Source organism: Ananas comosus, linkage group 16 (genome assembly GCF_001540865.1).
Source record: "Ananas comosus cultivar F153 linkage group 16, ASM154086v1, whole genome shotgun sequence".
NCBI classification, from domain to species: Eukaryota; Viridiplantae; Streptophyta; class Magnoliopsida; order Poales; family Bromeliaceae; genus Ananas; species Ananas comosus.
In genome coordinates this window covers 4,256,830-4,328,918 of record NC_033636.1, presented here as the reverse complement: position 1 = coordinate 4,328,918, position 72,089 = coordinate 4,256,830, and the positions used below count along the sequence as shown (strand labels likewise).

The window sequence follows — 72,089 nt, the reverse complement described above, 5'->3', positions numbered from 1 at the left end:
GTGCCGCGCAGAAGCCCTGAAGGAGGTGGCACTCGTTCTCAAAGCACTTTATGATGCGGATGTTCTGGAGGAAGAAAGCATAGCACAGTGGTATGAGGAAGGGACAGCTGGCGGCAAGAGCTCTCAGGTGCTGAAGAATGTGAAGCCCTTTGTTGAGTGGCTACAGACGGCAGAGTCTGAGGAGGAAGAGTGATATGATTGCATATATTTGTCAACTTCTACTACTACTATTCCTATTAATACTACTGCTATGTCTTGCTCTTGGGAGTGTATTAAGTCTTTTACTACTGTTACTATGTCTCTATGTCTTGCTCTGGGCAGTGTATTAGGTTATAGTGTCCTGCTATGTTAGCAGTCTACAAGCTTTAGTTGTGTTCTGTTTCGATCTTGCGCTGTTGAGTCGGTTGTTTTCTTTTTGGTGTTGGTGTTTGTTGAATGCTGCTATAAGGACTCCAGTTTGAATAAACTCTATACTTTATGGCGTCTTATTTTGTGATGGCTGCTGCAAATTGAACTGGGGGTGCTCCTCTGTACTGGGTAGTGTAATTTTGGCCCTGTAGCTTCTATAGTTCTACCTTTTGGGACCAGCTTTTATGTTGTGTCTTTTGTATTCTGTTTGCAAATGTCTCTTTTCATCGAATTTCTATGTTGAAGCAGGTGACCATTGAATGGTGGATTCTGCTGTTTGATTCCTCCTGTAGTATAAATTGTTACAATCTATTTATTATAGTGCGCGGACACAGCACTCCATTGTAAGCAAAATTAATCCACTCACTGCACGTAGTTCACTTATTAAATAACGGTTCTACGGCAAAACATTGACATTTGAGACTAAAATTTTGTTACCTTTGTATAATAGTCTGATATTGATTTGCCTTTGTCCTTTTTGGTAGCGACTAGGGTAGCTATTTTGATTTTATCGTCAACTGTAGTGAACTCAGCTAGAAAAGCTTCTTCCATGTAGTCTTTAATTTTGATGGATTCGTCTTCAAGCGAGTAATACCACTAGAATGCCACTTCCAGAACAATCTTGTTCAGTGTTTCTAGCTGGTCCAATTGATTGTTCAAGGGCCGACCATTTCAAAAGTGGGGACAACATTATTTTCAGCTTCACGTTGCTTCTTCTTGTCGTTAGACGTGCTGAAGCCCCAACTAGGTGAGTAACAGATCCAATTCATGGACAAAATTTTTTTCGTACATGTAAAGTGTCAGAATTAGAAGCAGCATGTAATAGTTATAATTTATATAATATTACATGACAAACGAAATACAATATCTTGACAACATTCCTATAGTATTCTGCTTCCTTTTTTGAGTAAAATAAAGCTTACATAACAATACAACATTTTATTATTATACTATTTATATAAGGTTTACTTAATACACACATCAAAAATAATATTCTACAAGTTCAACATTCTATTCATCATTTTTAATTTTTTTTTTTCACCTCAAACACGTTATTAACAAAATTTAGGGATATTTAACTTCTACGTTAGTGTTGATTTGCCCCATTATTTGCTCTTCATCATCGAATACATCACCTGTATGAAAAGATAACATAAAAGCGGATGAGAATTATGACTTGTTGTCGACACTGCTTTTTTTTCTACTGAAGCAACCTGTATATATCTACTGAATCAACCTATGTAACTTCTATTTTTTTCTTCTCCAACAATTGTTGTCGACACTGCTTTTTTAAAAAATTATTATTTACAATTGTTACAGGTCCGTGCGAGACTAATTGATGTCCAATATTCGATGGAAACTTGACTGAAATAAAAACAAGATTAAACATTTGGAACAACAAATCTGCTGTCTTCCCCGCTCTGCTGCTTACATGCTTGTCTTTCTTAATGGTGTAAGGTCTAGACTTTTGCGTTTCGCTTTTGCTTTGCTACAACGGTGATTCCCAACATCTTCAACCAACTTGCACATGCCGTGCAAATAAATAGTAAGTCCCAAATAGCATGTTGCAAGTCTACAATCCAATTCCTACTCTAGGGAAGGGAAAAAGGAAAAGGAAAAAAAAAATTTTATAAATAATCCTATTGATTTTTATAATTATAAAAATAAATTTTTTTTAAAAATTAATTATAAAAATAGATCTCTAAATGCGGTGAATGATTCACCGCATTCATAACTCCTCATTGGGAGTAGAAAAAGAATAAAAGTGGTGAACCATTCACCGCTTTTACTATCATAGAAATATAATGAGAAGTGAGAAAAAAAAAGAATGTGGTGAATAGTTCACCGCTTTTAACCATATTTATAAATAAAAATTAAACAGATCTATTTTTAAAATAAAATTTTAGGAGAAGACTATTGCACTAGAAAACCCAAAGAAAAAGGTCACAAACATATACAATGTCACCCTTTTCAAAAAAAAAATGATAAAAACCTACATATAAAGACTAGTTTTGCGAAGATACAACTTCAACAATCGGCCAATGGAAAGTCCAAATGAATATTCCGAGTACCATCCTCAGTAACAATTGTTTGCTGGTTCTCTCAGATATCACACTAATAATTACAGTCAATGTGTCCACCTCCAAAATGCATATACCACCACAATCGTAATGATCATACCGGCATAAGCAATCCATTTGTCTACACGATGACGCCTCTCAATAAGCTTTAAGACAGAATTAGACAGACCCACCGTATTAAGGATGTCCAACGCTTTCCTTTGTGCTCTCTGCAGACACAGAAATCAGTTATCAGTAAAGAAAAGAACATCTAGTAGTCCAAGGAGAACTCGACGTTCAAACTTATTTCGACACTTGGGTCTATTTGGATGCCACAACATGTCATCCAATTGAGATCTGGTGTAGTATGGTGATTTTTTGTTTTTCTTTTGTGATCACCACTTTCGAGTTACATTCTTAACTATCATGAAATATTTGATTCTTCCATCTTTTCCACATAGCAAGTACCACCTGTTATGTGATTTATCATATTAATCATTTAAAGGTAAGTTATATTATACTGCGGTAGACATTAGTACAACACCGCATCAACCAATTACGACATGCCAGCTAAAGGAAATGAAAGAAGCACATTAAACAAGATATCAATGCATTCAAACAGGCCCTATTTTTTCCACATGGGACCTAACTTGCAAATTGATTATATTTGGTCTCAGATAAGCTCAAGTCGATTAAATTCATGCTGATCTCTGATTTTGAGAATGTCTCATACAAGTAGGTGATCAGTAATTACCTTCAAGCGGTCCCTCTGGTCGGCATACTTCGATAGAATAGCCACTCCAGTGGCATAAGCTTCCTCAAGCATTATGGAGGAGTTTCGAGCTGATTGCATTGCTTGTGCTTCCTCATCAAATATCCTCAGAACGTGAGAGGAGTCCCCATTCTGCAACAACCATGTTGAATCCATTCATTGCAATCAATCATACATATAACCTCTAATATTCCATTAAAACAGCAAGCCAAATTATCCTTATTTCATAGAGGACCAACAACTATGCAGGTGGAAAAAAATAACTGATATTAAAACTTCTTTTTTATATTCCAAATCAAGGAATTCTTACTGCTCTTTCCAGTAACTCTGCCCTTTCTTTAGCTTCGACCATTCGCTTTTGTTGGCGCATTAAATGCTTGTCAAGACTCTCCTTCAGCGAGTCAACCTCTTCTGCTAGCTGTTCCAGTTTTCTGTAATGACATATAATATGTCAAGGATTAGTCATAATATGTAAAGAATTATCAAATCTTTGCTGTTTCTGGTCAGAGCTTCTAAAAAGCCTCTAGCCCTGCATTACGTATTTAGGGATAAGGAAGCTTAGATGGTAAAGACTACGGCAATAAGTACATACTAGTTTAGTACCAGCACGATGCAGCGGATAGATATTAATGTTGAAGCAATTTTTTTTTTTATCATCATGTATTATTGACGATAGTCTAGAGAAGAAAGCTTGCAATAACAATTCATCAAATATATAAAAAGCAATCCTGTAACTATCAAATGAGGAACATGAATTTCAGGAAAAAAAAGAAAATACAAACAATAGAGTATACGGTCAAATACTGATTTGCATCATTGATGAAGAAAATAAATATTTTTTAAATCAAAATTTAACAACAGAAGATCAATAATAAATAAAATAATATCAAAAAGGCATAGAAAAAAGTATCCATCCATATGAAACTTAAAGAGCAAATCAAAGAAAAATCAAGAATGCACACATTGGCATCACCAACATCGTGTGAGAACCTTATTATTCAATCTTTCAAAATAACTGAAAAAAACTCTTAGGTAGTAAGAAAATGAAGTAATAGACAGTGAGGTTTAGTTAAATATATGAAGCGATAGTTATAAGAAGGGAGCTTAAGGCGCGACGAAAAAAATTTCTTTTAGAAATAGGCAAATTATGATCGTTTAATACCCAGCCACAAAAAAGTATCAATCAAATTATGGAGAAAGGCAAGAAATTCTCAAACAGTGAAGTAATAGTCAAATAACCAACAACTAAAAGAATACTCCAGCACAAAGAAATAGATAGGGTAGAAAATAATGCCAGGACCTCCACACATTGAAAAAGTTTCAAAGTACACAAAAAAAGGGGAGAGAAAACTAAAAAAATTCAAAAGCAACATATACTGGAAAATCGCATTGGAGCATAAAATTCTTTTCTTTTTTCTTGTGATCAAAGCTTATACTAAAACAGTAGAATGGAAAACCACAAAGTAATTACTCTAAAATAACACTTTTTGTTAGCAAAATCTTCTTTGATTTGTATATACTACGGCGGTGTGAAAAAAGAAAGTGAAGCTGTTTTTAACAAAGTACTAATGTAGTGTAAGTACTTACTGAATCGTCTACACTCTATTAACACCAGCAAACAAATAGCAATTCTAATTCCCTAATGTCCTGATCAAATTCGAATCAGCCTATAATATCATCGCTCACTATTTCCACACATTCAATTCAACCATAGATAAAAATTGGTAGTTCATTAATAATTTCAAGCATCTAATTAGTTCCGATGGCTTCAACAAATCTGAGCATTTGAATATGAGAACGGCTCAGGTGATACGGTCCTCAGTTTACTGCATAGTGCTGCATTTGACATGAATGATGCCATCCAACCAATCTTAATGCGAACCACCATCATAGTAAGTTTTTCTTATTTCAGCGTATAGTCGAATTAGCTCCAGTATACAAATATACGGACTCATCAAGGTTTCAAATTGGGCCAACCAATCAGAACCAATTACATGTTTAGAAATGATGATAGATGATTTTCAAATTCCTTGCTATCTCCAAGTCCACCATTTTGTTTTAATAATCAACATATCGCTCAACCTAAGTAGCACTCATTTTATTATGGCGACTGCAAAGAAAATAATCGCATGCTACCCACCCTATAAAATATCAACTTAATCCAATGCCACCCACCCTACAAAAGATCAATTTATCCTCTCTTACCAATGCTTAAATAAATTCCATTCAAGAATGAATGTCCACAGCACCTGCATCCAAACTACCTTAAATAATAGTGTTGGTTGCATCCAACCTTTTCTTGCTATTCAATTCCTGATATGGAACTTTAAATAACTCAAAGAAAATAACAGGAGGTGCCCAATTAAAAGGAAATTCAACTATTTACCGCATAATCCGTATTTTAATTTTCAGATAATCTGATTATATAATTTATCACCACCTCTTCATGCTATAAAATAAAAAAATCAAAATGTAAGGATGCGGAAAAATATAGGCATTTTCTTTATATTGAATTAAGTTTCAAATCGGCATTTCATCAAACACATACAAACCAGTAGCTGAACAATAAAATAACAAAGATCCGTTCTTCAATAACGCTTAAACATATTTTTCCAAATCCCAAAACTCTGTACATTCAACACAACAAAAATTTTGGACACCCATCAAAAATTCATATTTGTTTTCTCTACTAAACATTCAATCAGTAAATACTTGATACCGAATTAGTTTATCGAAACCATGTGCAGTCAACACAACAGATAACCACATAAAAACACATAATAAATAAATAAATGATTAACTAAATAACTAAAGAAGTGTAGAGAAGTTTATATCTATATCTATGCAAGTTTATAGGAATGTATTCATACATGCATCCTTTGAAATTGCACTTATTTAGTTATTTAGTTAATCATTTATTTATTTATTATGTGTTTTTATGTGGTTATCTGTTGTGTTGACTGCACATGGTTTCGATAAACTAATTCGGNCTAAATAACTAAAGAAGTGTAGAGAAGTTTATATCTATATCTATGCAAGTTTATAGGAATGTATTCATACATGCATCCTTTGAAATTGCACTTATTTACAATTAAATTGCATCAAAAAGACATAATACCATCAATAATAGCACCAAAACTCTATCTTTTGATCCACGAATATGCTAGAAGAGCACATTAACAGCTCCTTGATGTCAGATTCTTCATAGGGTATTAAACTTGTGGACAAATTAATTTATAGTTTGCACAAAATAAAAAAAGAAAAACCGATCAGATCGATGCCAAAGGATTCAAGCTCCAAACCCAAAATTATAGCAACATAAACCTCAAAAGGATCATAAAGAGAGGAAAAAAAATGTTCTTCAAGTGAGATTCTTCAGCTAAATTTGCAAAACTTACCTAAAAGTTTGAGGGATAAAGCGATCCGATCCCCACAAGACGCCCCAAATCGCACTGTGAGCCCTCAAGTAGCTCAACCGAACCTTAATCAGATCACAAAGAGGGAGAGAGAGCCAAGAGGCGCCGTCACTGATCGCGAGGAAGGGTGGCACTAGGGTTTTAGACTACGCCTAAGGATGTCTCCCTTCCCTCTCCACCTTATATAGAGGAGCAGAGATCGCGGAAGCGAGACTGAATTACATACGCAAAGGCAGGTAGGAGAAATGGCATAGAACAACTCTTCGACTTCAACAGATGCAAGAAACCAAGGCGGCGAAGAGAGGAAATGGTCGGGAAAGGAGAAGGAACCTCCGCGCTCAGGGCCCATAGAATCCGAAGCGACGATAGCGGAAACAACAAACCGGTTAAATGATAAGAATAGAACCAATTTTAAGGAGAGCACTAAGAAGCATGGGTCCCACAGGCTAAAGAAGAGAAATAATCCATAAGCTCCAGCAAAGTACAGTTTAAGCAATATGAAAGTCCACCAAGAAGGAATGTTATTTTCACATTTAATTTTGAGTTCGTCAAAAGGTGGAACATGATAATGGGAGAACAAAGTAGGCGTAAGGAATGTAACACAAAATGCAAAATAGTTTATACCACGACTTAGTGACAGATAATGTAGATTCAGGCTGATTGCACTTTGTGATTTTCAGGAGAGGACAGAAGGCTATAGATGCTACCAATTAGAATATACAGTGTCAACATGCCCAAAATAATTTCCCATAATACAGAATACCTGTCACTGCTGTTAGTACGGCCTTAATAAAGATAATCCAACTATAGGCAAAAGGAGATAGACAAAGTTGAGCACATATTATTTGATAAGCTAGTACTTGGATCAGTACGTAGTGTTTTAGATTATAGGCATTGGTTTACAGCAAAATGCAAAAAGCCTCAAAATTTGTTAGATGCTTGCCAAAGAGCACGAACAGTATTGTGCATATCTAATTACAAAGCAAAGAAAACGAGTTAAATAGTGTGCGGCAACCTGTCTCTCTTTTTCTTTTCCTTGTTTTTTCCTGCTAATCACAACTAAAGCGTCCTTAACATTCTCTCCATTTGGTTGAAGAAAACCTACTTTGAGCAAAAATTAGTTGAACTGCACTCAAAACCCAGATAATGATAGAGCAGCTTAGTGCATTGATCATATAACGTATCAAAAGTGCATGCACTACATCTCAAATGCGCAAGAACCATCAGTCGTTATACATTAACAAGACTTATACATGGCTTATTTTACCACACATGAGTCGTACAGCACCGTAATACTGAATAATTATCTCACAACCCCTACCACTAATCAATACACGCAAGATCAAAACACTAAATTTTATGTCTTAAAATTTTCAAATGCTTTACTAAATCAAGGAACATTTCTAAAAATTTCTAAAAATCAACAAAATTTTTCTCAGAGCAAATGATCATCGGTTCTCATTTGTCATTCTTTTGATATTAGTCATTTCAATTATGATAAGATAAAAAAAAAAGGGTTCAAATTTTCTTTGTTCTCAACAAAGGTACAACGAGTTGATGTGGACGAGTGGAAAATTTTGATCAAATTACCATGACTAATCATGTAATTTCAGCCATTCTAAAAAGCCATGTTCTGGCTCCAGCCTCCAGGCTTACAGTTTTTTTCATGCATTCAAGAATCGAATTCCATCCGAATTTGTTCACTCTGCACAATGAATGCCTCACAAGTAAGAACCAAGGACTACACAAAATCATTATATTTAAAGGGATAATCCAGAAAAACAATCATAAATAAGAGAAATCAACTTCCACGGAACCTTAATTATGTTAGTGAACTTTTCTCAACGCATACATCTTTAATTAGAACAATCTATTCCTTATCATTATTTTTCTTAAACTTGCCAGTGGTAGCATATCCTTTCTTTGCTTGAACCGAACCGGATTTGTTGAGCGTGGGCACCAACCCGAACCGGCTCAAGTCCTTCACATGTTTCTATCTTTTTTTCTTGAACCGAACCAGATTGCTTAGTGTAGGTGCCAACCCGAACCGGCTTAAGTCCTGCTTAGCGTAGGTGCCAACCCGAACTGGCTTAAGTCCTGCTTAGTGTAGGTGCCAACCCGAACCGGCTTAAGTCCTCTATGTATTTCTATCTTTCTTTCTTATCATTATTTCCCTTAAATTTGCCACGTGGCAGCATGTCCTTTCTTCGCTTGAACCGGACCGGATTTGCTAAGTGTGGGCACCAACCCGAACCGGCTCAAGTCCTTCACATGTTTCTATCTTTTTTTCCTTAAACCGAACCGGATTGTTTAGTGTTGGTGCCAACCCGAACCGGCTCAAGTCCTCTATGTATTTCTATCTTTCTTTCATTGAACTAGGTTAATGTGCCCAAACCAACTCAAGTTTTTCTCTTTGTTTGTTTGAACCGAACCAGGTTCCCTCTTCTTTGCTTGAATCGAACCAGGTTCCCTCTTTCTTATTTTTGAACCAAACCGGGTGAACCTGCTCGAATCGGCTCAATTTTTTTTTTCTTTGCTTGAACCTAACCTGGTTCACTCTTTCCTTGCATGAACCAAACCGAGTCAGACCTTTCCTCTTCCTTAGGCTGTTACGTTCCGGCCGAACCATCCCTTTTCCTCTTCCTTGGGCACAATGGATCCTTTTCCTTGCCACCGCTTCTTCTATCACCGTTTCTTCTTCTATTCTAGCTGTTTGTGGTGCCGGAATCAAACGATGGATTTCTCCCCTCACCGCCGCTTCTTTCATCGTCTTTTCGTCTTCCTTCGTCGCCGTTTTCGATTTTGGATTAATCCACTATGGGTGAAGCGTTTCGCAGCAGAGCTTCCTATACCCTAACACATGTCCATTCGGCTATACAATAACACATATGACATCCATTTTTTCCTGTATCTGATAACCCAATCCTTTTTCTCCCGTAAGCTATAAAATTTTTATACTATTTTTATTTTTTAATTTTATCTACCCGTAATCCTAGCCGACATTAACTATTTTTTAATTAACATAACTTTTTTTCCCTCAGGAAAGTGACGGTGATTTGCATTGTCGTTCTACATTTGTTTGCTTCTGCATTGCTTCCCTGTTATTGTAAGTAATTTTCAGCAATTTGTGTTTTGTTTCAAAAATATATTTACAATTTAAATAACTATTGCATCTCTTCATGTGCTTTTTTTAATTATAAATTTATTGCCTGTAAGTATATCTCCAAATATGTATAAATTGATAGATAATGTATTTATTAACTAAATTGAAAGACAAGTCTATGCTAAAATATACGGTCACCGTGTAATTTTCGGCAACTTGCATTTTCTTGCAGAGATGGATTCTTCCATAAATGTCGACATCAGCTTTCGCCGGTTGCTTCGTAATATCTGTTTGCAAATTTCCTTACCTCCCCCGAGATACCGCATGACTATAGATGCTGATTGTTGATTCTGTTCTTATGTTGATGTGGAAGTACCCAGAAGTAGCCGATTTATGAAGATAATTACATGTTATGGTGCTTCAATTTCTGAGTCGAATCAAGCTAAAGAGATGCCGCATGTGCAGCTATTAGGAGGCTTCGTAAAGAATTGGGATTTAAAGTTAGAGATGTTAATTTTGAGAACAAGAAATATTATAAGAACTTACATGATCGTATTTATGATGAGCATTTGGAACTCCAAAATGAGTACGAAATGTTTAATTTGAACTCTGATCTTCTCAAAAAGTCTTATAATTTTTTAATTGAAGAAAAATAAATAAATTGTCACTGCCTTGAAGGAAATTAAGGAAAGTATTGATGCTGCGCTTTCATTGATCCCCCTAATGTTGATCCGATGGAAGAAGAACCCACTGGACATCCGGCAACATCAGGTACTGTAGAAACAACAGCAACAACTAGTGATGATCCGGAAACGCCTCCTAGTTATTACAAGATCTAGCCTTTCTCCCGTTTGACGAAGATTATTGGATACAATTTGTTCTCTCTTTTTTTTCCCGACCTACTAAGTATGTTATTAGGTTGGTTTTGCATCTCGAATTTCAGAAATAGTCTTTGTCTACGTTTAGGCTTGAATTCTGTCACATGTTTAGGTGTCTTTCTTTGTTGTTTTGCCCTTCTTTGTGTTGGTGATAGTCCTTTTAATAAAATTATGAAGAAAAGGAAATTGCAACTAAGTCTATTGTTGCTGGATTGTTGTTTACATTGTCTGCATTGTTCATACTATTGATATGTTCCATCTACTACACAATAAAATAATGTTGTTGTTCATGTTGTCGGTCACGTTCATGTTGTTGCTGCTTTCTTTTTTCTTTTTCATCTTTAAATTGGGTGTTCTTTTGCTATCTATTATATTCTCTACTTCTTCTTATCCATTCAGTTTTTACACTTGATTAGTAATGTAATATACTGAAAATTTTGAGTTGCGATGCTAACTTTGATCTGGAAGATCAAAGTGAAGTTTAAATTGGATGTGCATCATTCCCGAGTGATTTTGGAGGTGTGGGAATGATTTCTGGAGGTAATTGAGTGTTTGATGCAAATCGGGCGCGAAACGAAATTAGAAGAGAGTTTTGGTTGACAAGGTTAACTTGGATTCAATTGCTCAAAGAGAAGCAATAATGTAAATGTGGTATTCCCAAACTAAATTGATAGCTTGGGGATAGTGTTTGGCATGTTTTGGAGGTACTTAGATGGATTCGGAGTGAACTAGACGCGCAAAAAGGCCTCCAATTGCTGCTGCTGCCAGGCTGCTGCTAGTGCAGAATTTTACATTGAGTACCTCAGCCAGTACCGGTACCAGCATGCGAAATTTGCTGGACTGCAATGCACTTTTGGCTATTTAGGGGGTTAAGTTGTAAAATTCCAGTCTTATCTCTTTAACCCAGGTATTTTACAGGTGCCCACGTACCAGGGGCTCCTTCCTACAGCCTTCTTCTTATCTATTTCGCCCTCTCTTTCTCTCTCAACCCTAGAAGCAAGTTGGTGAAGAAGAAGTTGGAGAAGTGCAGATTTTGGTGTTTTGAGCTGAAGAGAAGGCTTTAGAGCAGGGAAGCTAGCTGTTGGAGCATCGAATTAAGGTAAACTTAATCAAGTTATGATTAGGGTTTAGTTCTTTACATTGGAAAGAGGTTAATTTGGGGTTTTATAGCTGTGAAAGCTCGTAGAAGCATAAAAAAACTGCTTTGTGAACATGATGTTCTGGGATATGGATTAGAAATGCAATCAGGGATAGATTGATCTTATTCCCTGTTTTGTGTTATGGTATTTAACATAGAGAGGTGTTTGGGCTATGAATTATTGGTAGCTAACATTTAGAATTGCTTTAGAGAGAGTTGTAAGCAATAGAATTGCTAATTCTCAGCTTGTAGTGGCTGTGAGGAAAAGCTTGGTAGAGAAGAATTTCGAAGCAGATTTCTTGCTGTTGGAGCTGAGAAGAAAGCTTTTGGAGCAGGAAACTAGCGGAGGAAGTTTAGGAATTGAGGTAAGAAGTTGTTTCTCAGCTGGGATTTAAGCTAGTTACACTCTAAAGAAGTTTAAATTATAAATCTTGATTGCTAAAGCATCTTGAATGCTATGGAAATCTAGAAATTATGCTAAGTTGATAGCATATAGAATTTAAGTTGCTAGTTCTATGGTAAGTTGGAGTAATTATTTATCGAAAAGGAGTTTGAATTGGAATTCCTGGATGCTGTGTAAACCAGGGAGTTAACAATATGTATATGAGTTAAAGTTGTTAGGGAACCTAATAATGAAACTATACGTATGTTATATGTAAGCTAGGCTGCTGGGAATTGTGATGAACCAGCATGCAGGTTTTTGTTGAGGGTTGTGGTAAATCCTCTAAACTGTTAGTTTTGAGGTTCTTGGACTAGTTAAAGTTGAGTTACTTTATATGTTGTTGTAGAGTGGTGTAGTAACAGTTATGTGAGGCCTAAAATTAGAAATGCAATTTTGCAAGATTGAGGCTCTAGGTTGGAATTGATCGCGTGAAAACCTAATAGAGGGTAAAACTGACGCGTTGGAAAGCTCAGATCGGCGTTTCGATGAGCCTACGGCAAGCTAGTGAGGAAAACCTCATTTTAGCTTCGTTTACCGCGAGCGAGGGTCGTGATGGTTCATAAAGTGCGGGAAGTGGATTTCTCGCACTCCGGCATTAATTAAAGGTGGGTGGTGCTTTCCGAAGTCATCGAATGACCTATTATGTTTACGCCACTTTTCTTGAGCATATATGGATTGTATATGTTTAGTTGAAATTCATGCATTATAGGATTGAGCTTGATATGTGATTAGATTGACATGTGGTCTATTTGTATACCTTGAAAGCAAAGTACAGTTGGACAATGGTTAGTAAACATAGAACCCTATAGATGTATGAACTTGTAAAATGTGTGGCATTAAAACTAGATGAACTGATTAGCATCTAGAGTTGGACATGTAAATCTAGCATAAAGAGCTAGTCAAAGTGTGGCATTGTCAGTGCATCCTCTAAGTGAGGATTGGATCATACTCACATTAGTCTAATGCTCAAGGTAAGGTCTCTCCTCCTTGGGCGATGAGCTCCGGAGTGTGTCATCAACTCGGTTGATCGTATAAGTCTTCCCAGTAGACGGTCCCATCGGGAGGCAGCTTAGGGCCCGACAAAAGTGATTGAGTTGGTAAGTTATAGTTAACCAAATGGTTAACCAGATTGATTGGGTAATGGTTATTAATAGCATGCATGCATAATTTTCATCTGTTATATATATTGTTCCTTTCAGCTTTGTACAGGTATTGTAGTAATTACATGTTATAGTTGGTTACTATCTGTTCTTTTCTTTGCCTATATATGCCTGAGTAAACTTAGTAGGTGAGTCGGCGAGGTCGGCAGCCGAACCCACTGGAAATTTTTAGTAGTTCTCACCCCACTAACCATGCAGGTTCTAGCTCGTGCGGGGTGATTGAGGATCGTGACAGAGACAACGCGCTATAGATAGCAACATCTATTGAGTATAGCTATACCTTGTATATTTCATCTGTTTATAGTTGATGAAAGGAAATGTAAGTTATTCATTGAGAGATGGCAATGTAAATGTGTGAATGCATAACCTGTAATGTAGCACACGGACCTGTGCAAATTGCGAGGTTCGAGTGGTTGGATGTGTTTCAAGCTTTTCTACACTTGGTGGAGGGTCGTAGAATGTTTCCGACCTAAAAAGTTCGAAAACCTGAGTTCTGGACTAGTCCTGAGAGTTTTTACTCTCAGGGACCGGTCCCTGGCTAGGAGAGACCGGTCCCCCCGGAACAGTAGTGCGGCAGCCTTGAGGCAACCGGTCCTTGGCGGATGAGACCGATCCCCGAGCGCGTCCATGCGGGGAGAGACCGGTCCCATGCAGGGAGAGACCGATTCCCGAACGTTGGATTTTCGGGGCAGGCCGAGAGGCCGGTCCCAGATCGGAGAGACCGGTCCCTCAGTCCGAAAACTGCCCAGTCCGAGCTGATGCAATATTGGGAAATTGAGGGGCCTCTTTGGATTTTGTTACATTTGATGGCCTACATGGCCATTTCACCCTCTCCCTTTTCTCATTTCTCTTTCTCTCATTCTCCCAACACCCTAGATAGAGACGGAGAAGAAGGAAGAGAAGAAGAAGAAGGAGAAGAAGAGGAGGAGGATCTAGCTTGAGAACTTGGAGCATTTTCCTCTCCTTCTCTTCCCACCTTGTTGATGCTTGGAGGCTTGGATTTGGAGCTTGCAAGAGAGGAGATCTTCACTCTTGGAGCTTGGATTGGAACTTCTAAAGAGGTTTGTTGCTTGTTCCTCCCCTCTAAACCTAGTTTTGGTGGATTTTGGGAGATGAAACCCTAGAATGGAAAATCTAGGGTTAAATTGGGGCTTTTTGATTTAGGGCTTTTTGTGCTAATCTATTTGGATTAGAACCTTGGTTTAGGTTGCTTTGGGAGAGATCTAGCTTCCATTTGAGCTTTGGGAAGGGATTTCTACACTATAGGTGAGAGTTTAGCCCTCTATGCCTAGATGGTTAATGATTGAGTTAATAGTTGTTCGTTTACTTCTTGTAGCTCACTTTTTGATGCTTCTAGGGTGTTAGGAGCTTAGTGGACATCTTCGTTGGAGCAAACGAAGGGTTGCGCGAAGTTCGGTGGGTTTGACCTAGCCTAGCATATGAGAAATTCTCATATCCGATGTTCTATACTTCGTAAAGTAGAAATTCATGCATTTCCATGATAAATGTATTTATTGTGAATTTTAGAATGCTTAAAATGCCTACATTGTATATAATACATTTTTGGACCTCTATGTAGCAGAGAGTGGCATGTGAGACTTATGCATGTGCTTAGCATTCTAGATAAGACTCAAGAGCATGTTTTATATAGTGAGAATGAGAAGGATAATGTGCATTTAGACATAACTCTCATGTTGGACATAGGACCATACATAATGCCGTGAAGAGACTTGAAACTTACACTATTAGCTTACTATTGAGCCAATGTCATAAAGGGGCATTGGGCGTGTGATGTAATTGGGACAAGTGAAACCTAGTGTCATAAAGCAGCACTAGTGTTGGGACTGAATTTGGACTTAGCATAATGTAATGAAATCAAAGAACATAGATGTACATGACGCGTGATTTAGTAAGCTAATGTCATAAAAGGGGCATTGGGCTTGGATTTGACGTAGTAAAGCTATGGTCATTGACATAGAAATGATTGAACGATTAAACCTCATATTGAGACATAGAACTAGACCTTCGGGTTACAAGTGACTTTTACCATGTTGGAGACATGATGATTGGATACTTGAGACGATGATATTGCTTGTTTGCCATTTGTGCTCATTCGCACATGCTTGTGAGGGTCGCTCCCTACAAGTCGGCACTCCGGAGTTGACCTACGCGACTTATGATCGCTCGTGCGGTATCGAGAAGCCTATGGGATCGGGAGGGATAGGCTCATTTCCAGAGTGAAAATGCTGGAGCTACCACCGACACTTAGGCGGCGCAAGCCGGACTACACTCGTGTAAGTTCCAAAACAAGATTGAACTTGAACATAACCTCTTAAATTTGAATCACTGCTAAATAGATCATAGCAGTTGGATTATTGGACATACTCATAGTGTGGCTTTGAGATATTGGGACATGTAGTATACTTGATAGGATTACTTATCGCATCTTAGTATACTTGGTAACTGATGAGCGTATTTACCCGACATTGGCATATTCAAACATGATAGCATTGATATACATCACGTTTACCTGTGGCATAGCATTTCACTCATGCTTTCAATTCTGCAGTTTATTATCATCTATTACTACTATTGTTGCTTATCGTACTTACCCTTTTCTTTTGAAGCCTAATGGTGCATTGAGCTGAGGTCAGTAATTGCCCACTAGGAACTATAAATTATAGTTCTCACGCTCTCTATTTTATGTTTTATTTCAGAGCCTTCCACGCCGGGAGAGGCTAGGGACCGTGGAAAGGGTATTGCCTCGAGTTAGCTGCTTCGAGGGACGCGTCTATAGGTGGTCTACCACTCGTTGTTTTCATTTTAGAAAGGTTGAGAGTTTCACCCATGTATAGAAACCACCCCTTATTGTACCCTTTTGGAGATGATTATTGTACTACTTTATGCTTACTTTTAGTGGATTACTTTACCTTCCTTCTCTTGTTGTTAGTATTTAGTTGTTACACTTGCTTTGATATCTCTAGTTGTTGATTATCTCTCGCTTCTCTTCCGCTGTTGTTGTAGACGCCTTATATGTGCAGACATATGGCGGGTCTGGGCGCGCTACCGGGAGGGCCTTGCCGTCTCCGGGGCGTGACATGTAAGCTTTGTATTTGATTTAAAGTACTCAAGTTACAATGTATGAATGGTTTAGTTAGTTTACTTTCATTTGCTTGTGTTGCTTACCTTCGTGTAAGCCATATATACTGGAAATTTTTCTGGGCATTTCATTATACATGTTTAGTTGTTGTTGCTGAGCCTTAGGCGAACAGAGGAGGTTCTGTTCGTTTGGCGTCTGTGTGCAGGACCAATCCGACCAAATTGGCGGTCTCGGGACGTGACAAGTAAGGTGGGCAAAAATGAAGAAAGAAAAGATATTTTTTAAAGAAAATCCTTTGTAGAAAAAAGAACCAATATATTAGTTATTTCCAATTTTGGAAGGGTTCCCTTTGATTTAAGTTGGTTGCTTCTTCTTCTATTGGTGTATCTTCATCACTTAGTCTTTTGTCTCTTCTCTAGATTGTAGAAGGTTCTTTTTCTAATTACATATTTTGTTGACTATATTTCATACTGACTAATTCCTCTATCAGCTCTACTACTTAGTTCTACTATTTCCCTTTTTCATATGTAAAATGTTGATGCTTTTTCTTCTTATATTCTCTTATTCCTTTTATTCTTTTTATTTTAGATGTTCTCCAAATTTTGCTACTCCTAAAGATTAGCGTACTTTCTTCATCTACTCCAATTACTGCAGATTTCCTAACTCTAAAATACGAGTTTAAAATTTATTTCAGTACATTATAGAACTTAAATTTAGGCTTTCCTTTGATTTGAGTTGACTGTTGCCTCTTTTATTGGTGCATTTTCATCACTTAAGTTTTTTTCTATCTTCTCTGGATATTTTTAAGCTGATTCTTTTTCTAATCCCATATTCTGTTGGCTAGATTTTTTATGCTAATTGATTCTTCTATCAGTTTTGCTACTTCCTATTTTGAAATATAAAATACAGATTCTTCTTCTTATATTCTCTCACTCTTTTTATTTAAGAATGACTTTGAGATATGAAGAAAATCTCTTATTCCTATTATTTTAGATGAGAGAGTCTAAAATTAGGCTCTTGTATAAGCAACATAACTAATAAAAATATCAGAGACAACAATCTCTTCAACTACTGATACCCACCAATTTAGTTTGATTGGGATAAAAATTTCAAATTGAATTAATGAAAGAAAACCAACTGAAATTAACAAGGACAAAAAGGGATAAAATATGTAGCAGCAATATCTCGGCGGGTTGCATCTTTTACCCACATTTGAGAAATTGATCCCAGCAAATTCGTCAGCTCGACGCAGGCTCATTCCTCACAATCAAGAGCCAACAACTACACAAAATCGATATACGACACGGAATAAGCATAGGCGAAGAAAGAAGGAACGAGGTGAGTTACCAGCAAACGCACATTTATTAGATAATAATCGTGAGAACGCTGATCTTGAGATCAAACCAAATCATGAGCAAACCATTCTTCAAATCATAATAACATTCCCCCGATCCCCTAATTTCCCATCAATTCAATTCTGCCTTATTTAAAAAATAAATTAAAAATAAAAATAAATAAATCTCCAGATCAACCCACTGAATAGCATAGCATAGCATAGCATAGCAGCAAAACCTAATCAAGTTTGAAATGGCTAGGGTTTCCAGATCAGTTACCTCTTCCAGAGATCCCGCTGGCCCTTGGCAGCGACGGATCGCCAGAGGTGATCCATCTCGGCGCAGCGTGACCGGATCTGGGCGATATCCCTCTTGATGGCGAAGGCGAGCTCGGGCGAATCGGCGCCGACCCCGAGCGAGGGCGACGATGAGGAGGAGGAGAAGGAGGAGGATTCGAGCCGTTCGAGCCTCTCGAGCCCATCCCTCGCGCGCAGGAGGAGGCGACGTGCGCTCTGGTAGATCTCCGAAAGGGTTCCGCCGCCGCTGCCCCCCTCGCCGTCCATGGGGATCGTAAGGACGAGGGCTTGGGTGATCGAGAACAAGGGAAAGGAGGAGATCGGGAGGGAGGAGCTGCAGGGGAGTACGGGTGTCTCGAAGGATCGATGGGAATCCGAACTGAAAAATCTAATAAATGTGGATAGGGCTATGAATTTTGTATTTTATTCGATCTGAACCCGACTCGAATCTTAATTTATTATTTTATTATTATTATTATTATCTATATTTATACTATCTATATCTAGAGGTGTAAACGATGCGCGAACACGAACCGAGAGCCGGGGTCCATCGTGGTTCGCTCGTTTATGTAAACGACCCGAACAGAGCTGGTCGTTAAAGTACCGGGAGAGCCGAAAATTCAGCCTCGTGTTCCGCTCGTTTTATTAATAGCCAAACACGAGTTGGCTCACGAGCTGGCCACACAACCATAAATTAAAATAATTAGATTAGAAAATATATATAAAAATAAATGTTATTAATTCTTATCTATTAGACTTTGATCTAATATTTGAAACTTTGACATATAAATAAGTTTTTTATAATTAGCTCGCATTTATATGTTTATTTACTAACAAATAAATAATAAAAAATATATATTAATAAAATTATTTATTTATATATAAAATATAAATTAAATAAAGTATATAAATATAAAATATATGCATTCGAGCTGTTATCGAGCCGAACACGAGCGAGCTGACCCCAGCTCGTGTTCTCGTTTATTAAACGAGCTGAAAAATCTAGCTTGTGTTCGGCTCATTTACTAAACGAGCGAGCCGATCTCGAGCTCATTTCGAGCCGAACACGAGCTGACTCACGAACAGCGAGCTGGATTGCCACCCCTATCTATATCTATACTATATATAAAAGCATGTATTTCGTAAAATAAATAATAGAATTAAACAAACTTTTATTTCCTCTTTATTTCTACAACAGAAAAAAATTTATGCTTATCCAAATTTTTACCAATCTGAAAATATCTACTATAAATTTTTATTTAATTCTTTTTATCTCTAACTGTAATATAATATCTATACTATCTAGCACGTATTTCAAATTTCGATATGTCAGCAGACCCATTTTTAGGGGAAAAAATTTGATTCCTCTTTCCTTACATAAAATAAATAACATAATAAAACAAACTTTTAATTCATCTTTACCTCTAAAATAAAAAAATATATATACTTATTCAAATTTTGCCAACCGAAAGATATCTATTGTGAATCTATATTTTAATTCAAAATTTGTTTAATTTTTTTTTATCTCTAGAATAGAAATAAATTCATACTTATCCAAATTTTTGCCAGAATATCAATATGCTCTATCCATCTATTTTACATTAAAATTTAAATTTGATCCGAAGAACCTTCATGTAGGGGATCTCGCGGTTTCGCAGCATCTTCACCTCACAAGCTAAGATCCTCACAGGCTGCTCCTCGAAACTCAAATCCTCCCTCAGCTCCAAAGGCATCGCATTAAGCACATGAGCCGAATCATGAATGTACTTCCGAAGGATTGATACATGAAAGACGTTGTGTACATCCGATAGGTTCGGTGGTAGAGCAAGTCGGTATGCCACCGGGCCTACACGTTTCAAAATCTCATATGATCCAATGAATCGGGGGCTCAACTTGCCCCGGATTCCAAATCTTCTAATCCCTCGAGTCGGCGAGACTTTCAAGAGCACATGATTTCCAATCTGAAACAAAGAGTAAAAGCTAATTATATTATTCTATTATGCCCCGAGAGTGTAAATTTGGAATGAATCGATGTCAACGTTCACAAGAACCAAAACCGGAACAACATTAGACTACTAACTTGCGCCCTAACAGTATAAATTTGCAACGAGTACTTTCTCTCATTCTATCGAACAAAGAGTAAAAGCTAATTATATTGTTCTATTATGCCCCAAGAGAATAAATTTAGAACGAATCGATGTCAACGTTCACAAGAACCAAAACCGGAACAACATTAGACTACTCAGTTCTGTCCTAACAGTATAACTTTGCAACGAGTACTTTTTCTCATTCAATCGAACAAAGAGTAAAACCTAATTATATTGTTCTATTAAGCCCCGAGAGTGTAATGTTGGAATGAATCGATGTCAACGTTCACAAGTAAAATACAAGTGTATAAAGAGAAAAATATCTAGCTATTACAACCATTCAACTTTTTTACATCATTTGGTTACATTACATTTTCATCTTCCAAAATGTAATTACATGTTCTTTTCCAAATACATCATGGCTCTCCNAAGACCCCTTTTTAGGGTACTACAGGCCTATTTATATATTTTCCCCTTGTGTTCAGTTATTGCACGATCGGCCATCTTCTCCGGATTGGAAGGCCACGTTCGGCCGATTGGAACTGCCATTGGGAACTGCCCATAACTGCTTACGGTTATCATTTTTCAAATAATCACAGCTCATATCCCCTGGCGCGTTTTCCGTGCTCCCGATCCAGCGATATATGGACTCGGTGTGCCAACTGTCTGCGCCGTATTGGTTCAACAACAACCATTCAACTTTTTTACATCATTTGGTTACATTACATTTTCATCTTCCAAAATGTAATTACATGTTCTTTTCCAAATACATCATGGCTCTCCAATGCCTATCCCAAATATATATGGTATCTAGTACACGAGGGTACTCTAATGCATAAAGGAAAGCTACTAGCTAACTCACTCAGGGCGTTATGCCCTTGCTGCGATCCTCGCTCGGCTCGCCCCTGTGTGTACCTGTACCCCAAAATCACATGGGGTGAAAATTATATAAATATAGTTTCCAGTGGGTTCGGCCGCCGACTCCGCCGATTTTTTCACTAGGTCTAAGCTGGCACAGATAGAAAGATAGATAGATACATAGAGAAATAAACTATAACTACTCTATCATGCCACCAATGATGATGATGCATGCAACAACTACTATCATGCTAGTATCATGTCATGAGTATGAAAAGGTACATAGCAATGCAATCTACAACATACATTATGTCTACTCAAGATAATAATGCAAATTTACAATGCATTTCATGTTTATTACCCAATCTACTTGGCTAACCCGTAGGTTAAGCCCTCGACTCACTCTTATACCTCGGTGGAGCGACCACCGACAAGCGAAAACAGACTAGTGAGTATGATCCAATCCTCTCAAGAAGATACCCTATCTACTAGGGTCAATGTGCCTCTGCTGCACAATATACAATGCATCCTAGATGCCGGGACCTCTTGTCACTCCCCGGGACCGGCAGAGGCCCTACCGAGAGCGCGCCCAGACCCGCCATATGTCTGCACATATAAGGCGTCTACAACAACAGCGAAAATAAAAGCAAGGAATAGAATAAATAAAACGAGTAGCAACTAACGATATCAGAGCAAGTAAGTTCTATCATCTAAACCAGAGTAAAAAGAAACATAGCTAAACCATAAAAGTAAATATAAGTAGTACAAAATCTATCTCAAAGGTACACAGAAGGGTGGTCTCTAGTACACTGGTACAGCTCTCAACCTCTCCAAAAAGAAATACATCGAGAGGTAGACCACCTAAACTCGTCTCTCACTGAAGGGCTAACTCGAAGCAACGCCCTTCCCACGGTCCCTAGCCTCTCCCGGCGTGGAAGGCTCTGAAAGAAAACATAAAACAGAGGGCGTGAGAACTATAATTTATAGTTCCCAGTGGGCAATTACTGACCTCAGCTCAATGCACCACTAGGCCCCAAAAGGAAAGGGTAAGTCGAAAGCAATAGTAATAACGAGTAATTGCATTTATGAAAGCATAATGAAAATGCTAAACTATTACTTGCAATTAAACATGGCATTTATGTAATGCACAATTATCTTGTCATGAAGGATATGTCTCTACTTAGCCATAAATAATGTCATGGTTTGCTTAATGAAATTATGAGGATTATCCTTTATCATAGCAACATTGTTTATATGAATGCAAGTAAGCAATGTCTCCTAGCATACAACATGTATGTATGTATACCCAAAGTCCAAATCTATACTAGAAGCAAGTCCGAGTAATCCAACTACTACTCTCTATTTAGTAGTGATTATAACAAACTCATCCCGTGTCGATTTCCATTTCCAATTAAGGACCTACCAAAGGTAGTCCAGCTTGTGCCGCCTAAGTGCCTGTGGTAGCCCAACATCCCTACTCTTGGAATGTGTCTGTCCCACTCGACCCCGTAGGCTTCTCAATACCGCACGAGCGAACATAAGTCGCGTAGGCTAACTCCGGAGTGCCGGCTTGTAGGGAGCGACCCTCACAAGCATGTGCGAATGAGCACAAATGGCAAGCAAGCATAGTCCAAGTCTCAAGTATCCAATCCTCATGTCTCTAACATGGTATCGTCACTAGCATCCCGAAGATCCAGTTTAAGTCACAAAGCGAAGTTCCAAACACTCACTACGCCTAGTGCCTCTTGATGACACTTAGGCAATTTGATGTTCAACATAAACCAAGTCCCGCAATGGCTCTAACCACTAGGTTCACACATGTCCCGAGCTCGATGCCGCTTGATGACATTAGCTCTCTAATTCGTATACATTCTACTTCAATACCTCTATATGGCAATCTTGTCATCTTTCATGTCACAATTAAATCTAAGTTTAAATGCATGAATCAAGGCTCATTTACGCTATAGAAGTATGAAACCAAGTCTCGTATAGAATGCCAAATGCAAACCAAAGCTCTCTCAAGCAACTCTCTACTATATAGAGGTCCAAATTTTACTATATGCAATATAGGCATTTTAGGCATTCTAAAATTCACAATAAATACATATAACAAGAATATACATACTTTTTCAATTAACAATACTTAATTCATCACAAATGAGAATTTCTCATTGTGTGACTAGGTCAAACCCACCGAACCGTCGCGTAGTGCCTGGTTTCGCCGAACGAAGTTGTCCACGAACCTCAAAATACCCTAAAAGTATTGAGCAAAGAGATACACGGGCATTACGATCAACTATAAGATCAAACTTTAACAAACACAAGAATAGGGTCAAAACTCACCTCTAGTGCAAAATCTCTTCCTAAGCTCCAAAAGAGAGCTAAATCCCTTCCAATCCAACCCAAAGGAAGGCTCTAATCCAAGTGATCAAGCTCCAAAAGCCCTAGGTCCAAAATATCCAAAATAAACCCTAAAATCCCAATCTAGGGTTCCATCTCCTAAAAACCAACAAATCAAGGTCTAGAGGAGGGAATGAGCAACAAACGTCCTTAGAAGCTTCAATCCAAGCCCCAAGGGTGAAGATCTCCTCCTTTGCAAGCTCCAAGTCCAAGCCCTCAAGCACCAACAAGGTGGAAAGAGAAGGAGAGGAGAGAAATGCTCCAAGTCCACCAAAAACCTTATCCTTCTTCTTCTTCTTCCTTCTTCTCCTTCCTCTTCTCTCTCTAACAATGGTGGGGGGAAATGAGGGTGAGGACAGAAATGAGAATGAGAGAAGGTGGTGTGGCCATATAAGCCATCTAGTGTAACAAAATCCAGAAAAACCCCTCAACTTTGCATTCTATGCAAAGCCCGGTCTGGGCAGATTTCGGGCTGAGGGACCGATCTCTCCCTGCAAGGGACCGGTCTCTCGCTGCGAACCCGAAAAACCAGCGTTCGGGAACCGGTCTCTCCCCGCGCAGGACCGGTCTCTTACTGCGAGGACGCGCTCGGGGACCGGTCTCGCCTGCTAGGGACCGGTAGCCTTGCCGACAGCGCAACATTGTTTACTGGGGGACCGGTCTCTCCATTCAGGGACCGGTCCCCGAGAGTAAAAACTCTCAGGTTTCGTCCAAAACTCAAGTTTCCGAACTTTTTGAATCGAAAAACATTCTACGACCCTCCACCAAGTGTGGAAAAGCTCGAAACACATCCAATTACTCGAACCTTGCAAATTTGCAAAGGTCCAGTGCGTCACACCTCTACTATCCCAAGAACCATGTCATGTTTACTATACTAGACTAGATGCCACTCGTTCAGTCGTTGTAGTAATATCTTCTAACTAGTTGACATGCCACTCATTCAAGTTTAGTATCTCTACTACACTTATGGAGGCTCTAGAAATGCCCTTCAACGAACTTTACGACGAAGTCTCGATCTTCTTGGATCAAAATGATGCTCAATCGGCCTTATTTTGTCGATAGCTCTTGACCCACTTGACGAATGCAAAATCCGACTTCGCCCCCGCGTTTAGGCACCTAGCAATTAGGTTTACAAGGCCTTAAATGAGATCAATCTCATACCTTACCAAAAAACCCCTTTTTTGGAGCCCTAGGGTTCACATCTTGCCATTTGCATTTTGGAACCTCAACTCTAGCTTTAATCCACCAACAATGGTACTTGGGGTCCATTTGACCCCAATTCCGAAGCTTAAAACCCAAAAAACTTAAGTTCCACAAGCTAGGGTTTGGTAGCTTACCTCTAGAGCTACTCCAATGGTGAGGAGAGGAAGATGAAGATGCTCCAAGGCTCCTTGAGCTTGATCTCCTCCTCCTTTTTCTTCTTCTCTTTCTCTTCTTCTCCTTCTCTTTTCCTTCTAGAGAGAGACAGGGAGCAAGAGAGTGTGAGAGAGTGAGGGAGAAATGAGGGTTGGAGAGAGAGAGGGGGCCTACATACCCCTCTAATGTAACAATATCCAAATAAATCCCTCAACTTTCATCTCTGTGCACAGCCCTCACTGGGCATTCTGCGCCCAGAGGGATCGGTCTCCCCGACCTGGGACCGGTCCCCGAGAGCTTCAGCTCGAGTCACGCATTCGGGAATCGGTTCCTTCCCGAGAAACCGGTCCCGGGAGACCGGTCCTTGACTGAGAGACCGGTTCCCGAGAGCAGGATTTTCGAAACTTAGCCAAATTTCTGGCTTTCTCGCTGGGTTCGCGTCGAGAGACCGGTTCCCGAGAGCAGGATTTTCGGAACTTAGCCAAATTTCTGGCTTTCTCGCTTGGTTCACGTTCAGGGACCGGTCTCTCCCTGCCAGGGACCAGTTGCCTCAAAGATCCCCGGAACCACCAGCCGATGGAACCGATCTCTCCCTACCAGGGACCGGTCCCCAAGCACAATTTTGCTCCAGTGCAGGTTTTGCACTATTTGCTCTCGTGGACTCGTTTCCAATGCACTTTTAGTGATTTTGTCATCTTTGGCTTTTCCAAAGCACACCAACACGACACTTGGTCGATTTTGAACGAAGTTTAACTCTCGAATTTCGAGAATTCACTTCCTTACACCACGTTGTTTTGGGGATTACAAGTTCACACGCAAGCGGTGCGGCGGCGCGAGGAAAGGGCATAGCTCCGTAAATAGCGCCCTACCCCGAGACCAGAGATAGTGGTACCCTGATGTGGTCTAACTTAGGGGTTTAAAAGACAAAGAACAAACTTATATTAAGTGTTGTAATAACTAGATTGTAATTTGAAAGTTGAATGTAAGCAAAATGTAATATGTTAAGATACATGTGAGTTGAATGCTTGTAATAGCTTAGTATTTATGTTTTTGATACTTCCTAATGCAATCTATGATTGAATGTTGTTCCTAGTTGGAACCTGTTGTATTGTATCGATTGTGACGCCTAGGACGTACAGGAAAAACTCTGTCCGTTCGGCGGTCTGTTGGCGTCCCCGAATCTGACCAAATAGGCGGGTGTCGGGGCGTGACATATATATATACACTAAGTCTAATACCCAATTGTAATATACCGAAAATTCGAAAAATAAATATCGAACTTTAGTCAAGTTGACCAAAGTGCGAGGATGGTACACTTCGGAAAGTCAGAAGGTGTTAAAACGATCAAAAGTGCGTTGTGGACGGTTTTCGAGAGCTAAAGAATCAAATTCTGGAAAACTGCAGATTTTCAGCTCTTGGGGACCGGTCCCTGGTGGGAGAGACCGGTTCCCGAACGCGTATGAAATGAGACCGCCGAAAAATCGGCTAAGTCCTGAGAAAGTAGCTCTCGGGAATCGGTCCCTGTCCGAGAGACCGGTCCCCGAGAGACCGGTCCCCCAAGGAGAGACTGGTTGCACTGCGCGCAACAGCTCTGGCTGTGCTGGGATGACCTTCGGGAACCGGTCCCTGAAGAAGAGACCGGTCCCTGCCTGCGCGATCAGCCCAGTTCGGGCAGTGCATTAAAGTGAAAGTTGAGGGGTTTATTAGCAATTATGCAACCCAATAGCTATGTATGAGGGCAAATGAGATATTTCTCTCATTTCCTCACCCTCTCACACTCTCTTCTCTCCCTCTCTCTCTCTCTAGAAGGCAAACGAGAAGAAGAAGAAAGAANACCAGAGTTGTGTCGGGTTACATTTTGTAGTAGAGTACCCTATGTTCATCTTTTGTATTTGATGACTAGTGATGTTGAGAAAAGAATGTAATGTGTATTTTGAGGTAAATGTGATGTAAGAAAGAAATGATGAAATGAAATGTAAGGAATTCGAAAATGAACAAGATGAATACAACGTATATGATCAAAAATGAATCATAGTCCAAGCGAATGTTTAGTTTTCCTTTCTTTCACTAATGGCTATTACTTACCCTCGTGTAAGCCGTTTGTATATGTTTCCGCTATTTCTTTTCTCTATTGATGAAAATGTACATGTGATGAGCCTTGGGCGGATAGGGAAAACTCTGTCCGTTCGGCGTCTGTTTGACGTGCTCGGGCCGGCCCAAATTGGTATCGGTCCCGGGGCGTGACACCAATCATGTTCTTTCTTTATTCTAATTGTCCACACCTAGGATTCACAATTTCATGACATCTAGTCCTTGGTAATCACACTTATCGAGTTCTCTAATTTTTGTAATTTTTGCTACAATTCATTGGCCTATGTTCATTATCCACATCTAGGCATACATATATATCCATCTTATATGTTCTCACATGCCTATGTCATTATCCAATGGTAGGTAACATCATCTAGCAACATATGATTTATGCATTCATATTTACAACTTATAACTTACCATTACATACATGCATCAACAATAATAGCATACTTTACTTTTTTGACATGGAAGCGACCTAGTTACTTCGGTGAAGCACAACCCACCTCACAAAGCCTCATAATTGCTTGTAAACACTTGTAATTACGCCAACCTCTTGTATCTCCAAGCTTGCTCCCAAGCTTTCTTTACCCTAAACAAGAGATCCATTCGTTACCACTTTCGAACCACTAAATGATTTTTCTTTTTGAAATCAAGTGGCCTTACATGATTTTCTATACCCTCAATTAAGGTTTTAAAGGGTTAAAATATTTTTAGAACCCTCCACAAACAAATCCCTCTGTCAACCTGGAGATTTCCAAACTCAATGGAAAAATCCAATTCTATTTGCTAATCTCTACAATTTGTAGCTTATATTAGCCTAGAGTTTGATAGGAATCTATTTAGAAGGTTTAGACCCAAAACCCTAGCTTAAAACCCCAAAACTCACCTCGAGTCGAAAGCACTCCGAGCTACCAAGCGCCCAAGAACTCGATTCATGCTTCTCCGAGCTTCCCAAGTTCAATCTCCACCAAGATCTCCAAGTTGGAGAAAAAAGAAGAGAGTGAGAGAGATGAGCTCCTATCTCTCCCTCAGTGTGCATGTGTGTGTGTTCTGCGGAAGAAAGGGGAAGGGCACCCCTTTAAATATGCCTCCGTATGAAATTACCCACCTATCCCTCAAAATCAGCATTCTACAGGGCTGAGTACTGGTACTCAGGTTGGCGTATCGGTACTCGGGCACCTAGTATCGGTACCCGATTTCTAGTACCTCAAAACCCGAATGTTGAATTTCCAATTTTCTACTGCGTACCGGTACTCAATTTCTAGTATGGTACCCATTACAAACTCAGTACCGGTACTCAGGTTTGATTCCTCAAAACCCGAGAGCATGTTTTTCTCATTTTGTATTCCTTACCGGTACCCAGATTTCAGTACCGGTACTTAATACAAAATCTGCAACTTAGGCAGATTTCAGCTTTTGAAACCCGTTTTCGCGTCCGGTTAGCGCCGAAAACACTCGAATGCTCCCCAAACTTCACCGGAACTACTTTAATAGCTTTTTAAGCTAATGCCCACCAAAACTTCATAATTGTAGAAGTTCGATATACACTTCTTATAACTATCAAACCACATAATCAGGCTGCCAACCTTTCTGCCGAAGTCACACCAAATTTAGTTTTAAAAGCCTCCCATATGTCATAAGCAGTTGCGTACTGCTCATATTCACAGAAGAAATCATCCTGCACGCTGCTCAGCAACGTAATGCGAGCAATACGATCCTTCTTAAGCCAATTATGTTCCATCTCTCGACGAGTCTCATTGCTAATACCCTCCGTGGGTTAGTTCATCTTATTACTCAAGTTTTCAAGACCTTTTGCTCAGCAAGAACATATTAAATTTTGTGGTGCCAAATATCATAATTATCACTGTCTAATTTCTCACCTTCGATCAAATCAAAAACAACTTATTTTGACACCATAGTATCTCACTAAGTTCACATAGTACACAAAAAATGAAAATTATTTTAAAAATTAGCACACAATACATATATTAAACTTTGCCGCATCTCTAATTAAACAAACTGAGAAATTAGATCATAGTTGTGTAAAGAAAAATTTCGCTGTGCTCATAATCACACTACACCCTATGCCTAATTTTTCATAAAATTATGGGCTTACGGAGTAAAACATATAATTTACTCTATCTTAATACAAACTCTCGCTTGACTAAGCATGCATAGAAAAATTTATACTATGCCAAAAGCTTCATCCATACATCACATGAGGCATAATAAATTTACCCCAAAAAAATTAAATGCATGCAATGTGTATCATCAAGGCATAATCAAACATCTAATATGCTCCAAAAAAATATATCTCCAAAATTTCCTCCCTTCTCTTTTCGTTTATTTTATTTTATAAACAAATATTTTACTGTGCAAAGGCCCAATTTTGGTGGGACAAGGCAGGTCGCCTGCAGGCCTGCGTAGGGCAGGCCCCCTGCGGGCCTGCAAGCCTGCACGGGCTTGCGGGCTTGCACAGACCTGAGAACCTTGGCGGCCCTGCATGGGCCAAGCCCAAGGCAGGCCTCGCGCGCAGGGACCCACGTGGCTCACTGCGTCACAGCAAACCCTTTTTTATGAAATAAAAAGGGAAACTTTGAAATTTAATATTTTTTGATCCACAAGCCCAAATCATGCATAAACTATTTCACTGGAAGGCTTATAAAGAGCTGTACCAAACCATGCAAATTCTACAATGAGATATACACTACACAGCAAACAAGCCATTTATAAAGTTTTGATTTATTATTTTATTTTTCACATAAAATACAAAATCAAATCAAACCAAATTTTGCTCATATAATCTACAACATAAGTGGCATAAGATGTGTAAATATCATGCTATTATATTCACCCTGCCATTAACACCCACAACATGGAAAAAGAATTCTAAACAATGGCAACTTTAGATCTACACATACAATCTTGTTAAAAATTTATCTAGGATACGAAATCAACCAAGTAATGTTCCGATACTAATGTAGAATACAACGGAAGTATTCGTTCATATTTTTACGAAAGCGACTCATGCTAGAACGTGATAAGTTCCGGATCGTAGAGGTTGATTTACGTATCCTCCAATCGTCTACGAAGGTCTTTTAACGCTCCAAATCAGTGGTAGATCAAGCTACAAACGAGTTAGATCTATAATCCACCATTGAAGACCGTCTGGTAGATAGAGCTATGAACGAGTTAGATCTATAATCCACCATTGAAGACCCTCTAGAAGCAATAGTTAATGGAGGATATAGTTTCTCTCTCTCACACAAGATGGCTCATTGTAAATTATCTACAAATTATTTTTTTCTTTTTTTTTGTTTATATTTTATGACAAAATATTCTATAAATTTATAATGGATTTTAACACTTTAATAGATAAGTAGAAAATTAGGATGAATCCGTGTTTGATTGCTATCCTAATATAGCTAAGATATATCTCTAATTAGCTTTCCAAATTAAAAGTGAGATTAAGTCTAGTCCAATTAGACAATATAATAACTGTCAGATCGAATCTGATCATGGACGCACCCGATTCGGTTTAACCGAAGCCAACAACTCAATCCGGAGAAGGCTCTATCTTTTTGGATATTTTTTATCCTAACTAACAAAGCCATAGAGACTCATATAAGGCTTTCTATGTTCATCTATTATAGAGCTTGTGGAAGGAAAGGAATGAGGTGATCTTTGAGGGGGAAAATTTCTCAATCACTAATATCATTTCAAGGGCTCATAGCTGGAAGACCTTAATATTCCAACTAGAATATGATGAGAATCAACATCCAGGATCCAACTCTGATTCAAAAACCCACAACCTCTTCGTACTATGTGTGGGTAGATGGAAGTTGGAAAAGGCAGCATGGCAAGTGGTGTAGGATGCCTGATTACCATTCAGCATGGAACCATTGCTTGCATATCTAATGCAATACAAGTAGTCCACAATGCTTCCTTTGGCAGATGTATCCTCGAGGAACTTTTCATATCTTGTCAGATTCAACATTCATTATCAAAGCTTTGCACCTTAGAAATTATTATTCAAATTCAATAATATATGAAGCTAAGGCTAGAATCATGAAGCTTTGGACTTCTACATAGAGATTCAAACACTTAATGTTTGGATGGACTTCGAGATTTTCGAAAAATGCTATAGCCGAGTATTGCTTGACCAACGGAAACTCACCAGCAAAAAAAATTTTTCTAGTACTCTATAGATGAGATTTTTCAATCTGTAGCACTTGATTAATTAAATAAAATTATCTTAGAGCATGTTTTCCTTTAAAAAAATTACTGAATTCAAACAAATTGAAATATTGGATAATGAAATCAAAATTTTGAAAAACTGAATAGTTAATTCAAAAAACTCATAATTTACATAAGTTTTATACATATTTACCTATGTTATTTCACATTTTAGTCTTGTCTTTTTTTTAAACTCTTTTTTTTCTATTTTGATTTCGAGTAGAATAGATCGCAGGGTGTGGAGTGTAGTCAGAATTATAGAATTGTCTTAGATTCCAGTAGGATGCTAACCAAGTTATCCTTGGATAATAATTCGTCCCTAACACAAATGGCAAAGAGCTTAATGGTTAATATTTGAGGTTGCAAGTTTGAATCCTAGTAGATTTATATTACCAATAAATTTTATTTCTAAAAGAAATAAACAAAATGAGTTGCATGCTACCTTTTTCTCAAAAAACCATCTTCCTAGGAAAGTTGATTTAGAGTTTGTTTGGTTCACCTAATTTAAACAATAAAACTAAAATAAAATTCATTAATTTCAATAAATTCATTTATTTTACAAAAATCCAAGTAAATCATTCAAAGCCCTCGTCACAAACATCTCTCTTTCGCCTCTCTTCATCAACTCTCCTCTCCCTCAACCAAAGCCCTCTCAAAATTCTAGATGTTTATTTCAATTTCCATTCCAATATTGAACCAAATAATTTTAGATAATTTATTATTCCATTTTCCATTCCATCCAATCCAATTTCCATTCTTATTCCTATTCCAATCATGAACCAAACACGCCCTTAATTTATCTTGCATCTAATCCATACAACAGCCACGGGAAAGAAAGATCATATAACCGTCCTGCAATAAATATCTTCCCTATTTTGTCTCTAATATTCTGTTATAAAGAAAATATACATGTTTAACGCTTCTAATTCTGTTATAAAGAAACATACATGTTTAACACTTCTAACCGGGTCTTAAAATCAGAAGAAAAGAAAAGAAAAGAAAAGAAAAGAAAAGATAAACACTTAAGCACATGCAACATGAACCCCCACAATAAAATTCCGGAAACAAAGGGCAATAACATGTTACAAATATCAGCTTCGCAGAAATGCAACAGTGCACACACGAGAACCTTCAACCCCGCCGAACATAATCGTGGGGTAACTACGCACATAATCAAGGTATCGGAAGACCCAAGGCTCACCGCTTGCTTCTTGGTCTGCATCCTTACCACCGTACTTTCTATCATTGAAGTTCTCCACCTCTTGCACCAGCTCCTCTTTTGTGTTATTACAAGATGTTATCACCTGTAAATGTTTTACCATAGCAGTAGGGTGAAACAATGTTGTGAAATGAATACAAGGAGCATCTAGCTTGAAGTTTGGCGAGCAAAAAAATTTTACTCACCAAGACGCCACGAGGGGAAACCAAGTTTGCTACTGATTCCCAATACATTATCCTGAAAAAGGGGATTGCATAAAATGCAAAGTGAACAAGTAGAAACATTTACACTAACATTTCCCGCTCAACTATAAGCAACTGATATAACACAAATTTTATCCACCAGAAAACATTTATTTCTTTTGTTGCACTGGCACTAACTAGTGGTCATACGATGCTATTTATATAGCTTATGTAAATCTTCTCCCTCAGAAAAAAGGAGAGTTTATGTAAATCGATATTCATAATACAACAGCTATAGGAAAGCATTTTCACCACAAAAATATTCACCAATACTCGCAGCATTTTATTGGTCATATTCCTCAATTGATAATCAGGAATAGAAAAGAAAGCTCAAAAGCACCTCAAATTTGTGGTAGAGTATGCAGGAACATCGCGAACATCAGGAACATTCTACAAGCATGCAGAAAAAGAACAAAAAACGAAACCAAATAAGCTAGGAAACACCAGCTTTCTAGTAACCTCACCTTTTTATCGGCCCATCAGGATGTAACCCTATGGCATCCAAAGTCCCTTTGTCCATAACAATCTGGAATTTTCTGTCCAATTTTGTTTCTAGAATATCATCAACCTGGTAGAAACATGCATATACACGTAACTAAGAAAAGGACGTCCAAAGAAAACATAGATGAAATAGTCTGAAAGCAGAAACAACTGTTGCCAGGTATTAAACAGCCATCCAGATTATCATGCATACAGATTCATAAAATTGTGCAAAGTTTTGAATGCAATAGGGAGAACAAGCAAATAACATACAGTACCATCATATTAAGAGTTTAGCTTGTGTTACAGTGTACACTAACTTAAGATTCTATAGAACTTCTGATGCATGAGGGTTTACTCAGCAGAAAGCTGCGCAAGAAATATCTTACCTATGCGTTGAATTGTACTTTTCTTGTTTCACTTGATGACTAAACTTTGTTAAGTGACTCAACTAATTCACAACATCAGCTCCAGCCCATGAGAGCTCGGGGAAGTAGATGTCATTAAAACATAGAATACGAGGTTTCCAAAGTTAGTGTTTAATTGGCTCATATTGGTGACAGAAAGGTGCCTGTCGAACATTCGAAACTTGTTTTCAATTGGATGGTCACATAGCACCACAGGTTAACATTGCAAGTGTCTTCTCACCCATTCAGTCTAATTAACATGTTGATCGGGCAGCCACATAGACTTAACTAACATTGCAAGTATCTTCTCACCTATTTGGTCCAATTAAATATATGTTGATCGGGCAGGCACATAGACCAAACTTACACCAGACTCTCCTGACATAATAGATACGAGGAAGCTGACAACAGACTTGAAGAATTATTTAATGCACATTGTGAGCCATCAATTGACACCAATTGAAGGGATCAAAGTGAAATTGGATTAACAATTACTGGATATAATTTGCTCAAATATAATCGTATTAGCTAGACTTAAGATTATTTCCTTTCTCATTTCACATACAAAGTAAAGAAATTAGTAACCAAAGAAAGCAGGACCACAGTTTATACAATATGCTAAAATGACATTTGAACACTTCAGACCAGTAGGCATCGCAATAGACTATCTCAGCATGCAGCAGTATATGCAGAGAGCCTAGTTTGACATTGTTGCCTTCTCCATCTACTTAAGACTTGTAATCTAGCAAAAAGTTTGTGGATAAGAGTTCGTAAAAGAAATTTTCATCCAAAAAATAAATATGATTGAAATTTTAACAGATATTTTGGAGGACTCTATATACTTTCTCTTCCTCCACTTTTTGAAAATCACTGTCTACCTCTTTTTGAAATGTCTAAATCATAATCCTCCACAAACCTCTCAGCTTGTCTTCAAATTTCTTTCTGGTCCTTGGTGCCATCGGCTTTCAAAGATTTTCATGATTCATATAATTTTATGCAAAAAACAAATCAGGACTTAAAACAAATTCAAGCTTTGCAATTTCAGTAACAACCAACTGGACAGACATTCTAACCAGTCAAACGATGCGGCCACTCCTAATAACCACTTAACATGTTAGATTTACTTACTCTTTTGAACCAATCAAACAAAGAGCCTATTTTTCATTAAGAGATAGATTGTTACTCTCAAACTCATGTCTGTAGACTTAAACTAAAGGAGAATCTCTCACCATCTCCGCCTCTACACTAGTTCACGGTATGATTTGCCACTTCCAATAGTTCCCTTTATCTTGCATCATATTTGGTAGGGAAACTATTTAGTTGCAATATCCTCCAAGACCTAAGCAGAAGCCCAAAAGACACCAAAATTGCAAGGCTGACTATTAAACATATGATGTTATCTTGTTCTATACTTATATCTTGTATAAAACATATTCAGTCCATCGACATGATAACTTTCTCAAACATTGAGGTTATCAACATTTGGTACAAAATCTACATAACTTTTATTACTTTCCGGTGCTAGCAGTTGCATCCGACAATTTGCACAAGTAAACAACATATAAGGCTAGTACATTCGTCCAAATTCAAGAACCATGAATAACCAATTAAAGACCTACAAGATAAATAATCTTGTCCAATACATCGTATGGAATCAGTAAAGATGAAACTAAATTTTGCTGCTGAGGAACAATAAAGATGAAACTAAATTTTGCTGTTGAGGAATACTATAATAGGCTTGGGACAGATTTCCACTTAGCAAACATGTCAAAGGTCTTTTGACAGAAACGAATAGTCATGGTACAGTTGTAATATGCAAATGTCAGTCATTTGGAATATCAGAAACAGAATGAGAGCAAGAAATCATCATAGTGATTTATATACCAAAAGCCCCAAAATCAGAAGGAAAAAAAATGCTCATAATTAGAACTTAATTCTTCAATGACATATCAAGGACCCAAAAAACATGGAAACAACAAGGATGTGCCAGCAATTTTGAAAATGACTTCATTTTTCTAATGACAAACAAAAAACATTTTTAATGATGCACATATCTCTGTCTCGGCTTGTTGGTTATGGTATCGTCAAACATAAGTCAGTGGTTATAGCACAAGGGCAGTGAACTTATTCCAAAATGATATATCAGGCTGCCGGACATTAAGCAAAAAAGGAAACAAGAATTTCCATTATTTTGGTTAGTAAGAAAATTTTACATACCACAAATTTTATATTGGAAAATCCATTACGAACAGCAAGGCTTCGTGCAAGTTCAATAGCTCCTTCGCTATAGTCAGTTCCAGTTAAATCTGAAAATCTGGAACTGAAAACTGTCATTAATCCATTCAACTCAATATTAACAAAAAGCCAAATGTGCAAGAATAAAATGACAAATCTCATTGCATTGCGGGATGAACCATCCTCTCCCTCCTTCCCCCAAGACCATGAGGTGACAATATAGAAAGTCTATTAACAATCTCTCTCTCTCTCTCTCTCTCTCTCTCTCTCTCTCTCAAGACCATGAGGTGACAAGATAGAAAACCTATTAACAAAAGTAAATGAAAACGATGAAATTTCCAATTTGTTAGAAAATGTTTGGATTAGTCTAAAATGCAGTAAAGTGAAGGCACTTTAAAGGTCGATACAACACGCATTGGTTGCAAACATCCAAAATAACGACAACCAAGACCAGTTTCCTGAAAACAAAAGAAATGCTTTTATAGTGGAGAATATAGCTGCTGGCTTGTTCACCGCGAGCAGGTTACTAGTGAAAACAGGGAAAGAAGAAATTCTAAAGATCCTAAAAAGACGAAGGCACCCCTAATATACTGAGTGCAAAATATAAATCCTGTGTGTGTGTGGATGAAATAAAACATGCCTAGTTCGGTAAATTGAGTGCAAAATGTAAATCCTGTGAGTGTGGGGATGAAATAAAACATGCCTAACTCAGTAAATTGTAGCAACTCAAAGAACAAGAGGAATATATTGCATATTAGAATGAATGGCAACTAGATGATCTTCTATGCTACCTTACACTAATTATACTTCCCACTAATCCTTCATTTGAATGCCAACGGAAGACAATAAATACAATTTCATCCTGAAGGCCAATGGCTCGTAGTTTTCTCAGCTAATCTTTTAAAAGATACAACTAGCCAGTGAAAATCGATGACATCATTCAAACATCTTCCTTTGAAGTTTGAAATGCACTAAAATAAAGTCCTACTTTCCAGCGCTGGAAATAATAACTGACTAATTTAATTTCTGGACTACATAGAAGGGAAATGGATATAAGACAATTTACGAATATTTTCAGTAGTAATTATTAAAACATATAGGACAAAAACAATAGGATACAAGTACTATAAAAATTACAAAGATACATACCTAACACAAGTATAATATTTTGATTATATGAAACATTTTCAACTTATCAGGTGGGATGATCAAACAAGTATCCTGTTAAGAAGGCTACAAAAAGGAATTGTTCATAAAAGATATGTCCGAAAGACACGTACAAATCACAATGCAAGAGGAAACAGAGTAAAATGTCATTGATTTGTAAGGTCCCAAAATGTATGCTACTAAATTTGTGCGCTACAATCCAAGTTTGCCCTGCCCTGGACGTGTGGCAAGCAGCCAGCATATTATGTGCCACACAAGGTTTAAAGTGCCGCCCCGTGCCGTACGGCACGGGGCAGTGGCACGGTAGGGGGGCTCTCGGACCCCCCCTCTGTGGTGCGGAACGCAGCGCCATGCCACACGAGATAGAGCGGCACGGCGCAGCGTGCCACGGCACAGTGCCGTGCCGGCAGTGCTAATTTTTTTTTTCTGCTTTTTTTTGCTTTTGTTTTTTTTTTTCTTTTTATTTTGTTCTTTGGGATATCCAAAGCATTCTGGTACTCCATGCAAGGTTTTAATTGCCCGTTGGTACGGGTCGTATCCACCGTGCCGTATCGTGCCAACAAGATACCGGCACGATACAGACCTTGTGCCGATGGCACAACTCAAAACTCTCTATTCTTTAAAATTAGTAAGTAATTTCCTCAATAAAGTTCAAAAGATGTGATAAAAAGACATAATAAATAGTTAGAATATTTTGTTGCTAAAGAAAATAAATATTTCATGCTATTATGTGTCGGCACACAAGAATTTTTTTGACCGGCACGCATCGGCACGGCTCGGCACGCACCGTGCCGTACCGTGCCAGCAAATTTCCGGCACGATCCCATGCCCCGGCACTTAAATCCTTGACTCCATGCCTCTCCCAAAGACATTACAAATCGAAAATATACTTATTAGGTAAGTCAAAAAATTATAATTTAATTTTTTTGTTTATCAATATACAGACAAAAGATTTATCCGAGCCCTCTGCTTCCACCACAGATATCTATTTTTTCTTTACAAATTATTTTATCAAAATTTGTCGCACCGCAAAATTTTTGGCGAACTAAAGGAACAAAATCGAACTCAATAAACAAATTTTGAGCCACATAAAACATAAAATTTTATTTTTGCACTAGAAGATTGAAAATACTAATAAAATTAAAAGCTAAATTAAATCAATTGATACTTAAATTTATTTAATTTATTTGTCATATAATTATTGCTTAATTTTTTTGATAGATCTACTAATTTTTTGAAAAAAATAATTAAAAAAATATTTTTTTCAAATAATTTTTTCAAATAATTTTTAAAATAATTTTTTTGTATTTTATAAAAGAAAGACTATAATATGGTCAAAAAAAAAAAAAGTCTTTGCATTTTAAAAATTCTAACATGTAAAAATTTCTATTCTGCATCAGGTATAATTGTACTTTACATACAAAAAAGCTTACAAATATGTTAATTGATGTGAATAGTAAGCTATACATAGCAAATATTCATAATTATTTGATTAAATCTTTCAAAATAATATTATAAGAACTTATTGGAACCAAAAAAACTGAAATAAGTTCATACCAAAACATGCCAGTAGGAGGTCGTGCGTATCCATCGGCACACAAGCATTCCATGTGTTAACACGGAAGCGTACCGATGCCGTACCATGCCAGGCAGACAGTAGAACGCCGCCGTGCCACGGCACTTTAAACCTTGGTGGCACAACATGCACTCTTCACCCTGCATGGTGCTGAATACTTTTCACCTTTTAATTCTTAAATCATGGGGTAACTTGTTTTAAACGAGAAGTTGTAGCCTCATTTGACTATGCATCACTTGTTTTTCCCCTCAAGTTCTATAGGATCTAATCCACTGGCAAATGCTGCTCTTGTCATTGTTGAATAGTTCGCAAATTCATTTAGAAAATAAAAAAAGAAAAAGCAAACAGAAGGAAAAAAATATAACTACAAAATATGAGTGCAGCCAAAGAAAACTCATGCAGCATTCAATTCTGACAACTTTCACACAACATGCCCAAAATCTAACAGACACGAGGTAAGAACAAGCTGTGAGCCCCTATCTTTGTTGATTTTGTGTCCTAGGCTTCAACACTAATTCTGACAGGCTGATGTCATGTGGAAGCTTTCAGATTATTGGCTGTGCAACAGCCAAACAATTAATAATAGAAATTTTTATGACTATGACAATGAATCAGCCTAATGGAAAAAATATATCTAAATGGCAGTACAAGAAAAGGAAAAAGATAACAAATGATTTTAACATTTTAGTTACATTTGAAGTACAACATGAGGAAAATTAGAATGAAAATTTCCGATTACCCTTGCTTTGCTAGTGCTTGCAAAAGCAAGCCATTCCCAGTTCCAACGTCAAGCACACTCCAGCTTGACAAGTCTTTGATAGTCTCACCAGATTCAGATATGTGATTGCTTTGGGCAGCAGCATTCCCACCTTGGGACAAGTTGAGACATAAGTTTTTAGTCCAAGTTGCAACAGTATCCATGACTTCATTACCAAACCTAAATGGAAAGAACCTGAGTTTAGTTCTTAATTTCACTACACACACAACCTTGTCTATGTATATATACATAACTTAAAGATAAGTCTACAAATACACTGTAGGAATGTCATACATGTGGCGAAAGTAGAGTTATTGTTAGAATATTGTTTAATTAAGCAAGAATATTAATCTCATTTACAGTAAAAAAATGTAACCATTTATAATGAAATATGCAGAGGATACTTAATGAATTTGCAGTATGAAATGCAAGAAGAAATAGAACAAGTGTTGAGAAGCCAAAATTGGAAATAAACCTCCAACTTGAGCCATCATCATAGATCCACAGAAATGAATATAAAGGCCTGAGCTATATTAATTTTCTTATAAACATATTCACTTCAATAACTAGCTAATCACAAGTATCTGATGTGTACATATGAGAATATAAAATAGTTATTGCACCATCTACGGATCGATAAGGACATGGCTGGCTGGCTTCTTGAGGTCTCTTCACTTCACAGTTGCTTCAAAGAATCCAAAAGTCCAAAGTAGAAAAATTAAATGGTTTTAAAGTTTCAGCAGATTCAGAATTTGATTTTCAATTGAACAGTTATTAGTAAAATGAAGAGAAAATATGAGTAAGAAAATAGGAGAATAGAACTTGAGAAAAATTATGAGACCTTGCTTTGGAAGCTGGAATGAAATAACTCCTTTGGACTTACTGCTGTATTATGTATAAATCAATAGTCTCAAGCCTTCTCTAAAGAGTAAAATGATTTAATGTTAGAAAATGAATGTTAATTGAAGAAGTAATTAAATTTAAAAGTGGCAATTTCATCAGTACCCCTACAAAATTCAGAACTTTCGTTGATGCTCTTGTAAAGTTAAAAGTTACCCCTTCAATATACTAAACTATCCTGAATGCCCTTCCCATCTATTACATTCAACAGACATTAACTTCACCACTGTTAAAATGGCGGTCTACCACAAGTCAACATTCAACAAGCAGAATGACAAGTTTACCCCTTCATTCTTCCATCTTCACATTTTTCATATCTTTGTTATAAGCTTTTTACGAAAGTATAAAACACGATTACATAAAACAGAATATGTCGAAAAGTCATAGGTTATCTTTAGGGCCCAAAATTGATTTTTTACCTTATTTTTATTTTTCTGAACTAGGTTAAGAAAAAAAAAAATGACTTGCAAAGAAAATATAGGTCGTTGAAAGAACCTTATATTTTTGGCAATAAAGGAAATGGACTAAACTTTCAAACAAGAATTATACATCAGATAAAAACCTCAAAAATTGAATATTTAATTAAAAAATAGAGTTCATCAGTACTTAAATCAAACATTAATAGTATAATAATAGTGTTAAAGTAATTATCAGTTGTAAATTTGAGGACATTATTAAAAGTGCTATTTGGAAAATAGATACTTAGAATTTGTTCAATTAGTTTTGGGCCTATGATGCGCAGATACTTCAAATTTTATGATGTTCCTGTATTGAACACATCGGATACTAGTACGTGCCCAATACGCGTCCGATATGGGATTGAAATTTTTGACAGTTTTTAATAATAGAAAAAAAATCGGATACGGCTGGGATACAAGGTGGATATGACTAGGTTCTTTATTCATCTAAAATGATCATAACTCAAAATTTTTCAAAAAGCCCACATCCTAACCCATTGGAAATAAGGAAAACAATGAGGAAAATGCCAATCTCTGTTCAATCCATCATTTTTTCTATTTTTTTTGCTCTTGGATAGTGGAAGATGCTCTCTCTCACTCTATATCCACACAGTATTAAGCAATGATTCTGGCCACAAGAGTTTTTTTTTCCTGCTTCTATTAAAATGCTAGCATATTTTCTTCTATTACTATTTTATATAATGGAACCAAACAAAATAGACATATATGATGAGTAACTATTATCTAGTTTATGCAATCAAATATCTATTGTTATTATTTAATCAAGCTGGATAATAGTTGGTAAATATTTTTTCAATTTTTTCTTTCATACGATTGATTATCTTTTTTTGATGAACAAATCTCGAACAATTGTACAAGTAAATGTATATCGGTATATATTTCTTAATATAATCTAGATATTTTGATTGTCCTCAATATGTCATTACAATATTACATATAATTAATATATATTTAAAATAAAATTTTATTCAAGTATCGTATCGAATCCTAGAGTTTTTAGGAATTGTCATATCACCATATCCATATCATGTCGTATCCATATATGTACAACATAGTTTTGGGCGGATTGTCACCCATAAGGGTATTTGTAAAGATTATGTGTATATATGTAGCACACTGAACTTTAGCAAATTACAAGGTTCTAGTGTAAGAATAGTATTTTAAACTATTTTGGAGGTTTTGAGGGTTTTTGGTTGAGTGTCGGCCTATTTCTGGAGCTTATTAGGCACGAGAACTGGTTTCCAACATTAAAATCTATAAACTACAGATTTTAGTGTTGAGTACCGGTACTGGGTTGAGGTACCGGAACCCAATAGTGTTGAAATGAGTAGCTCTCGGGTTTTGCTGAATCGGATTGTAAGTACCGGTACCGGGCCGAGTACCGGTACTGCATTGGACTGGTACCGGAACGCAGTTATAAACCAGAATTTCCAACGTACGGGTTCTGAGGAACTGCACCCATGCTACCGGAACTAAGGAGTACCGGTACTCAATGCTGCAGAGTGTGATTTCGTGCAGTATGCAAATCGTGAGTTGTCGAGGGGCCTAATGGGGATTGTCACAGCATGTATATACCTCTTCACCCCTCATTCACTCAGCCTTCGTGTTGAAGTTAGAGAGAGGAATAGGTAGGTATTTCCTCACCCTCTCTCTTGAATTTTCTACTTCCAAACCCTTTTAGATTGCGTTTTGATCTTTTGTTTCTTCTTCCTCTCCATGGAACTTGCTACTTGGACCTTGAAGGAGGCTTGGGAGTGAGGAAGGAAGCTTGTTTGAGGAATTAACTCCAACCCAAGCTTTGCCTAGCTTAGTTTGGAGCTTTTATTGAGATTAGTAGTCTTCTTACTACCTTTGATTGTGGATTTTGCAAAGATTGTGGAAGAAAAGCTAGTTTTGAAAAAACTAGGATTTATTTTGGGATTTCTTGATTTTTAGCCCTTGGGGTTAAATTAATGAGTGTAGAACTCTCTTTTAAGTTGGATTTGAAGGTTTGTAGCTTTGATTTGGACTTTGGACAAGTTCTTCTTGGTTAAAGATATTTTTCACCTATTTTATGTGTGATTTTTGGTGAATTTCGTGGGAAGTTTGTTAGAACCTTGTAACCCTTTTAGAATTTTTCTTAGGGTGCTAGAAGTCTAGTGGACAACTTTGTTCGAAGAAACGAACGAGTTTCGAAGGGTATCCGGTGGGTTTGACCTCACCGAAATGGGTGAACTCCCTCTATATCTTTTACTTTGCTTTAAGACTTAAACTGATGCATATTCATGCTAGTTATGACATAATAGAATTTTTGAATGCATGATATACACATGTTACATGTAGGGGTTTTATACTCTATATCGTAAAGGGTTATAATGTGGATATGTATACTAAATAGTACATAATGGTGTTTTCCTCTTATGCAACAATAGAAAGCATATTAGAGATGAGTAAATGATGTCTCTTGGACCTTATATGGTTAGTGAAATTAATGGATCAACTTGCATGATAATCAACATACTTGTTATAGACAAGGTAAATACGACATATAGTATAGTAGTGGCAAAATATGAACTGAAACATGTTGTACTTAACTTAGTTGAACAACTAGAATTCAATATTATGACATAGTACTCGACCTCTAGGTCGCTAGTTGACATACTACGTTTTAGACATGACGAACGAGATCCCTATGTTGATGATCACGCTTGCTTGCCATTGTGCTCATTCGCACAAACTTGTGAGGGTCGCTCCCTATAAGTCGGCACTCCAGAGTTGGCCTTTGCGACATCATGCTCGCCGGTGCGAGATTGGACGCCAAAGTGGATTGCCGTGGACGAGCCTCATTCCTAGCGAGAGAATGTTGACTACCACGGGGACATTAGGCATAGCGCAAGCCGGGACTATACCATGTGTAAGTTCTCGTTGATTTGGGTAATGACAATTAAACTTAATGATTGGACATTACTACTAGATAGTGCATGACATTGAACATATGCATTAGTCATTTAATGCTCATTCATGTAATAAAGTAATTTCCATGCATGTTAAATAACATAATAAATTAGAGGCATAATAGTACTAGAACTGTTAATTCTCGCAGATTATTCATGCTATACTATTAGTTATTTTTCTACTGTTGCCTCAGTTGACCTAGTGGTGTAATCCGCTTTTCTCGGCAACTTACCCACTGGGAACTATTGTTTAATAGTTCTCACCCCTATATATTTGTTGTTTTTGTTTTCAAAGCCTTCCACTACGGGAGAGGCTAGGGACCGCAGTAAAGGAGTCGCGTCTAGCTAGAGCCTTTCGGGAGATACCTGCATACGTGGACACCTTTCTTTTGTTTAGCTTCGAGAGGTGTACCTAACCATTATATATAGAGACTACCCTATGATCCTAGTATCTTTTGGTGGTGACATGATGTATATTTTTGGAGACAGTTGTTTTAACTTCTTTTTTTTCCCTTTAGTAAATTTTTGTTTTATGGATTAGTTTTATACTTATGCTCTGATTATCATGCTACTGTTATATTTCTTATTTTATCTATTGAATGTTTTGTAGTTGACACCTTGTGTGCACCAGAGGGGTACCTTGTGTAAACGGCGGGTCTGTGCACGTGCCGGGTTGGTTTCCGCTGGAGCCCGGGCGTGACAATATAGATGGGCATTGATCACATTTTCAACTTTGAAAGGGTAGCGATGAAATTTCAGGCTGTAGGAAGGGTATTTATTAGAATATTTTAATTTATAAAGATAAAGAACCACTCTATGGTCATAACATTATTCATCATGCATATAAAACAACAGGTATCTGAAGGAGCATACTAAGAAGTGATCATTCTAATAGGTTTTGAGTGAAGATCCTATACTTGAAGCTACATAAACAAATGATCATGTAGGCGCAGAACTTCTACAGTAAAGGTATGGATATATATGAATGCTCATGAAAATGTACAAATAAGTACCAAATTTCGCCAGCATGTCCATGCTCATGAAAATTTGCTAGATCCTCTGCATAAGAAGCATCCCAGTAGCTCTGTAAGCCTAGCATTGATGCTTCGACATCATTGGCATCTGTCTCATCCTTATCAGAACTGTTCCAAAAGCATAACATAGCAGAACACATTAAAAAAGATGTAATATGATTGTTATCCAAAATTCTCATAAAATTCTCACTTCCAAGCTTAGAAAATTGAAGAATGAAGCATTTTCAAATGAACTTCCAAAATAAGAGGAAATAACATCAACAAATTGTTAAACATATAAAAAGGAAGAGAAGAGCCAAGATTTCAAAAAGTGATGCATAAACCATTCGTCAACAAAAGAAAATGAAACGAGGTTAAGGGAAACCAAAAGTAGGATTGTATACTTGGTTAGCAATGGAACAGAGCAATACAAAATAGAAAAGTTGTGATTATAATTCGCCTAGTTGATATTGATACAACACAACGAAGTACTAAAGGATCCATAATAGTATTATCCTAGTTTGCGACGTAAGCATTTTGTATTAGGAATCACTCTTATTCGACATGCAGGTGGAGCAAATTTTACCAAATTTGCCAATGTATGTGGGAGTTCTGTTTATTGTCTTTTGCCAATTTTATGGGTCAAAGAGAGCAAAAGAAAGTTTCCTATGTAAATTCTTGTTTACCATAATGTTCCCATAATGAATCATATCTGATACAAAATTTAAAGGGTAAAATGTATAGAGACCCCACTAACTTTAGGTTTTCTTTTGCAAACAGGCGCCTGAACTTTCAATTTCGACCATTAGATCCCCTAAACTTTATCAAATAGTTTAATAGGTTCCTCTCCTCAATTGAAATTATAAATTACACAGCCATTTTGACCACTGTCAAATTTAAATGGTTCTTAGAAACTCGAGATGCATCTAATTACAAAAACTAGAACCATTTTAAAGTGTATCAGCTGACCCGGGTTATGAAATTATTCCAACGAACGTGGTGAGGATTGCAATTTTCCATGATTTCCCATTTTTCACTCAACAATGAAAGGGGATGCGAGATGACTTTGGGTTTTGTTGATATATTACATAATGATTTCATTGAAAAAGACCGATCATTTTGTAATGGGACATACATCACATATCCTGGGTCAAAGACTGGGTTTCTAACAAGCCAATGCTACATCTATTTCATTAGGAATTGATGATCTTTTAACAATACCTTCTAGACCTTTTTGCGAAAAAAAATCTTTTTTGTGCAATTCCAAATATTTTCGGATAACCAATCCCTCTAATCCAGTCTATCTAATGTCTTTTCGCATATAATCCAATAAAGCATCAAAACACACCAAAAGAAAAAAAAACATTTTTCATATGCTAAGATACAAAAAATCGAAGTTAGATTCACCTTATTCTTCAATTCTTATGCTTATCAAAAATGGAAGAGAAAAAATAATTTTTTTTATACTTTGAAGTCTTACAAGATTATCATGTGTATGATATATGATCAAAATGATTGTATAATTATTTAATAACTACGGTTGAGGAGAGAGGCTTATTAAACTATTTGGTAAAGTTTAGGGGATCTGATTGCCGAACATAAAAGTTCAGGAGCCTATTTGCAAAAAAGCTAAAGTTCAAAGGGTCTCCATACATTTTTCCCAAAATTAAATGCCACCAACCGAGGATTAAAGTACCGTGGCACTAGGGCGTGTCGGTACTGGCCCGACACGGTATGGCACCGGCAGGTCCGGCACGCTCCTGTGCCAACATGTGGCACACTTGCGTGTCTATTGGCAGGCACATCATCTTAGTTGCACGCTTTGGCGCAACCTTTTTTTAGTTTTTTAATCTTAATAACATCTTATAATGTTATTTTGAAAGTTTTAAGATAATATTTATGAATTTTGGCAATGTATTAATTTGTCTCATCCTGTTGGCAACAATAGCTTATTACACTTGCTAATTAATACAGTGTTAGGCTTCTTAATATCTATAAGATCTAATATATGACGGTACTAAATTATTTTTTAAAAATTATTTGTAATAAAAGCTGTAAGATTTATCCTTAAAAATTTAACAATAAATTAGACGATAAATAAATTAAGCAAATTTATGATAAAAATTGATTAATTTTGAAAATTCTTTCAATTTTTTCCTATTTTTTCAATATTTTAAAAATTACAAGATAAAAAATTACAAAAAAAAATATTTTTTTATTTTTTATGAAAATTTGGAAGATTCATCTAAATTTTTAGGACTTGCATTCGCAATAAATACTTATGCAACTCAATATCAACATAGATTTGTCTAGGTTCAGGTCTAGCCAGTGTTTAAAAAAGCCCAAGGCGCACCTAGGCGCAAAGGCTTCTTGGAGCCTAGGCGCAAGGCGCAGGCGCGCGCCTAAGAGAGGTCAGGCGCACACTTTCATAAAATTTTGAAATAAGTAAATAATCAAGTAAAATGCTGTTTTTTCAAGTAAAATGCTGTTTTTTAAAATGTTAAAATGCTGTTTTATTTTCAAGTAAAATGCTGTTTTTTAAAAAACTAAAACATAAAATTTCTACTTCAAAAAAAAGCATAGAAAGCACTGCTTTAATAAAAAGAAATAGAAATATACACAAAAAACTAAAAGAGAAACTACAGATAGGCCAAGGGAGAGACAAAAAACCTTGGAAGAAGAGGCGAGCAAGTTGAAGAAGCAAGGAGGAAGTGCCGGAAGCAAGGACAACCGGAAAGGGAGCGCAGGAGAGGGAGAGATGGCCGAGCGGGCGAGCGGACAGGGAGAGGGGGCGAGCGAACAGGAAGAGGGGCGAGCGGACAAGGAGAGGGGAATAGAGAGATAATTGATGATTATTTAGGGTTAGTTTAGGGTATTGGGTTTGTTTTAGATATTTCAACCCGTTAGACAAATAAAATCTGGATCCAAACTCGTTACTATAAATATTGCCTAGGCGCGCCTTGAGGGCGCCTTGCGCCTAGTCCCAGGCGCGCGCCTAGGCTGCCTAGGGGCGCGCCTGAGTCATGGCGCCCGCCTAGAGCTGCTCTAAGCGTTGACCTGTGCGCCTAGAGCCTAGGCGCCTAGGCGCTGCGCCTAGGCGCGCTTTTTTAAACAGTGGGTCTAGCATACGTGAGTCTAGGGTTTCTATTGATAATGCAGAGGATGAAAATTCAACTGTATAAGGAATTGATTCAAAGCCCGTTATGCTTTGAAGATCAAAACAATTATCATGTGTACATGGCACTAATAAAGACCTTGTTCAACTGAGAAATTCTATTAATCAAACATGGAAGTTAAACATAGAGAATGATGGCCAAGAATACGTACTAAAATCAAATCGATACACATTAAATTTGTTGAAAAGTAGTTTACGCTTTCATAATTTGCATCCAATTGATTCAACGCATAATTTCTATTATCAAATATATCTCATACTTCTACCCAAGGATTGCCACGCCACCAGCATAGGGCATGACGGTGTGCCAGCAACATGACACGGCACGTCGGCACACCTCCGTACACATCACATTTTATATGTCAAAACGGTTGGCATTGGTGGCACGTGTTGGCCGTGCCAGATAGTTGGCACAGCAAACCTTGCTTCTATCATACATTGTTGTTACAAAATGAAGTTTAGATTGAGTTCTTGCCAACTAGATGGTGGCTGGAAGCCACTGAGTAATGACGTGTTGGTTGTTTCCTTTCGAAAGTTAAGATTCAAGTGGGACTATGCAAACAGCTAGCAAATGAGTTTAGACATATCAGATACGCATGAAGCTATTTTTGTAGATAGGAGTTTTATATGATATTAATAGTGATAGAATTCATTATACGAGATACGAAGGGATTCCAAAGAATTTTCCACAATTAGAAGAGTTGCAACAATGGAGAAGCAGTGTGAAGACACATTGAATATGGGACTATACATATTCAGCCGATTTTCATTAAATTATAGTAGATTCTATCCACGAATGAATTTCTACGCCACATTGGAGCATTTTCCCTATCCTCTTTTTCCTCCTTTACCTCATTTATCTCCTTTCTAACACTAGCTATCCCTTTTTATGCTAGATCATCAAAACCTTGCAGATATGCAATGAAGGGAAATAACTTTCGATCTATATTTAAATTAGATTAGTACAGTGTTTAAAAAAGCCCAAGGCGCATCTAGGCGCAAAGGCCTGTTGGAGCCTAGGCGCAAGGCGAAAGGCGCAGGCGCGCGCCCGAGAGAGGTCAGGCGCACACTTTCATAAAATTTTGAAATAAGTAAATAATCAAGAAGTTTCTTACCATTCTTTCTACTAATTGTTAAGCAGCATTAAATATACTCTATAAAATCATATTACCACAATAAATATTCTATAGTTATCTAAATAATATAGATAAAAGTAAAGAACAAATTATCTTTTTATCTCAAAATAAAGGACAGCATAAATGTAAGTATTAATTCACAAACATATAGAAAAGTTAGATGTGAAAAGCATATAATCATAAGCACAAGATCATAAAAAAGTAATATGCATAAAGGTTATCAAGTAAAATGCTGTTTTTTCAAGTAAAATGCTGTTTTTTAAAATGTTAAAATGCTGTTTTATTTTCAAGTAAAATGCTGTTTTTTTAAAAAATAAAACAGAAAATTTCTACTTAAAAAAAAAGCATAGAAAGCACTGCTTTAAAAAAAAAAATAGAAATATACACAAAAAACTAAAAGAGAAACTAGAGAGAGGCCAAGGGAGAGACAAAAAACCATAGAAGAAGAGGCGAGCGAGTTGAAGAAGCAAGGAGGAGGTGCCGGAAGCAAGGACAACCGGAGAGGGAGCGCCGGAGAGAGAGAGATGGCCGAGCGGGCGAGCGGAGAGGGAGAGGGGCTGAGCGGAGAGGGAGAGGGAAGAGCGGACAGGGAGAGGGGAATAGGGAAATAATTGATGATTATTTAGGGTTTAGTTTAGGGTATTGGGTTTATTTTAGATATTTCAACCCGTTAGACCAATAAAATCTGGATCCAAACCCGTTACTATAAATATTACCTAGGCGCGCCTTGAGGGCGCCTTACGCCTAGGCCCAGGCGCGCGCCTAGGCTGCCTAGGCGCTAGCCTGAGTCATGGCGCCCGCCTAGAGCTGCTCTAGGCGCTGGCTTGTGCGCCTAGAGCCTAGGCGCCTAGGCGCTGCGCCTAGGCGCGCTTTTTTAAACAGTGGATTAGTAGAAATTAATTCCTATAACGATTTCCTCTGGTGGTTGACTTGAGCAACTCTTACCATATTTGTAGTACTTTGGATTTTTATTATATAAGCAAGTGCAAATAAAAACTGTGGGAGATACTATTATTATTGGACTTAAAGAAGTAAAAGATAATTTGAAATGATTTGTAGTGAAATCAAATGAAAAAAAGGAGATTTGAAATTTTCTACAAGGAACAGAACTTGCATTTTAGCAGAAAATTTACAGTGGCAAAAAAATTATGAAACTTTGCAAAGTTGTCTATACTAACTTTCTAAGACCGGATTTAAAGTTTTGTATTATTCGGTTACTCGAGCAATGAAAACGGAGCTTAACAGCAATCCTTTAGAAATTTTAGTGATTTTCAGTGATTGAAAATTGTCCAAACTAAAAGGTTAAGGTGAATTACTACCAATGAATGTTACTTGAAATTGCCCATCAAATTTGAGCATAAACCAACCTACAGAAGGGCTCCAATTGAGTGTATCAGGTGGAAATTGGACTAAATTGAGAGTATTGGTCACTTGTGGACTTATTAGCATATTGTTACATTTAGCGGAATTCCACTAAAGCACCTGAGAATTCTCTTGAAGTTCCTCTCCATCTCCAACCAGCACGCATAGAGAGAGAGGAAAGAGGAGGAGGAGAGAAGGATTTGGTTTTGGTGCCGTTTGATGAGCCGATCGAAACCGCGCGCATGATTTTTGGTGTTTCGACGCTCAGGTTAGTATTCTAATAATTGTTATTTTCTCGTTTATAGTTTTTGTTGATTCTTGATGGTAGAATCTAGGATGGGAGGTCTTATTGGATTTCGTTGTGAGTTGAAGTTAAATTGAAGTCGAATTTCATGCGAATTGGAACCGTTTTTCACATGCTTTTCGCCGTGAACTTTCAGGCACTGTTGGAATGTTTGTCGACGCCACAAGCAGCAGCAGCAGGGGCTGCTACCACTACAGCCAGCAGCAACAGGGGCTGCTGCTGTGGCTGCGGCTGCGGCTGCAAATAGTAGCAGCAGGAAGCACAGCAGCAGACGCAGTAACGGGCGCGGCAATAGTAAAGGTAGTCGGTTCGCAGCCGCAACACCGTGCTTTTGGAGGCTCCAATCTAGTCCAATTTCGCCTCTAAGTTCGAAATTGAAATTGATTCCAAGGTGAGAATGGTGATAATCTTCTAGTCGCACCTTATTCCGATTGAATTAAAGTGAACTGGAATGAAATTAAGTTATTGATCGAAGCGAACCGAAATTTGGATTTTGATGGATTTTTACTAACTTCTCCATCCTTTTCTCGTATTTGAGTTGTAGGCATCAAACTGAATTCGTGTTGATGTTCTACTAGGGAAGGGGAACTTGTAGACTTGTCCTTACAACTAAATTTCAAGTTAGTAAGTTGAACCGAAAGACGATTTTGAATTTAATTGAAATTGAACTGATTTTGAGCGATTGTGAGAATTGTATTGATTTCGTCGTCCATTTCTTCCAGCCGAGCATTATGTGATCTTCACCGAATTCCTCTACCACTTTTGGTTGTTTTAAAGTTCTTCCTACTGGATGTTGAGGTAACTAAAATCAAGCATTTATTAATCGAATTGCCGAAATTATAGAATTTCGTTCTTGTAATTGCCTTGACAGCACCCTCGCTGATTTTGGTGTTTTCTTAGTGTTTTCCCTACTAGATTTGAGCTGAGGAAAGGCGCATTGGAGGTTGATTGCTTGCCGCTAGTGGATTAGCAATCTGAGGTGGATTCCGTGTCGCCGAAAACGGCAAATTTCCTTCTATGTCTATCTATATACATATGTATATGCATATGATTATATATGTTGGTAGAGTGTGGTAATGGCATAGAATTGAGTAGAAGGAAAAGATAATATGATGTATTCTTGAGGGTACTAACTTAAACTAGACTGTATGAACAATAGGTCAAATTGCTTTTCACAATGAATTCCTCCTCATGTAATAAGGTACATATACTAGTCTAAGCTGAAAGAGGCCATTGACATTACATGCATTATGTTTGATACATGATTCATGATGTGTAACATATGGAAATGACCAGTTTAGTTTCTTGAGATTATCAAGTTTCTTTTGTTGATATACTACATATATGAGGTTATGCCAAAAGGGTTCACTAGACATTGACATGTATTGATTATTGCATTATATATCCTAAAATACTTGTGATAAAGGCCGTGGAAGAGTGCAGCAATAGCAGGCACTATTTTTGAGATATTAGGAGGTATATGAGTATGCCATTGTGATTAGTGAATTGATAGGCTCTATGATCGTGCCGAGGGCACATGGATCAATATTACTGATCTTTTTTATCATTACAATATTGCATAGACCATAGCCTGCAAACCATATTCAGATTGATAGTGATACGTGCTAAAGCGTAGCATTGCATAGACCATAGCCTACAAAACCGTATTCAGATTGACAGTGATACGTGCTATGATACTCGGTAAGGGTCGCTCCCCTCGAGTGCTGCTCTGGATGCTGGCCAACGATAGCAGAGACAGTATCCTAGGTGTTGCCGTTACACCTGCGGGAGTGTGTCCGCGCACTAGGCTGGCACAGGCTTACCAAACCTATAAGTCGGTCGTTGCGATTAGGTACTATTACAGCATTTGTTTATTAGATTAGCATTGAGGCATGCTTTAGTTACCTCCTTTCCTTCCTTTTCACTACATGAATAGAGGCATGATAATTCAGTAATTATATATCTGTTCATATTATGCTCAGTTACTCATTCTGTAGTATACTTCACTGTTCTTTCATTATTCTTGCCTCTAGTAGACCTAGTGGGAAGGTCGTGGTTGTCGTCAATTGTACTCACTGAGAACTGCTGTTTAGTAGTTCTCACGCCCTCTTGTGATTTTTTTTCAGAGACGGCTACACCTTCTATTGATCGAGGTAAGGAATTATTCTTAGATAGTACCTCCTACCAGTGTACTTGAGCGATAGAGGACCACCAGCTAGATGTTTCAGTTTATGCTATATATCAGGACCAGCGATGGCCATGGCCTTTTATTTGTACGTCTATCTTTCTGGTTAGTAGGACTACATAATGTTATACAGTGATGTATAGTAGTTTTGTTTATAATGCTCTGATACATATAGTTCGTTTTTTAGTGACTTTATTATTGCTCTTGTGATTTGGAAAACTTTTAGTTTGTGATCTCTAGAATTGCTTTGCTACTGTTATGTTATGTTAACACGTCTAGACAGGAAAAACTCTGCCTGTTCGGCAGGTCTGTTGACATCCCCGTGGACTTCCGCTGTGGAATCGGGGCGTGACAATATTAAATTTGCAACCTATCCTTGTAGCCCTATGTTAGACTTTTTTATTACTTTTTAGCCCTGTACCACCATAATCAACTAACTTTAAGTACAAAGAAGGGCACAACATAGATGCACAAGAAGTAGATAATAAGCGAGGTTCCAGTTTCATTTATATGGTATTGCAAAATGAATTCCATTCAATTGGCATACCACTAATTAATATCAAAGAATGCTAATAAAATTGAAGCCTAATTGATAGGCCCTATATATATTGGTATCATTTCAGTTTACTATGATCTATATGCACCCGATAACTTAAGAAGCAAAAAAATGGAAATTTTCATGGTAATGCAACAAATTCATTTAGACAAAAACGTCTATTCAACGATATCCAGAAGGCTCATAAGAAGACAAAACATGGAAAGCTCAACACAAGATGATTGTGGATATTCCTCGATATCGAGAAGCAAAAACAACCAGTTGCACCATAAAAGTAGACTGCATGCAACATATCCCTCACTAGTCAATCCAGAGGAAAGTCTAGTTCTGCAATTTACCAGTCATATCCCATTAAACACATACACAAAAAGAATTAGGTGCAACGACAATCACATGCATGCGCTCCTCACATGCAGGCGCGTAATACATGCACACGTGAAAACAGGGCCATCTAAGCACAAGCAAAAGCAGAAGAACAAAATACTCATGGTAAACCTAGTCTTGGTTCTTCAAGGCAACTTTTCCAACTTCATGGAACCTATCAACAGAACAATTACTCGAAATGAGGACCGAAATATCATGAGTGATGTCCAGCAAGTAATCATTCCCTCTTTGCTAAGAACGACAACTTGCATGAAGCACAGTTTAAGTTGTTCCACGAGCACTGTTGTATTATCACAGGCATCACTCCAAATCAAGAAGTTCAGATTTGATCAAAATGTCAATAGTTTAATCACACAATCAAACAGACAGAAAGAACTCAGAAGCATATAGATTTCTGCTTTTAGCAGTTCTAGTAGAGTGTTTGGCAATAGGAAAAGTACGGAGCCTATGCAGGCAGAAGTGAGATCTGAGGCCCAAAAGCTGGAGCCCAAATTGCGAACTTTTGATTCTGGTGCAGAGAGATGCTACCGGAGGAATTTCAATACAATGCTTCTCCTAAAATCATTACTCTTTCTGTCTTTCAGCAGCAAGAAACCAGTCGCCAACAAAAGGGTTTCGCAAGAAAACACAAAAGCGCGGAGCTTCTGGTGCGGAGGGAAGCAGAAAAGCGATTCTGCGTTCCAAAAGCAGAAGCTCACACAGAGAAGCTGCTGGAGGGGAGGGATTTCAGCAAAGTACTTCTCCTAAACGCACTGCTCTAATAACATATAAGGAGTAGAAGAGATAAGGATGATCAAGAAGGGGGTGGGGCAAACCTGTAGTCGGAGATGGCAGCAGGGAAGTTGGCGGCGGCGAGGGCGTCGGCGGCGTCGGCGTGGCGCTGGTCGTCGTCGAGGGTGCTTCCGTACTCGCTCTTGATGGACCAGGAGTCGGCCGCCACCGATCGGTCGTCGTCCGACACCAGATCGCCGGCAGCCGGGGGAGGCGGCGGCCGGGACATGGGGAGCTCCGAGTCCTCCTGCGGCGGAACCCGCATCCCCGCCATGAACGCTAGCTTTGTCGGAGAGGAGGAAGCTGATTGTTTTGGAACCCTAGAGGCAAGACAGAGACGGGACAGAAGCAAGGGTTCTTGAGTCTCGGAAGCAAAGGAGAAGAGGAAGAGACACGGCCCAAATTTTGTGGGGAAGTAGCCCCAAGCAAGTTTCTCTGGGGCCACTCCCGATGGACGCCGCGTGGCATCAAATGCAGGTGCTCGCTGCTCCCTGATTTGAGAGCAGTGGGCAATTTTCCGTGCAGCTAGTGCACAATTTTTGTTCTTTTTTTTTGGCCCAATTTACATAAAAAATTTACTAATTTTAGATTTTTATAAAAGTGGGCTACTTTTTTCGTTTTTATAAATTCGGTCCGAATTTTCAACAAACTAATCAAAATACCCTTATTAACCTTATTACTTTTTCTCTCTTTTTTCTCTTTCCGCTTCTTTTCTCTTGTTTTTTTTTTTTTCTCGCCGAAGAAAGCAGCGGAGGCAGAAACAGTCCGCCTCGCCTCTCACCCTCATACTCTCGCCCTCGCCCTTGCCCTCGCCCGCACACCCCCGACCTTCCTCGCCTCCGACCTCACCGAGGCCGCGCCTCGACTCTTTTTTTTTTTCCTCTCTGACTCTCCTCTACCGTCTCTGACAACGACGCTTCTCTCGTCTTTCCCCGCCTTTCTTGTCCTCTAGCTCTCCCTTCTCCTCTGTCGCCTTCGATGACAATACATCTTCGCCGATGTCGACACCGTGGAGGTCGCTGCGGCGCTGCAGCCTCGGAGCGAGGGATCCTTAATTAGCGACGTCGTCGTCGGCGCCGTGGCCGTTGGCAGAGAGGGTGACCAAAAAAAATTATAAAAGAAGTAAGAAAAAAAATAAAGATAAAAAATTAGAGAAAAAGAAAGATGAAGATGAAATTGTACCGTTAAAATAAAATTGTACTATTTTAAAAGAACATTGCACTATTATAGACATAAGTTGTACTCTTTAAGATGTAAACTGTAGCTTTAAGATAAAAATTACACTTTTTAAATGAAAATTGCACCATTTGGGAGATATTTATACTGTTTCTCCTCTTATTGCACTCTTTCAGATGTAAACTGCATCCATTAAGATGAAAGTTACACTCTTTAAATGAAAGTTGCACTCTTTGAGAGATATTTATACTGTTTCTTCTCTTGTTGCTCTCTTTGAGATGTAAATTACACCCCTTTAAGAAATATTTATACTATTTCTTTTTTGTTGCACTGTTTTTTCTCTTGTTGCAATATTTTTTCTTTTGTTACACTATTTTTTCTCTTAAACTGCACCCTTTAAGAGAAGAAATAGTGTAACAAGAGGAGAAATAGTGCAACAAAAGAAGAAACAGTATAAATATCTCTTAAAGGGGTGCAGTTTACATCTTAAAAAGTGCAACAAGAGGAGAAACAATATAAATATCTCTCAAAGAGTTCAACTTTCGTTTAAATAGTGTAACTTTCATCTTAATGGATGCATTTTACATCTGAAAGAGTGCAATAAGAGGAGAAACAGTGTAAATATCTCCTAAAGAGTGTAATTTTGTTTAAAGAGTGTAATTTTTATCTTAAAGCTGCAGTTTACATCTTAATAGTGCAACGTTCTTTTAAAACAGTAAATTTTTTTTTAACAGTGCAATTTCATCTTCATCTTTTTTTTATAATTTTTTATCTTTATTTTTTTCTTGTTTTTTCTATATATTTTTTTGTCACCCGTCTCTGCAAGCGCCGGCGACAGCACCGCTAAGAACCCTACGCTCCGAGGCTGCAGCGCCTCAGCGATCTCCACGGTGCCGGCATCGGCGAAGATGCGTCGTCGGCGAAGGCGGTAGAGGAGGAAGGAGAGGGAGAGGACAAGAATGGCGGGGAAGGATGAGAGAGTCGTCGTCGTCGGAGATGGTGGAGGAGAGTCAGAGAGGAAAAAAAAAAGAGTTGCGGCGCAGCCTTGGCGGGGTCGGAGGCGAGGAAGCTGGGGAGTGCACGGGCGAGGGCGAGGGCGAGGGCGAGGGCGAGAGCATGAGGGTGAGAGGTGAGGCGAGCGGTTTCCGCTTCCGCCTCTGCCTCCGCTGCCTCTTCAGCGAGAGAAAAAAAAATGAACAAGAGAAAAAAAAAAAAAGGAGAGAGAAAAAGGAGAGAGAAAAAGTAATAACTGATATTTTGGTCAGTTTGCTGAAAATTCGGTCCGAATCTGCAAAAACGAAAAAGATGGCCCACTTTTGCAAAAGCTAAAATTAGTGGATTTTTTATGCAAATTGGCCCCTTTTTTTTAATCTATTTGCATAAAAAATATGCCAGTTTGCATAAAAAATTTACAAGTTTGAGTTTTTACAAAACTAGATCTGTATTTTCTATTTTGTAGATTCAGACCGGATATAACACCCCAGACAACTCGCAACCCGTCGATGACGAGATTTTGCCGAGACAAGGATGGCAGGGAGGATGATGGCGTTACAACAGCAGAATTACCTCCGATAATGCTAGTCGGCTGAGTTGAGAGCGAGAAGGGAAGAGAGGGTTAAAGAGGGAAAAGAGAGATGAAGGTAGGAGAAGAAGATGAGAGACGGGAAGGAGGAAGAGAATTTGGGAAGAAAAAGCTTTACTATATTCCATATGTTTTTGTTTACAGCATAATTTGGCACTTATAATGCCTAGTGATTCATACTGAAATGAAAATAGCCATTCTATGAAGGTTATATCGCAAAAGTGATAAAAAGAGGTTCGGACCGATTTGGCTTCAATTCAGTAGGGGCTTGGGCCTTAGTTGGGCTCGGCCAGTCCAAAGCATCCTAGTAGTCGAACGTGGGTTAGCGGGCGCCCTCTTTCTTCAACCCTCCAAATAGGGGGTTTTGGGTCCGCCATTTCCCCCCGATCCAGAGTTTTGGTCCTCTGACCCGCCAGTCTCTGAAGTATTACTACTTCGCCCAGACTCCAGATTTTGTGTATCTATTTCTCTACTCTGATCTTCTCCTCCTTCCCTGTTTGGAGGATGCCCTAGCTTCCTCATGCCTCCTCTTCCTCCGACGACTGGCTAGAGCTCTCTCGAAGCATCTTCAGCCTGATCATCTCCCCGAGCTCACCATTTTCTTTCTTGCGACTACCGGTTACTCTACTAAGTAAAGTTGCTACCTTTCTCTCCCTGTTTACTAATTATTTCTACTATTTATTCTATAGGTCTTACAACTCCTCCCCACTTTAGAAGATCCGTGGCCTCACGGATCGGGCTCCGGATCAAAGTTCGGGAACTGGGACTTAAGAAACCAATAATCCTCCCAGGTAGCTGCTCCTTCGTCCAGGCTTTCCCACTTCACGAGCACTTGGCTAGCTGCTCAGTTTCCTTACTTCACCATGCGCCTCTCCAATATTCGCTCCGGCCGTGCGAGCAGCTGACCATCTTCCCCGACCAAGGGCACTATTGGGTTTACCGGTGAGTTCGTTTGGGGGCTCCTTTTCAACAATAATACACGGAACACCGAGTGGATCTTCGATCCTTCCGGCAGCTGTAGTTAATATGCCACTTGTCCAATCTTCTCCATGATTTTAAAAGGCTCGTAGTATCGCGCTGAGAGCTTCAGGTTTCACCTAACTGCGACACTCACTTAGCTATAAGGTTGCAGCTTCAGGTATACATAATCTCCTACTTGATATTCTTTATGTACCTTTCTTTTGTTGGCATTCTGCTTCATGCGGTTTTGGGCTTATAGCTGTCTTTCCTTTAGCAGTCGTGTCATCCCTTCTTGTTCCCTTCCCCACTCTTGTATCGTAGGTGAGGTTTCTACTCCTAAATTCACGACTAAACCATTGGGCGGCGGATGTCCGTAGAGAGCCTGGTAGGGTGTCGTTCCCAGCGAGCTGTGGTGTTATACCACCATTCCGCCATACTCAGCTATTTATGCCATGTGTGTGGCTGATGAGAGCACATGCAACGAAGGTAAGTCTCGAGGCACGGGTTTAGCCTCTCGGATTGGCCGTCGGTTTGCGGGTGGTAGGCTGTGCTCATTAGCAATTTAACTCCCAACAGTTTAAATATTTCTTACCACATCTTGCTTGTGAACACCTTGTCTCGGTCCGTCAGTATTGTTTTAGGCAACCCGTGCAGTTTATAGACTGTGTCGAGGAAGGCTCTCGCGATGCTTGAGGCTGTGAAGGGGTGGGTCAAGGAGAGGAAATTGGCATACTTGGTGAGTCGGTCTATCACCACTAACACTGTCTTTGCCTTCGGATTTTGGTAGGGCTTCAATAAAATCCATAGTAATTTCTTGTCATTCCCTTGTGGGAATCGACAGGGGTTGATGTAGCACACTGGACCTTTGCAAATTGCGAGGTTCGAGTGACTGGATGTGTTTCGAGCTTTTCCACACTTGGTGGAGGGTCGTAGAATGTTTTCCAACCTAAAAAGTTCGAAAACCTGAATTCTGGACCAGTCCTGAGAGTTTTCACTCTCGGGGACCGGTCCCTGAAAGGAGAGACCGGTCCCCCAGTGAGCAGTGTTGCGGCAGTCCTGAGGCAACCGGTCCCTGGCGGGCGAGACCGGTCCCCGAGCGCGTCTACGCAGTGAGAGACCGGTCCCGCGCAGGGAGAGACCGGTTCCCGAACGTTGGTTTCTCGGGTTCGCAGCGAGAGACCGGTCCCTGCTGGGGAGAGACCGGTCCCTCTGGGCGAAAACTGCCCAGACCGGGCTGTTGCAATATTGGATTTTTGAGGGACCTAGTTGGATTTTGTTACAATAGAGGGTCTATATGACCCATCCACTCTCTCTTCTCCTCATTTCTCTTCTCTCAACTCTCTCTACACCCTTGATAGAGAAGAAGAAGAAGAAGGAGAAGGGGAAGAAGGAGGGAAGAAGAAGAAGTTTGAGAGCTACTAGTGGACTTGGAGCATCTTCCTCACCCTATCTTCTTCCTTGGTGCTTGGTGCTTGGACTTGGAGCTTGCAAGAGAGAAGATCTTCACCCTTTGAGCTTGGATTGAAGCTTCTTAGAGGTTGGTAGCCCTTTCTCTCCATCTAGACTTTGGATTTGAGGTTTTCATGTGTTGGAACCCTAGAATGAGATTTTAGGGTTGATTTTGGGGATTTTTGATCTAGGGCTTTTGGAGCTTGATCACTTGGATTAGAGCCTTCCTTTGGGTTGGATTGGAAGGGATTTAGCTCTCTTTTGGAGCTTAGGAAGAGATTTTGCACTAGAGGTGAGTTTTGACCCTATTTTCGAGATGGTTAATGTTTGATCCTATAGTTGATCGTAATGCCCGTGTATCTCTTCGCTCAATACTTTTAGGGTATTTTGAGACTTGTGGACAACTCTGTTCGGCGAATCGAAGGAGCACGCGACGGTTCGGTGGGTTTAACCTAGCCACACAATGAGAAAATCTTATTTGTGTTTATTTGAGTACTATTAAATGTTTATTCATGCATTTTCATGTTTGATATATTTATTATGATTTTTAGAAGGCTTAAATTCCCTACGTTACATGTGGTGAAAATTTCGGACCTCTATGTAGTAGAGAGCTAGCATATGGAACGTGAACAGGTTTAGCATCCTATTGAGACTTGGAATCATAATTCCTATGGTGAAAATGAGCATCTCATGCATGCATTTAAAGTTATTTCTATTTGAGATTTAAAGGTTTCTTGTGAGCCATAAAGGGGCTCGGGGATTTGCACTACTTGTGTACAATTGGGCTAATGTCATAAAGGGGCATTGAGCTCAGGTTATGTGTGAATTTAGTGGATAGTGCCATTGAGTGAGTTGGAGTGTGCTTGTTCATCGAAATGTCTAAGTGTCATAAAGGGGCACTAGACTTAGTGAATATTAGAATTTCACATTGTGACCTAGAACTAGATCTTCGAGATGCTAGCGAATATTGCCATGTTAAAGACATGATGATTGGGTATTTAAGGCGTTGACTATGCTTGCTTGCCATTTGTGCTCACTCGCACATGCTTATGAGGGTCGCTCCCTACAAGCCGGCACTCCGGAGTTAGCCTACGCGACTTATGTTTCGCTCGTGCGGTATTGAGAAGCCTACGGGGTCGAGTGGGACAGACACATTCCAAGAGTAGGGATGTTGGGCTACCACAGGCACTTAGGCGGCACAAGCTGGACTACCTTTGGTAGGTCCTTAATTGGAAATGGAAATCGACACGGGATGAGTTTGTTATAATCACTACCAAATAAAGAGTAGTAGTTGGATTACTCGTACTTGCTTCTAGCATAGATTTGGACTTGGGTATATATACATACATGTAGTATGCTAGGAGGCATTGCTTAATTGTATTCATATAAACAATGTTGCTATGATAAAGGATAATCCTCATAATTTCATTAAGCAAACCATGACATTATCTATGCCTAAGTAGAGACATATCCTTCATGACAAGATAATTGTGCATTGCATAAATGCCATGTTTAATTGCAAGTAGTAGTTTAGCATTTCCATTATGCTTTCATAAATGCAAATTACTCGTTATTACTATTGCTTTCGACTTACCCTTTCCTTTTGGGGCCTAGTGGTGCATTGAGCTGAGGTCAGTAATTGCCCACTGGGAACTATAAATTATAGTTCTCACGCCCTCTGTTTTATGTTTTCTTTCAGAGCCTTCCACGCCGGGAGAGGCTAGGGACCGTGGGAAGGGCGTTGCTTCGAGTTAGCCCTTCAGTGAGAGACGAGTTTAGGTGGTCTTCCTCTCGATGTATTTCTTTTTGTGAGAGGTTGAGAGTTTACCCGTGTACTAGAGACCACCATTTTTGTACTAGACATCGATGTTGTACTACTTATATTTTCTTTTATGGTTTAACTATGTTTCTTTTACTCTGGTTTAAATGATAGAACTTTACTCGCTCTGATATCATTAGTTGCTGTTCATTCTATTTATTCTATCTCTTGCTTTACTTCCGCTTGTATTGTAGACGCCTTATATGTGTAGACATATGGCGGGTCTGGGCGCGCTACCGGGAGGGCCTTCGCCGGTCCCGGGGCGTGACAGTTGAAGTAAGCCAGCATAAAGTTGACCGTCCACCTTATTCTGTATACGAACCATGCAGTTCTTGGTGTAGTTTTGTACAACTTGTTTGAGACTCGACCAGTAAAAGTATTGGTTTAGTCTCCTGTAGGTGTGTCGCACCCCCAAGTGGCCTCCCAGGGCCGATGAGTGCAACTGGCTTAATATTCTCTCCTTAATGTCACCTTGGTCCCCCACGTAAATCCTTCCCTTGTATCGTAACAAGTCTTGGGCGTAGGTGTACTGCAAGTGTGGTATGGGTTGCAACAGCAATTCGGCAATGATATGCTTGCACTTCTCGTCATCCTTGCAGCTGGCAGTCTGTCATGCCCCGGGACCCAGCGGAACCCCGCCCGGTGCGTGTCTGGATGTAACGCCTCGGGACCGCCACTTTGGTGTTTGGGCACGTGCACAGACGCCCAACGGACAGAGCCTCCCCTGTCCGTCCAAGGCTCAATCACAACAACATAAGCATGTATAAAGAAATAATTGCCCAGGAAAATTTCAATATATATGGCTTGCACGAGGACAAGCAGCAGGAGCAAGTGAAAGTAAATTCTAACTATTACAACATTGGACATTCACAATTTACATGCTTTTTCCACTTTACATAATACACTTTACATAATACATGATTCTTTCCTCAATATACAACCTTTGCTCTCTAATACATTTACATTCCAAATTACATCTCCAATAAACATTTACATTCTTTTATCATACATAAGGTGACCTACACTCGGTGACCCCACTATCTATGTAATATACCGAAACTTCGGTAGGTTGTACTGAACTTCAGTCAAATTGACCGAAATGAGGTTTCGAGTGCGTCGAAATGGTTATATATGGTGTTAAGACCTTGGAGAGCAACTCTGGAAAAATTTAGAGTGTTTTGAATATGTTTTGATCTCGGGGTCCGGACCCTGTAGCACTGTCCGGACCCTCGCTGCGAAAATTGTGAAATGTTGCTCTCGGGGTCCGGACCCTATGCAAGGTCCGGACCACGTACTCGCAAAATGCGTGGGTTCGTTCAGTTGGGTGTATTGTTGAAGGGCCTGAGTGTAAATGTCATTTTTGGGACCATATAGGAGAGTTGGCTGCCCTAGCTCTCATTTCCCCATTTGAGACCCAAAGAGACAAGCTTTCTCTTTCTCTCTCTAGAGCCCCTCTTACTCTCTCTCCCTCCTTTCCTCTCCTTCTCTCACTAGGATTGCTGCAAGAGGGGGGCCTTGGTGGAGAAGAAAGCCTATTGGAGGGTAGAGTTAGCACTTGTGCAACAAGTGGAGGAAGAAGCTAGAACTCAAGGTGAGTTCTTGTGATGTTTAGCTAGGGTTTATGCTAATCTCTTCTAGTTATGATATGTAGAAGCTATTATGGTAGATTAGTGTATAAATCTCCATGTATTATGAGATTTATGTGAATATTTGGCAATAATGGAAACCCTAGGGGTCAAATTAGGGTTTTGCTAGGATTGAGATCTAACTAAGGTTTGATCTCTTGTAGCCCTACTTGGTGAGAAAACCGACGCGTTGGGAGACTCGGTTCGAGGATCCGACAAGTCTACGCAAAGAAATTGAGGAAAAACCCCGTTTTGGCTTCATTTACCGAGGGTCGTGGGCGATTGGCGACTATAAATTCCGGAACATGGATTCTAGCACCCTAGTAACCCTACGAGATGGGTAGTGCTTCCTGAATTCATCGAATCTCCTTTTATGTCTAAATGTCACTTAAGCATGTATGTGTATATAGGTTTCATGCATTGTAGAGTTAAGTTGAGAATGTGTGGATATATGTTATTTGCATGCTTTTAGTATAAAGATAAAAATATAGTGACATTACACTACAACAAAATTACCTTTTAGCGGCAATTTAATAGTGGCGATTATTGAACAGCCACTATTACTTATTATCTATTTGTACTTTAGCGACAATTATTTTAAACTACGTATCTTTACCGACTAATATCATTAAATATATTTACTTTGAGCACTCATACAACCCTAACCCTAACACTAACCCTCATCCTCATCCGAACCCAACCCGATCCCACTCTGCCGCACCCCTCCCCTGCGTCGATCCCTTTGCTCCCTCACCCCTTTCTCTGCGAGCTCGAGCTCTCCCCCTTCGCGCGAGCTCGAGCTCTCGCTCTCTCCACCTCTGCTCATCCCCTCCTCCCTCTTCTTCCGCGTCCTCTCCAAGCTCCGATCCCAGTCCCAAATCGCCCTCGTATTCGCCCTGATCTTTTCGGCCCTCGATCTTCTAGGCCTCGTGTGCGCCGGCGCAACGTCGCCGTCGACCACCTCGATCGAGCGCCACCACATCGCCGGCGTCGTCCACTTCGCCGTCACCGACAAGGTCTACGATCTCCAGTTCTTTGAGGAGATCCATCGCATCAAGTTCGCATCCCTCCTTTCCCCTCTTACCCCCATCTAATTTAATTAATTTTTTTATCTAAATTTTGCCTCCTCCAACACTTAGTTTCATACTCTGATTGCTTTTAGAATTTTTTTTAATTAACAGTAAATTTTTGAGTTAGCTACTTCTTATCTCTTGGCTGAGATCTAATAACATTGTCTAATGATGTATTTTGAATTGCTTCAAAATTTCAAGGAAATTATATGTTATTACTTTATGTAAGTGAACGAGTAATGAAAACCTATTTAATTTACTCTTAATACATCTAATCTAAAGAATGTCTGTATAAGCCTTCATCCAAGTTGATTAATTAGGAAGCATTATTACTTTCGATTTTATATTTCAAGTTTATACTAAACTCTGCTGGCGCTGTTTATCTAACCTTCGTTTGGTACATACAATTCTGGATCATTTCTTATAGGAGCCAAATCCTAAGATCTCATCTCACATATCAGTTTTATGTATCTTATGCATTTCGCATTCTACAGGACAAACTTAATTTGCACTCTTAATTAGTTGAGGGTCATCTTAAAAAGTGTTGTGACTAACATGAGAACATCCTGATACAGAAAATTTAGGTGGTTAAGTTTGATTCAGATTGAATCGAAGTTCAAAGATGTATCTTCTAATATTAATTCAGATCGAGACGATTCTTAATTTTATTTGTACGGATCGAGAAGAACTAGTTAAAATATACAGACAGAAGAACTAGATGAGGCCTGACAATCGAACTTAATAGTACCTACTAAGTTGGAAGTTCAGTACGAATTTCGGGACGCTTGAGATTATTTAGACCTCCAAAATCGTGATCAATGTTTGACTTTTTATTCATAAAATGTTTGATTGTGAATATCTTTTTATCCGCAAGTAACTAGAATTTTGCCTCATATTCAGTTTGATATACTCAAGATGTTTTTTCAGATATGATGTTATCTGACTGACTTTCATAAAAGAAAAGTATGAGTTTTGAAAAGTATCACTCTACTCTTAACAGGATTTTAGATTCTGTTCTATCTCACTAGCTGTAAAATTAACTTTGGTCCTATAAATATTACCTTGTGATTTTTTAATTAATTAATAATTAATGGCGTTTAAATAAAATTTACTTAGTTTTATATCATGGTTTTGGACCTAAGCCTTGAGCCCAGATACGAGGGAAAGTGTTAAATATAAAATTGTATGAATACCATTCCTTAGTAGCTTAAGCTTTTAGAGTAATCAATTGTTTCACATTGGATATGGTGAGGTGTTGCGCAAACTTCAACATTAGCCTGGCCTCAACCTGAGTCCAAAGTTAAGGGGTGACTGTTGTAGAATCAATCCCTAACAACCTTACATAGTTGTATGTTGGGCAAATAGTACAGTATCTATAAGCCAACATTTTCAAATTTAGAGTGTCAAATTGCCTCATCATTTCATCTTGGTCTTGTTGATTTAGTATAACTATACCGCACATCCTAATTTTCAGGCACAGTTGTGTATAATGCTTTATTTTGATCCAGACAAGATAAATGAGTTGCCGAAGCTAGTGGAAGACATTCTCCAAACATCACTCAGTATAGGACCTCGGGGTGCACTGAGGATGGCCCAAGTCATCCAAGCTGTTATTGAGGTTGGTTCAGAGTGGCTAAATGATGTGTCAAAGGTACAGAGATATACATCCTCTACAAAATAAAGTTCCCAGCAATAGATGAAACATTATCAATGTAAAAATTTTGCTTTCTTTGCATTAGTTAAGAGCTTTTCTGGGAATGCTTATCTGATTTGGTGAATTGAATCATCTAGATGCTTTGTGCAAATGTCAATACCCAATATAAACAATTATAATTGATTATTGAGCTGAGAAGTGTGTGCACTTTTCACTAATCCTAAAGAATAAATTTTTTTCATTTAAATTTTTTTGTACCTTATTGTCTCTCCAAGAAAGTATTTCGAGGGAGGTGCAACGAATATGTCTAGATCTTATCTTTTATGTTAAGGTCCTTTCTCTGAAAAGGCTGTACAGTTTGTCCGGACTTGCCCAATGATGAGTTGGACTAAAAACCTCTCAAATAAAGCAAATAAGCTATGCAAGCTAGACAATTTTCCGTATAACTAATATACTTAGGCAAACAGGATATATAGTTCTTAGTACAGAGGAGTCATTTAACCCTCCATGAACCATGATACGTATTATAAACTTATCTCTAGATGCTGCTTCTGTGGTGTTCAAATTATAGAGAGGAACTTCAGTAGTAGTAAAAGCTTTTATCTTCGATTTCATGCAGGCAACAAGCACAAGCACTTCTTTGAGGCTACCAACCGACATGCAGCTTGGATTGCTGTCCCCAATTTATGTGCGGAAATTATTTGAACGCATGGGAGCAACTTACATCAAGTTAGGCCAGGTAAAGAGATGCATGTTATATGTTAACTTTTAATTCCCCTTTTGTAGCTTGAAGACTTTAGCAATGTATTCTCTTTTCTGGTATATTTCGTATTCTCTTAAATCGATAAGCTTACTAATCTTCCACTGCTGGAAAGAGAATATATTTCTCCTCTGATGTTTTCTCAAATTTATAGCTATGTTTTCTTGTGGTCATATTTATGTGCTGAAAAGGTGGCACCCAGTTTACTGACAAATCTTGGTGGTTATAATTTCTCATAATTCATCAACCAGAATTTCAACTGATTACTCAGAGGTGCAGTTCATAGCATCTGCACCTAACATTGTTTCCTACAGAATATGTAGAGGAATTTCAGAAGTGCTTTCAATCAGATTGAGGCTATCTTGCGTGAAGAATTGCAGAGGCCATTAGATAGTGTCTATGAGTATATTGATCCAGTTCCCATTGCCTCAGCCTCAATTGCTCAGGTTTGTATGTTGACCTCCCTAATTAAAATATTTATTGTTTAATCCTGCAAATATATCTATTAATGGATTTGTCTCTTCAATCTTGATTTGATATATTTACCCTTCAAGAAATGCTATCCTTATATTTACGAAAATACCTTATTTATAGTTTCTCTTAATATAAAACCAATTTCCCTCATAAATTGGGTGACACCCAACTTAAGATAAGTGTATTTTGTAGTTTTGGGGGATATATATGGAAATTCAGATGTTAGATGGATATATTTGTAAGTAGATGAATTGTTAGGGTTTATGTATGTGAAAGACCCTTTTTGTTTTTACTTTGTTTCATATGAGGTTGCACTTTTGAAGATTTCTGTAACTTCCTTCCAGGTTCATGCTGCAAGGCTGAAAATTCTGGGGAAGATGTGGTTATATAAGTATTGAAACCTGGTATAGAAGATATACTGGTTGCAGATCTGAACTTTGTTTATATCATTGCTCGCATACTGGAGTTCATAAACCCAGAACTTCGTAGGACATCTCTGGTAAGTCGTTTCCATACATACAAGCTATCGATGAAATCGGTGAAAGGCCAAAAAAGTCGTTTCCATACAAGATATACTGTTTTTACAAGTTTCTCCATTTGATACACTTATTTGAAGAGTGTTTAAATACTTCTAAAATAGATTGCTTTTCACCTTCTTGTTGATATCTTGTGCTGCCTGACGAGGGCAATGGAAGAGCATTCCCATGCCTCTCCTGAAGAAAAGTTGCCTTCGGTTTGCTCTCAGTTCCAAGATGATCCAAAAGCTATATTATTGACTTATGGCGAAAATGACCTACCACCTTCTGCCAATAGAGCTACTACCCTAATTATGGATTACCTCATATCCCTAGCCAAGCAAGTTATGAGTAAACCCAATCAAAACATGTTGTTTACTATCCCCTATAGCGGAACAATCTTTATTCCTCAACCAAGCACAAATAGGATTAACCATCAATCAGAACTTGGTCTTTTACATTATTAATTATTTTGCGGATATGCTTTATGGTATTTATATATTGTTAACTATTGTCTTCTTATTTGTTGATGAACAGTACAACCTAATTTCTATATTTTTCAGAAATTTGATATGATGATTTTTATTTGGTAATTTCAGATACTAATTTTATGACTTCTTTTTGGTTGATCCAGATCAGCTGGAGCTGCGGAAATTGAAGCTGGAAGCAAGACATGCGGTGTTTGTTATTTTTTTGCTACATTTTGAACAAGTATTTTTTGTTAGAACTTATGTTTGAAATTTAATTTGAATTCTGAGATTGTAATTTGAGAGTTGAGACTATTTGTTATACAAATTATTAATGCTTTTTGGTTACTAATATTTTTTAATATTTCAATTCATTGTAGTATTTAGTTGTTAATCAAGTATTTTAATATTAATTTAATTGCCGCTATAAGCTTTATTAATCAATCATTTAGTATGTTTTTTGCGACAATTATAATTAATTGTAGCAGCATTTATAATAGTTGTTATTGTATATTATTTAGCGGCATTTATAATAGTTGTTATTGCATACTATTTAGCGGCATTTATAATAGTCGTTATTGTATAATATTTAGCGGCATTTATTTGGATTTTTACCAACCGCCAGAATAAATACCGCTAAAACTTTTAGCGACCCTGCCAATAGCGGCAATTGTTAAAATTGCCACAAAACATTTTAGCGGCAATTGTAATTGCCGCTAATTTAAAAAATAATCGCCGCTAAAATATAGTTTTGTTGTAGTGTTATGACACATGAGTAAAGCAACCTTGTGACATGAACCTAGTTGAGGTAAAGAATATAGTGACATTATGACACATGAATAAAGTAGCCTTGTGGCATTAATGAGCATAAAGAATGTTAGAGAATGAGATGCTTGGTGTGTGGCATTAGTTGGCATAATGAATGCTGGAGCATTGAACACATAGTGTGTTGTGGCATGGTGAATGTGACATCCTCGTAGTTGTGGATTAGTGAGAGCATAGCATCCTTTTAGTTAAGGATTAGATTGAGCATAACATTCTTATAGTAGTCATCACTGGGTTGGAGTTTTCCCAGAGGACGGTCCCGTTGGGTTGTAGGAGTTTCTCCCCGATAGTAGGAATTTGAGTTAGTGAGTTTTGGGCGAAACCTACGGGTTAGCCAAGAGGATTGGGTATTAAAAATATATTTGGCATGCATCATGAGCATCCTTTATTGATCGTATCTTGTTCAAGCATATTAGCTGTATTTATTTAGCTTGGTTACCTATCTATCTGCTTTATTCTTCACCTGAGTATAGTTTCATACCTGTTATTATCATCTTTTGTATTTGATGATGAAAGTTGTATAAATGATGTATAAATGTAAAAGGCTTATATTTTGGAGGATCATGTGATGTATAAAGAAAATAATGAAAGAATGTAAATGTTCATATGCATGTATGTGATTAAAGGTAATTATAGTACTTGTATAGATGTAATAGTTATAGAACTTTCACTTTTGGTTGTTGCTTGCCCTCGTGCAAGCCATGTATATGTATGCTACCGCTATGTAAAATTTATATACATGTTGTTGTCTTGTTGAGCCTTGGGCGGACAGGAGAGGTGTTGTCTGTTCGGCGTCTGTTGACGTACCCGAATTGACCAAATAGGCGGGCTCGAGGCGTGACAGATATAATGGTATTAGAGCTTGAAAAATGAAAGTTTAGGATGGACCTAGGAACCCTTATGTCACGCCCCGGGACCCGGCATAAGCCCGCCCAGTGCGTGCCCAGACCCGCTATATGCCTGCACATATAAGGCGTCTACAACAATAGCGAATAAATGAATAAAAAACCGAGAGTATCTAGAGATATTAGGCAGTATACAGCTAGGTTCTACCAACAAATATAGTCAACAGAAACAAAACCACTACAGTAAGAAGTAAACTTAATACAACACAAATCTCAAGATACAAGTATGGGGTGGTCTCTACAAAATGGTACAAGTCTCTCTCAACCTCTACAAAACAAAACTCAAAAGAAAGGTGGACCACCTATCGCTGAACCCCTCGCAAGCTAATTTGAGGCGATACCTTTCCCGCGATCCAGAGCCTCTCCCGAAGTGGAAGGCTCTGAAAGAAATCATAAAACAGGGGGCGTGAGAACTATAATTTATAGTTCCCAGTGGGCAATTACTGACCTGAGCAAAATGCACCACTAGGCCCAAAACATAAGCAGATATGGATAATAATAACAGCGGAAAAGAAAGCATATAATAAATGCTACACTACTATGCCACAAATATACATGATATGAACATGGAGTACATCTACTCTATCATGATCCAATATACCAAAACATGTCTAGTATGCTCTATCACGGCACCCAAGTATATTAAAATGCAATAAGCAATACTATTAAGTATACTACATGTCCAAGTGTCCAATACATATGTAGTATGCACTATCATAGCGACCAAATATACTATATGTCCCAATGTCCATTGAATCCAACTACGATTTACTATCAAGTAGTGATTATTACATAAACGACTCCGTGTCGATTTTCATTTCCAATTAAGGACCTACCCAAGATAGTTCAGCTTGTGCAGCCTAGCTGCCAGTGGTAGTACCAACATTCCCCCTTGAGGAATGGGACTGTCCCACACGACCCTACAGGCGCCTCGCCGCTTAGCTGCCCGTGGTAGCACATCATCCCAAGCTTGAATAAAGCTGTCCCACGCGACCCTACAGGCGTCTCAATCCCGCACGCGCGAACTACGTCGCAAAAAGGCCAACTCCGAAGTGCCGGCTTGTAGGGAGCGACCCTCAAAAGCATGTGCGAATGAGCACAAATGGCAAGCAAGCAAAGTCATCGTCTCAACGATCCGGTCATCATGACTCTACCATGGAAATGATCGCTAGCAACTCATAGGTCTAGTCCAATGTCTCAAGTGAAGGTTTAACCATTCATTATGTCCAATGCCCCTTTATGGCATTATATCACACTATGCCAAAATCTTGTGCCAACGCTAATGCCACTTTATGACATTAGGTTTACTAAGTCCACACATATTCCAAGTCTAATACCCCTTTATGACATTAGCTTGCTAAGTCCATATCTAGTTCAAGCCTAATGCCCCTTTATGATATTAGCTTACTATACCAACTCCAAGCCCAATGTCTCTTTATGACATTAGCTTACAATATAAAGCATGAGTCTAAGTCCAAGAATGCAATGCACTTGTCATTTTCACTATATGAAACATGATCCAAATTCACACATAGGAGCGCTATCCATAGGCTCAAGCCCAACATGCAAACTTCTACTACATAGAGGTCCAAAAATACATTATACATAACATGTGCATTTTAAGCATTCTAAAGTTCACAAATAATCTATCTTGCATGAATATGCATGTATCTTCATTTTACGATAAGTAAAAACCATTATAGCGATGATTTATCCCGTTTTGGTGAGGCCAAACCCAACAAGTCTCCTCGCAACCCTTCGTTTGCGGCGACGAAGGTGCCCACAAGCCTCCTAGCTCCCTAAAGGTTAAACTAGGAGTGTTACACGAACGTTACGAATAACGAATAGGTTAAACATTAACCAACTTAACGAAAGGGCCAAAACTCACCTATAGAGTAGAAATCCCCTCACAAGCTCCAAATGGGAGCTAGAACCCTTCCAATCCCACCTAGAGGAAGGCTCTAATACAAGAAATCAAGCTTCAAAAGCCTTAAATCCAAAACCCCGAAATAAACCCTAAGTTTTCCATTTCTAGGGTTTCTATACAAAAATCATGAAAATTATGATCTAGAGAGGGGAAACAAGCAACTAACCTCAAGAGAAACTCCAAACAAGGCTTGGGATGAGCTAGGGTTGAAGACCTCTCCTCCAGACTTAGCTCCAAAACGGCAAGCTCTAAGCTCCTTCCATGGTGAAATCCACACCCCGAAGCATAAAAGAGGGAATAAATCATAAAAAATTCCAACAAAAAAGGTAAAACAAAGAGGGGTTTAGAGCCTCCCTACCTTCTCCTCCCTGTCTCTAGCTCAGGGAACTCCAAAGGGGCGTTGGGTGCTTTATAGATAAAGCAACAATTGCAAAACAACCCTCCAGAACAAAGCAGTCCGTG

General features: G+C 38.5%; 3 protein-coding genes across 3 annotated transcripts in view; 1 reads left to right on the top strand and 2 right to left on the bottom strand.

The window, feature by feature from the left end:
- The window catches only part of LOC109722206 (eukaryotic translation initiation factor 5-like), a 3,715-nt gene extending 3,105 nt beyond the window's left edge, over positions 1-610 (top strand). Inside the window, exon 2 of the mRNA XM_020250151.1 lies at positions 1-610. This exon is cut by the window's left edge and continues 1,539 nt beyond it. Coding sequence (XP_020105740.1) covers positions 1-193 — 193 coding nt within the window. The 3' untranslated portion in view covers positions 194-610.
- Positions 2,377-18,465, bottom strand: LOC109722545 (membrin-11-like). The gene is made up of 4 exons (XM_020250636.1): positions 18,091-18,465; positions 3,551-3,671; positions 3,223-3,372; positions 2,377-2,698 (listed from the first exon to the last, which is right to left on the bottom strand). The coding sequence occupies exons 1-4, from the start codon at positions 18,372-18,374 to the stop codon at positions 2,537-2,539; spliced, it is 717 nt and encodes a 238-aa protein (XP_020106225.1). The 5' UTR covers positions 18,375-18,465; the 3' UTR covers positions 2,377-2,536.
- On the bottom strand, positions 31,978-54,826 carry LOC109722412 (protein-lysine N-methyltransferase mettl10). The gene is made up of 7 exons (XM_020250473.1): positions 54,464-54,826; positions 44,547-44,675; positions 39,204-39,401; positions 35,704-35,800; positions 33,064-33,167; positions 32,543-32,594; positions 31,978-32,442 (listed from the first exon to the last, which is right to left on the bottom strand). The coding sequence occupies exons 1-7, from the start codon at positions 54,691-54,693 to the stop codon at positions 32,230-32,232; spliced, it is 1,023 nt and encodes a 340-aa protein (XP_020106062.1). The 5' UTR covers positions 54,694-54,826; the 3' UTR covers positions 31,978-32,229.

Bases quoted from the DNA above. Each gene is read 5' to 3' on its own strand.
- LOC109722545 (XM_020250636.1), bottom strand. From the start codon at position 18,374: ATGGACGGCGAGGGGGGCAGCGGCGGCGGAACCCTTTCGGAGATCTAC. The intron at 3,672-18,090 runs GTAACTGATCTG...ATGTCATTACAG, and splicing joins CAGCGGGATCTCTGGAAGAG to AAAACTGGAACAGCTAGCAG. The intron at 3,373-3,550 runs GTAAGAATTCCT...TGGTTGTTGCAG, and splicing joins CAGAGTTACTGGAAAGAGCA to AATGGGGACTCCTCTCACGT.
- LOC109722412 (XM_020250473.1), bottom strand. From the start codon at position 54,693: ATGGCGGGGATGCGGGTTCCGCCGCAGGAGGACTCGGAGCTCCCCATG. The intron at 44,676-54,463 runs GTTTGCCCCACC...CTTTTGGAACAG, and splicing joins GCTGCCATCTCCGACTACAG to TTCTGATAAGGATGAGACAG. The intron at 32,443-32,542 runs GTGAGTAAAATT...AAACATTTACAG, and splicing joins TTTCCCCTCGTGGCGTCTTG to GTGATAACATCTTGTAATAA.